At 36.7% G+C, this 60,948-nt stretch overlaps 4 protein-coding genes across 7 annotated transcripts; 3 read left to right on the top strand and 1 right to left on the bottom strand.

The window, feature by feature from the left end:
• Positions 1-2,340: 2,340 nt before the first annotated feature.
• On the top strand, positions 2,341-4,138 carry cbln20 (cerebellin 20). The gene is made up of 4 exons (XM_055195455.2): positions 2,341-2,598; positions 2,703-2,804; positions 2,882-3,022; positions 3,127-4,138. Exons 1-4 carry the CDS (start codon positions 2,592-2,594, stop codon positions 3,552-3,554), a joined length of 678 nt encoding a protein of 225 aa, XP_055051430.2. The 5' UTR covers positions 2,341-2,591; the 3' UTR covers positions 3,555-4,138.
• Positions 4,139-15,019: 10,881 nt separating this feature from the next.
• cbln18 (cerebellin 18) lies at positions 15,020-17,596 on the top strand. The gene is made up of 5 exons (XM_073862629.1): positions 15,020-15,861; positions 16,058-16,176; positions 16,278-16,457; positions 16,553-16,684; positions 17,155-17,596. The coding sequence occupies exons 2-5, from the start codon at positions 16,083-16,085 to the stop codon at positions 17,454-17,456; spliced, it is 708 nt and encodes a 235-aa protein (XP_073718730.1). The 5' UTR covers positions 15,020-15,861; positions 16,058-16,082; the 3' UTR covers positions 17,457-17,596.
• Positions 17,597-22,644: 5,048 nt separating this feature from the next.
• On the top strand, positions 22,645-36,124 carry tagln (transgelin). Of its 2 annotated transcripts, XM_073862631.1 has the most exons (6): positions 22,645-22,803; positions 23,212-23,253; positions 25,995-26,177; positions 32,951-33,119; positions 33,385-33,488; positions 35,344-36,124. In XM_073862631.1, exons 2-6 carry the CDS (start codon positions 23,242-23,244, stop codon positions 35,488-35,490), a joined length of 615 nt encoding a protein of 204 aa, XP_073718732.1. In that variant the 5' UTR covers positions 22,645-22,803; positions 23,212-23,241; the 3' UTR covers positions 35,491-36,124. The 2 variants fall into 2 exon arrangements, with proteins under 2 accessions (XP_073718732.1, XP_073718733.1); XM_073862632.1 differs by lacking the exon at positions 23,212-23,253.
• Positions 36,125-40,986: 4,862 nt separating this feature from the next.
• On the bottom strand, positions 40,987-59,937 carry pcsk7 (proprotein convertase subtilisin/kexin type 7). 3 transcript variants are annotated; one of them, XM_073862625.1, is made up of 16 exons: positions 59,780-59,937; positions 57,991-58,468; positions 57,773-57,907; positions 55,863-56,028; positions 55,490-55,580; positions 55,303-55,357; positions 54,933-55,071; positions 53,654-53,754; positions 51,314-51,481; positions 50,998-51,102; positions 50,809-50,911; positions 46,519-46,675; positions 46,302-46,396; positions 46,036-46,129; positions 42,051-42,168; positions 40,987-41,828 (listed from the first exon to the last, which is right to left on the bottom strand). In XM_073862625.1, exons 2-16 carry the CDS (start codon positions 58,396-58,398, stop codon positions 41,601-41,603), a joined length of 2,163 nt encoding a protein of 720 aa, XP_073718726.1. In that variant the 5' UTR covers positions 58,399-58,468; positions 59,780-59,937; the 3' UTR covers positions 40,987-41,600. The 3 variants fall into 3 exon arrangements, with proteins under 3 accessions (XP_073718726.1, XP_073718724.1, XP_073718727.1); XM_073862623.1 differs by having other exon boundaries at positions 57,991-58,444; XM_073862626.1 differs by having other exon boundaries at positions 46,036-46,126; positions 57,991-58,444.
• Between the last annotated feature and the right edge of the window lie 1,011 nt (positions 59,938-60,948).

The raw sequence follows: 60,948 nt of genomic DNA, 5'->3' as shown, positions 1-60,948 counted from the left end.
ATAGCTTGAACAACCTAATAAATAAATAAACTAAATATTCTTAAGAAAATGTTTAATCTCTCCTTACTCGTTTACATATGTGCAGCAAAACATGAGCCGAGCATAAACTTTTAAAAACAAAGGTCACGTATAAAATAGAAAAGGCTACATACAAGGAAAAGAAACGCTACTCTGTGCACATACAAACCACAATACAAGGCCAAAACTTCAAAACTACACCAATAAATCCCCGAATCGGGCCATTAATTGTCAAGCGCAGAGGAGTGATTGAAAGTTATGTATGGAATTATGTTATCACTTGCTCGGCCCTTCTCCTGAGGTTTCTGAGTCGAGTAGGGGAGTACTGTGAAGCCCAGACAGGCATCAGGGAGATGGCTGGCGCAGTCACGTCCCCGTCTCCCCTTTACTCCCTTGCTCGTCCGGATTTCAATAAAGCACGATGGGTATAGATTTGTGGTGTTAAGCCCACTAGTCGGGGGCGGGACTTCAGTCCTTAAAAGGGTGTCACTGCACCCATTTCCAAAACATTCGCCGTCCCGTGCATTTTTCTCATTCTCCCTAAACCAAACTGTGCAGAGTCTTTCACTAGGATGACGTTGTATCTTCAATACGTATATGTACATGTGTGTGTATGTATGTGTATATGTGTGTATGTGTGTATGTATATATGTGTATGTATATGTGTGTATATGTGTATGTGTATATATATATGTACATTTATATATATATATATATATATATATATATATATATATATATATATATATATGTGTATGTATGTGTATATATGTGTGTATATGTGTATATATATGTGTATGTGTGTGTATGTGTATGTATATATATGTGTATATATGTATATATAGATATGTGTGGATATATATGGATATATGTTTGTGTATATGTACAGGTGTATACATATGAATGGCCCCTACGCTAATTGGGTTTTGTTTTTCTTTCTTTATGTCTCGTCCTCCTCTCCGAGGACAATGAGACAAACAGACCCAGTTCCGGTAAATGTGAAAGTCGGCACACCTCTGACCCACCGGCAGACCTTCAACGTGATGCCCAGCTGATGCATGACCAACGACCACCGGCAGAACCCGCTTAACCTCCGCCTAATCTCCTTAATCGTTTCAATATAAATATATCTCCCAAGGGTTTTTCCCTCCTATGACTTTTTTTTACTTCCCCGGCTGAGCCTGGTTTTTTTTTTCTCCTAGGGGGTTTTTCAACCCGGGGAGGCAGCCCTCTTGGGCTTAACTTAGCACCCTCTTCTTTACGTTACATTAGCAATACGCACGCTTATAATGTTGATTCATAGCCGCATCAAATTTAGCTGCTTGTGCTATCGTGTATTATGTTGTGCTATCTGTCGTTTTTCTGTGCTTTCCACTGCTTCTATTAATGTAAAGCTGCTTTGAAACAATCACCAATTGTGAAAAGCGCTATATAAATAAAATTGAATTGAATTGAATGTTAATGTGGACTTGTTTTCAACGTTGAAAAGTTGGACAAATTTGACGTCTTTTCAATTTTCATTTTCAACCTTCAGTGGACCAAAATTAGACGTTGAAGGTTTACGTCTATTCAACGTCTAATAGACAACTTTTTGCTAGCTGGGAGGCTAGCGGTCGCCGAGTAAAGAGGTTTCCTGCTAATTCGATGCAGCATAATTAACATAGTCTAATGACAGAAACGAAGGGGAGGAAATATGGCAAAGAAACAGATTTCAGATTTTTTTCAAAAACCACCACCAGTGATTAAGAAGAACCGTACTGTAACCATGAAAACGGAAAGCAGCCTGAGTGAGTAGACTGTCTGCCCGCCTCTGCCTGCAGTTGCACCAGCAGGCCCAGCACCCGCAATCCAACCAAGCGTGATTGGATTAGATAAGCCCTTCTAGCCAACATGCAGTTTCAAATTTCCTGCACGGCGTTGTGGTAATGAAACATTCTCACGTTCTGTGGCAACGGCTTGGTTTGCTAGATGGCAGTGGCTGCATTATGAATTGATGCTGGAGTGCACCTATAATCTCCCTGTTTGTATACTACCAGTACACTCTTAATGGGACTGTACCTTTAAAAAACGTCCTCTGCAAGCATATGAAAATGCCATTTAGTGCAGAGAGAGAGAGAGAGAGAGAGAGAGAGAGAGAGAGAGAGAGAGAGAGAGAGAAAATAATTGACAGCACAAAAGAGTTTCAATTTCAACAAACCACCATCATGGTGATCAGTGTTTGCATTTCATCAGCTCATTTGCATCTTAAAAGACACACCCCAAAACAGCAATTTTTTTGTGCTCACACCTACTTGACATCTTAAAAAAGTATTGTGAAATGTCCCCTTTAATACACAGCTCTTGTCAGTAGAGAAACGTGTGGTGTATCAGAAAGATACCCTGGAGAGAAGGATCATGAGAATAACATAATAAAGTGAAAACCAATATCTGTCCCACATACAGCACTGTAATACATCATAAAAGCCCACAAAAGGCCTAACTGAAAGAAGGTGGAGCCAATCGTGCCTTTATAGTCAAGAATACTGAAGGTGAGACTAACACATCTTCCTAAAAGATTACAGACATCAACAAGAATGAGGGGTGAGACTTTTATGAGTAATAACTAAAATTAAATCCACAATACTTTGATAATATTTATATGCGCATAACTGCCTGGATGAACATAACTTTTTAATATGTTTCAGCCCTTGTGATTTTGAGTTTGCTGGGATGTGCGCTGGCACAGAACAAGACTTTTTCATGGGATGGTCAAGGACAACCCAGTAAGAATGATACCAGTGAAAATGGTGAGTTCCTTAAAAACAACCTTAAAAAGCAATTTGCGAAGAGGAAAGTGAAGGATGATGTTGTTTCTCTCATTCAGTGTGTCAGACTGATGCAGCGTCATGTGGCTGTTGTCTGATGCAGCAGCAAATGAAGAGGATGGAGATGTTCTTCAACATGAGCTTACATGAAATACAGAGCGGCCTGGAGAGAGCTCACAGCATTTTAAACAATATTCGTGGTGAGACGAAGTTTTTGGAGCAAGTAACCCTTTAATTTTCTTCAAAAAAATCTGCTTTTGAATTCAATATAGCCAGAATTGATTTGCCTTTCTGCCTATCACAGCCAGTCGCAGTGCCTTCTCCGTGGCCCTCACTGATGCACCCCTCTGCGTGGGACCGTATCGCAGCGACTCTGTGGTGAAGTATGGAAGTGTATTTATTAATTTAGGAGACGGCTACAGCTCCAGCACCGGTGCCTTTGTAGCTCCACGCTCCGGCGTCTACAACCTGGCACTCACCGCCTATAGTGATGCCGGCGCTCCTGGAGCAAGACTCGCTGCCTGCGCTCGACTCCGGGTGAATGGGCGCACGCTGGCAACGCTGAATGAAAACAATCTTCAAGATCAGGAAGACAGTGTTAGCGCTGTGTTAGCAGTGCAGCTGTATGCAGGGGACGCGGTGGATGTTCTTCTGCCGACCGGTTGCTTTCTGTGTGATGATAACAGCCATTACAATACTTTCACCGGCTTTCTGCTCTATACAACCGATTAGCACAGAGATGGAACTAATGTTGTCTTTAAAATTGAAAAAGTACACAGTAAGAGTGCAATAATAAACAATCGAAGCTGTAGTGTGCCATTTTTTGTCACGTATCTTATGTTGTAGATGTGTTATATTCAGTGTGTTTGACTTTACATGGCACCGCACAGACTCATTAGCCATTGACTGGGTCTGTGTGGCTTTCTATAAGACCCTGCATCTGAGTTGAAGAATCAAAGTTTGCAAGGAATATATTAAAAATACTATTTTATTTAAATGTTACAATTCTTTGTTCTGACTTATCTTCATCATCCATCATCTAATCTACACAGCAACAGTTAAGCAGTGTTGGTTTGTTCTTTATTATGATGTTTATATCATTGAGTTTACCAGACAGAGATTAAATAATCCATGCTTAGCACGTGTAGTGATGATATCTGATTTTTCTTTTCTCAGCCATTTCACTTTATAATGGCACAAAACTGAATATAAAATTGCTTAATGGTTAAATTTATTTGTGAGATGCATTACTGTGTTGTGCACATCACATAACAATGTAAGGTGTAACGGTATGAGGTCATATGACAATCACGTAGCAGACAGTTTAAAGCTTTTCGTTGTTTACTGCAAACTGTTTCAGATAGTATTTTTGAAATAATATAAGCTGTCTACAGTGCTCACTATTTAGTATAGTGCATTAGTTTGCATTTCAAACATTACAATATTATACATGTACAGTATTGTTCAAAATAATAGCAGTACAATGTGACTAACCAGAATAATCAAGGTTTTTAGTATATTTTTTATTGCTATGTGGCAAACAAGTTAGCAGTAGGTTCAGTAGATTCTCAGAAAACAAATGAGACCCAGCATTCATGATATGCACGCTCTTAAGGCTGTGCAATTGGGCAATTAGTTGAATTAGTTGAAACGGGTGTGTTAAAAAAAATAGCAGTGTGGCATTCAATCACTGAGGTCATCAATTTTGTGAAGAAACAGGTGTGAATCAGGTGGCCCCTATTTAAGGATGAAGCCAACACTTGTTGAACATGCATTTGAAAGCTGAGGAAAATGGGATGTTCAAGACATTGTTCAGAAGAACAGCGTACTTTGATTAAAAAGTTGATTGGAGAGGGGAAAACCTATAAAGAGGTGCAAAAAATGATAGGCTGTCCAGCTAAAATGATCTCCAATGCCTTAAAATGGAGAGCAAAACCAGAGAGACGTGGAAGAAAATGGAAGACAACCATCAAAATGGATAGAAGAATAACCAGAATGGCAAAGGCTCAGCCAATGATCACCTCCAGGATGATCAAAGACAGTCTGGAGTTACCTGTAAGTACTGTGACAGTTAGAAGACGTCTGTGTGAAGATAATCTATTTTCAAGAATCCCCCGCAAAGTCCCTCTGTTAAAAAAAGGCATGTGCAGAAGAGGTTACAATTTGCCAAAGAACACATCAACTGGCCTAAAGAGAAATGGAGGAACATTTTGTGGACTGAAGAGAGTGAAATTGTTCTTTTTGGGTCCAAGAGCCACAGGCAGTTTGTGAGACGACCCCCAAACTCTGAATTCAAGCCACAGTACACAGTGAAGCGAGACCTCTGACTCGTGGCAGATGACAGGAATCTTGTCATGCAGTGTGAGCGCCACACCACTTCAGTTACTCTCACAGTCCTGTAGCGCGAGCTTGCCCTGAGACAATAACCTCTTTCAGACCACTTTCAGTCACAGTTACAACTGGGTTTCGGCTTGGACGTGTTCCTTTTGGTGGCACCAAGGTACTTCTTTACACAGTTTTTTAAATTCCAGTCTTTGAACTTTAATACTCTGATCAGACAGTCCTTTAAATTAATCCTTCAAAATCCCAGTGCAGTGGCACAAGTGAAAGAGCCCAGTCACAAGGTGTCCCCTTCTCAATGGAACAGCAAAAAGCAGATGCCTTTCATGTTGCACAAGTTAAGGCAAGCTCGGTGGCCACTGGACGGAGCGCGCTATCGCAGGCAGAATATTCAAAGTCTCCTGCGAAACCTCTGGCTCGTGGCAGATGACAGGAACCTTGTCGTGCAGTGTGAGCGCCACAACACTTCAGTTACTCTCACAGTCCTGTAGCGTGAGCATGCCCTAGAGCAATAACCTCTTTCAGTCACGGTTACAACTGGGTTTCGGCTTGTCAGTGCAAAGTCTTGATTTGTACCGGCTGTCATTGCTGAGCGGTTTGCCTGCCTGCATATCTATCTGTATTTATTGATCTTTATATGAAGAGTTTGGTTCCAAAACGCAATAAATCCATTTTGACAAATTTTGGTAAAAACGTGTTTTCTATACCAAGAAAGTGACAAGATGAAAACAACTATTTTCTGTTACAAACTTTCACATAGCATCTTTAGGTTATAAAAACATAAAAAATTCAAATCCATAAGTTGATTTTCAAAGATTTACTATAAAAACGGATTATTTTTTCCACAAAATGCAATAAATCCATGACAAGTTTTTATTCAAAATGCTATAAATCTATTGAATCAATAGCCTATATAAATGTGCATTCATCTTTGCCATGTTATATTCATTTAGTTGACTAGTTGTACACACTAATTAAAAATATAAACATTAATGTCATTAATCAAAACACTTACTTTGTCATATTAATATCACTGTCATTGCGGTTACTTGACGTCCTCCCTTAACGTCTTTCACAGAGATCAGCTGTAAAATGTTTTTGGTCCTGCTCGATTTTCGTTGACTTTGAGTAAAATTATGTAAAGTTTTTCATAAGATCCTGGGGTCAATGTGTTAGCATGAGAAGCTTGATGCTGTCGGGAGAACAAGCACCCGTCTCCCGAGTGCCTCTCAGGGAAAATATTAGATGCTGATGGCTTACGTTTCTTTCCCATCACAGAAAACCATCACAGGTTTAGCGATGCAATTAAAGTATTATTTTGTTTTGTTTGTTGATCACGAAGTACAAAGTAGATGAGGAAAACTAGGACTCCGTGGACTCAGCGCGTCCGCCATTGTTTGTTTACATTGCATGACTGGTGGGCTGTAATATCAGAAATGGATTTATTGCGTTCTGTAAAAAAGGAGCAGTGGCGTTTATCGCATTTTGGGAAAAAAGGGAGAAAAAATGACAGAATAACAAGGCGGATATTGGATTTTGCGTAAAATTAAGAATTTACTTTTAACTACTGACCTGATATAATACTGATTTTGGCAGTAACTCATTTTTTTCAAAAATGGGGTTTATCGCGTTTTGGAACCAAACTCTTCATATGTTTACCCGGTTTATGAGTATGTTTGCTGTTGTTTGACCTTGCATGTTGGAATATGAGTGTTTAATAAAAACCTGCAGATGGATCCTCAGTGTCAAAGTGCTTTGTTACACAAGCAGTATACAATAAGTAACCTACTAGTTTACTAAGAGTACACTAACAGAACACTTGCATGTACACTTTCAGTATATGACTAGTAAACTACTAGTTAACTAAAAGTATATTAAAAGAACATTTGGAAGTATACCTGCAGCACAAAATTAGTAACCTACTAGTTTACTAAGAGTAATCTAACAGAACATTTGCATGTACACTTGAAGTATAAGTCTAGAAAACTACTAGTATACTCATGAGTTCACTTGCAGTACAAATGAAGAACTAATTGTGCACTAGTTGTACACTTAAAGTTGACTACTCTTACACTTATAGTACACTTAGAAGTATACTTTTATATACTAAAAGTGGGCCAATTTAGTCCCAAGCGGTATTGAAGCAGTACACTTACAAGTATACTACTAGAACATAAATGTTAGTACACTTACTACATAAAGTATACTTAAAACTATACTCCAACATTACTTAAGTATACTTAATAAAATGAACTTGAAGTATACTTCTTTTTCGTAAGGGCTGTACAAACTCAAAACTATTTTGTACAAACATTTTTTTTCTGGGATTTAGCAATCCTGTGAATCAATAAACTAATATTTAGTTGTATGACCACAGTTTTTTAAAACTGCTTGACATCTGTGTGGCATGGAGTCAACCAACTTGTGGCACCTCTCAGCTGTTATTCCACTCCATGATTCTTTAACAACATTCCACAATTCATTCACATTTCTTGGTTTTGCTTCAGAAACAGCATTTTTGATATCAGCCCACAAGTTCTCAATTGGATTAAGGTCTGGAGATTGGGCTGGCCACTCCATAACATTAATTTTGTTGGTTTGGAACCAAGACTTTGCCCATTTACTAGTGTGTTTTTGGTCATTGTCTTGTTGAAACAACCATTTCAAGGGCATGTCCTCTTCAGCATAGGGCAACATGACCTCTTCAAGTATTTTAACATATGCAAACTGATCCATGATCCCTGGTATGCGATAAATAGGCCCAACACCATAGTAGGAGAAACATGCCCATATCATGATGCTTGCACCTCCATTTTAGAGAAGTACATAAAAAGTAAACTGAGAGTATCCTTTCTTATTTTAAGTTTAAAAGAAGTATACTTATAGCACACTTAAATAAACTTCTTTTTCGTAAGGGAGTCAAAGGTAGACACTGCTATTTTTTTGAACACACCCCTTTCAACTAATTGCCCAATTGCACAGCCTTAAGAGCGTGCATATCATGAATGCTGGGTCTTGTTTGTTTTCTGAGAATCTACTGAACCTACTGGTAACTTGTTTGCCACGTAGCAATAAAAAATATACTAAAAACCTTGATTATTCTGGTTAGTCACATTGTACTGCTATTATTTTGAACAATACTGTAAATAACATTCAGTGTTTGAAATTATATTGGTTTTGTAACTGGTTGTTTATGCATAGACAGAGTAAGGACACTTTCAACCATTATGCAACATAGCTTTAATATATGCATGATGCAAGAAGGGTTTTTTGCAAAATCTTAAAATATATTAGAAAATGTTATTTACTTATGCTGAAGATTTATCTTTTTACACACTTCAGCTTCTAGAGAGAAAAGGTTAATAGGAGACTAAACACACCCAGGCAATGTAAAGCGGTCCTGTTGAGTTTAAATTGCATGTACTGTATTGTTATTGAATGGTCCATGGTCTGAAGCTGTTTGAAATCGTTAAAGAAACTACAGCAAAAATTCAGCCTGATCTTAAAGGAAATAAGTAAATATTTTACTAACTTATTACATAATTCGTAAGAATTAGTATGAGATTAATCATGTTTTAAGAAAAAAGCTATAATAATCCCATCCCCAAAACCAGCATCAGTGCCAGCCTGTTTGTGCTGTTAAAGGGGGGGTTTAATGGTATTTCAAGCATTCTGACTTATTAACACAGTTATAGAGTTGTTTCCTCATGCTAAACGTAGGCAAAGTGTCAAAACAGCAGTTGGGCGTGTTTCAGAGTATTTCTGTGCCGAATGCACTTCGCCAGGGTTCGTACAAGTTTCGGCTAGTTTTTTTCGATTACAGTTCTAACTGACGTTTCAGGGGTTTTCGATACGTATAACTTCTTTATATGGGCTTCCGCCGGAAAACTTCCCCCGGAAAACCCCGCCCAGCCGTCAGTCAGCGGGAGACGCTAGAGCTTGCTAACAGCTTATCACGCCACTCAGCTTTGTTTAATTTCAAAAGTCAACAATGGCACAACAAGAAGTGTGTTTTTGGATGTAAGGAGAAGACATCCAGCCTTATGGAAACAATGGATATAGTTTATTATCCGGATTAGCAGCGGAGTTTTGCGTGTGTGTTTGATGCTGTGGATTTTCAGAACCGGGTCATGACGAGTTACACGTGGTAAGTATGACTTCTGTCTTATGTTGGAAATAGGCGCGTGTATATTATATAAATGACACGAACATGTAGTGAATCATAAGTTAAAACAGTGTTGTATAGTGTTGCATGACTCGTACTCGCTCCTCCTGCGGTAGTAACTCCTCCTTCTTCATTTTTTCGTACGTTATCGGAAAGATTCGGTAAAGCTAATCTTTCTTTTATAAATCTGATTAAACTAAAGACTCTTCAGAGATATAAAGGATGTCATACTACTCTATAGGTACTCCAGATTAACATCAGAAATGCAGAAACAGCGTGTGTTACGTGAGCTTTAATACGTAGGCCAAGTATTAATTTGTAACTGTCAAAAACACAAAACGCTATTACGTCTTTCCAGCTACAAAACGTATAACATTTCTAGATCTTTCATACCATGAAGATTGCTGTATAATTTCCCTTTAACCATTTTATCAATAATATTACCTTTTTTTTTACGTTTTTTTATTATTAATGCTTCAAACATTTTACATATAAAACAATTGATAATGTTACCACCCTAATCCTGTCGCAAATTAAGAGCCAATGAGCGTTTGATATCAGTGCCATAAAGTTATGTGCCGCAAAGCTTCTTGAGGCGCAATATTTGAATTCAAATTCATTACGAGTGTGAGATTTCACATTTACTGTCGCTGATGAAAAATGGGATCAATATCACTGGATAAAGGATCAAATTTGGATGTGGTCCTCGCAATCGTATGGATTTTTTACATTTGCATTACAGCAAATTAATAAAATTAACTTCTTTTCTGAATTTATGTTGTGTTTTGGTGTAACTAGTTTTGCATAGGAGAAGACACTATAGGAGAAAATGCCTTTTCAATAACATATGAATAGTTCATATGAATTACCCTCCTCATAAAGTAGTTATGAATTGATATATTTGCAAATGTAGGTATGAATGAGAATGATTCGAGACTACAGATTACATTTTAACTTATTTAAAGGGCACCAATGTTCCAACTCACAATTCCAAGTAAAATAATGATGATGCGAGTTATTGTCTCCAACGTAAATCTCTTTTCTTGATCTACAACAAACACACGAATTGTAGGCAACAGTTAACTTCCTGGGATTGGTGATGTAGTAAAGACCGACATTATCATAATTCATCCCCCTTCGGACTCACAGCATGTAATGGTGCTTTTCCATTGCATAATACCCCACGGTTTGGTTTAGTTTAGTTTGGGTCGGGTCAGCTCACCTCACTTTGGCGTGGTTAGCTTTTCCATCGAGTTTAGTATCACTTCACAGTGGGGAGGGATTATAGGCATGTCGTTATATAGACCCCTTCACGGTTCACGTCACAGGCGGTTCCCACTGCGCATGTCGGGGTCAGAAAAGTCATTACAGCAGATTGAGTTGCATATTATTCTGTGTCGTCAAAAATGCCTACTTACGTAGTGGGCTGTGAAAATCGCACCAGGTCTTCCGTTAAGTTTTCGCGATTCATGCAGAATCTCAAAAACAAAAAAATACAACATCTGCGGCTGCAAGCAATTAACGTGCAGACTGGGACAATGCAAATATCAAAGAGGCTTGTGTTTGTAGTGCTCACTTCATTTGAGGTAAGTCATAATTTTTCAGACCTGTTAGATTAAATTATAGAGCCAGAATGGTATGAACAGTTTGACCCCATGCTGCGCGCGCAGCCGACAGTCATTCAATGTTTATAAACCTTGAAGGGGTCTATTTGCGCTGCATACTGCTGTGACATCATACAAGTGAGAGCGTCCTTGTACATTCCCATACATTCATTTATTTCTCAGTCTGCCACAAAATTAAAATTGGCCACCACAAATAGATGTTTGCACATCGCGTTTATAACTACCTCTGTCTCACATGACAGTTTCTGTTCAAACACCCGTGGCGTCAGAAGTTGCATTTAAGCGTATAATGCTGACGTGCTCGTCGGGAATGTGCCGCCACAAACTGCAAGTCTGGAAAAAAATGTTATGTGTCCCTGATTTTCAACCTGTGGAGGTTTTCATCGCTAAAAGGGAGTTTGGGAACTTATAGCAGAGCACAGATGACAACATGTTTATTCGAGACAGCGCAAGCTAGCACTAAAGGTAAAGCTAATCTTTTACATTATAGCGATGACGCTGGTAGTAACGATTCTCTCAGACCAATCAGTGATCTACAGTGTTTTCACGTCACGTTTGGTATTAGCTCGGGTCGCTTGGAACCCCAACCGAGGTGGTACGAAAAAAGTATTGGGTACTACGAACTGCACCCAATGGAAAAGCCCCTAAAAGTAAGTTGACCCGACCCAAACCAAACCATGGGGTACTATGCAATGGAAAAGTGCCATAAAGGGTCCATCGAATGAACACTTCGGGATCTTGCTGGAAGCAGTAGGTCATCCAAGTACTTTTTGCCTACTGTTTTTGGAATACGCACAACCGGCGCAATGTCATAGAATGTCTCTGAACAGGTTTACGCCCACTTTTGGGGGAAATCAGACTAGACCTTCCATTGGCTTCCATTAAAAATAGCAGAACAAAGCAACCTTCGTACACAGCCGGCAGGCGTAAATAACTTATGAAATCACTCAGATTAAACATGTTGAGTAATTATCTGTCCACCCTGCCTGCCATGGAGCGCGAAAGATACATTAACATATTTAAATTGGTCAATATAAAACCATGTCCCTTTCATTCTCACGGCGTCAAATTTGTGTAACAACGCTCCCTATTTAGGCCAGAGGTGTCTTACCCGGACATTTACTCGTACCTCATCGAGTCAACAGGGAAGACAGTGAATGATTTTACTTCGTATTTGAAAGTTACTTCGTATTTATTTATTATGTCTTTATATTTAGAGTAATGAGTGCACTTTTCCGTCCAGCCATACAACTAACTGGCTTAGCGATATTTCCAGCAATCACTGGATAGCGTTGTTACACAAATTTGACGCTGTGAGAATGAAAGGGACATGTTTTTATATTGACCAAATTAAATGTGTTAATGTATCTTTCGCGCTCTATGGCAGGCAGGGTGTTCAGATAAATACTCAACATGTTTAATCTGAGTGATTTCATAAGTTATTTACGCCTGTCGGCTGTGTAAAAACGTTGCTTTGTTCCGCTATTTTGAATGGAAGCCAATGGAAGGTCTGCTTTTTTATCCCCCAAAAAGGGGCGGTGACGAAATTTACAGTCAAGTTCCCGGATGTGCCGGTAGTCCGTTGAATTCGGACATATTACTCACTTTGCCTACTGCTTTTTGCCTACTATATAGTATGGAATTAGGCGGTTTCAGCCGTAGCCGTTCTCATTGCCAGATGCTGCTAAAATCTACACAGTGGACCTTTAATAAAATTGTGTTGATTTTTAAATCTTTTGCCCTCAAGGAATATGTCTGAATGTTTAAAATTAGTTTTGTAAACAAATTAAAGCTATATAAAGCATTGCAAATTAAGAAAAAGTTGCCAATAAGAGCTCAGAATAGATGTGAACTTTAATAATATTGTTTAAAAATCCTCTCAAGAAGCTTATTGATAAAAATGACTTATTTACTGTATACAAATTCTAGACAAAATGTGACTACAACTGACAATAGCCTCTTTCACACAGTAATTTCGGTATATTACCATAAATTTAGCAGAATGACTTTACCAGTTAATACAAAAATGTGCTGTTCACATATTAGGCAATGTTTACACATAGGCTTCACAGAGAAAGTGCAGAGATTGTGGGTAATTTGGTAGATACAACCCCAAAACAGAAAAAGTTGGGACACTGTAGAAATTGTAAGTAAAAAAGGAATGGAATAATTTACAAATCTCATAAACTTTTATTTTATTCACAGTAGAATATAGATAACATGTTGAAAGTAAGATATTTTGAAATGTCATGCCAAATATTGGCTCATTTTGGATTTCATGAGAGCTACACATTCCAAAAAAAGTTGGGACAGGTAGCAATAAGAGGCCGAAATTTAAAATGTACATATAAGGAACAGTTGAAAGACCAATTTGCAACTTATTAAGTCAATTTGCAACATGATTGGATATAAAAAGAGCCTCTCAGAGTGGCAGTGTATGTCAGAAGTCAAGGGAATCACCAATTTCCCCAATGCTGCAGCGAAAAATAGTTTTCTGAGTTTCTCAGAGAAAAATTGCAATGAGATTGAAGTTATCATCATCTACAGTGCATAATACCATTCAAAGATTCAGAGAATCTGGAACAATCTCTGTGCGTAAGGGTCAAGACCGGAAAACCATACTGGATGCCCGTGATCTTCGGGCCCTAAGACAGCACTGCATCACATACAGGAATGCTACTGTAATGGAAATCATAACATGGGCTCAGGAATACTTCCAGAAAGCATTGTCAGTGAACACAATCCACCGTGTCATTCCCTGTTGCCAGCTAAAACTCTATAGATCAAAAAAGAAGCCATATCTAAATATGATCCAGAAGCACAGGCGTTTTCCCTGGGACTAGGCTCATTTAAAATGGACTTTGGCAAAGTGGAAAACTGTTCTGTGCTCCAACGAATCAAAATGTGAAGTTCTTTTTGAAAAACTGGGACGCCATTTCATCCGGACTGAAGAGGACAATGACAACCCAAGTTGTTATTAGCGCTCTTTTCAGAAACGTGCATCTCTGATGGTTTGGGGCTGTATGAATGCGTGTGGCATGGGCAGCTTAAACATCTGGAAAGGCACCATCAATGCTGAAAGGTTTATCCAAGTTCTAGATACATATGATCCCATTCAGACGTCGTCTCTTTCAGGGAAGACCTTGCATTTTCCAACATGACAATGCCAGACCACATACTGCATCAATTACAACATCAAGACTGCGTAGAAGAAGTATCTGAGTACTGAAATGGCCAGCCTGCAGTCCAGATCTGTCACCCACAGAAAAGATTTGGTGCATCATAAAGAGGAAGATGCGACAAAGAAGACCTAAGACAGTTGAGCAACTAGAAGTCTGTATTAGACAAGAATAGGACAACATTCCTATTCCTAAACATTGGCCCTCTTCCAGCTGTTCCTTATATGTACATTTAATTTTTCTGGCCTCTTATTGCTACCTGTCCCAACTTTTTTTGGAATGTGTAGCTCTCATGAAATCCAAAATGAGCCAATATTTGGCATGACATTTCAAAATATCTTACTTTCAACATTTGATATGTTATCTATATTCTACTGTGAATAGAATATAAGTTTATGAGATTTGTAAATTATTCCATTCCTTTTTTACTCACAATTTCTACTGTGTCCCAACTTTTTCTGTTTTGGGGTTGTAGATGGTAAGCTGTTTTAAACAACTTGGGTGAACAGATGTGGACGTTAACTTCAGGTGTGCTCGACCTTAAGCTGTTCGTGTGGAAACGTCCATAATCAGTGAGGGGTAAAAGTGTCATCTGTATCAAAACATTATGATTGGCCTGAAGCTGTCAGGGCGCTCTGGCATGGTCTGTTCTAATGCCAGTAATCCTTATTCTCTGTTCACACATACTGTAGCACTTACCAGTAAATTACTGGTAATCTAATAACCTCTCTTAATGGTAAATTGGCAGCACTGATTTACCAAAAAGGTTCTGTTCACACATGATCTATTAACTGCAATTTACCAGTAAAGACTCTATTTGTGAAAGGGACTATTGATAAAACCTAACCTAGGTTTGAATTTATTTTGCTTTTAGTCACAACATAAATTCCTATAGCTACAATTGTGTTTGTTCATGATGAGTTCAGTAATATTATTCTACAATGTGGAAAAAAATATTGTTAAAGAATGAGTAAGAAAGTGACTCTTTTGACAAGTAGTGTATCCTTATTATTTATTTAATTTTTCATTACTAGAATTTCTTCAGGACATTTATAAAAAATTGTGTGTGAATAAAACATTGGTTCATTATGATTCATGAGTATCATTTTACAGAACTTCAACTCTCTCTGTCTTTCTCACTCCCTCTCTCTCTCTTATTGTCAGGTTTCTCTGTTACATGACATTGTTCCATTTAAAAAAAGTGATTCTTTGTTGTTATATCACTTCAATCTGAGAGGACAATCACAATAAAGTAGCACTCAAGTCTGGGGACAAGCATTATAAAGGCAGTGACATGTGAGACTGTGGCAACCCTGTAAACATCTATAGATTCACTGGACTACACCCGTTTCAGAGAATTGGGAAACATAATAAAATCCTGATGCATCCCGATTGGGTAGCACTCTTCATTGATGATAATAATAGACAAATATAAGTGAACTAATAGACAATCACCACAAGAGTTGGTATGATATCATCACCTGTAGTCTATTTTACTTGTCCACTAGTTTCTGAGAGGAGACATTAGCAGTAACTAAATAACCTTCTCATCAATGGATCATAAATGGGAAAGAAGTCCGTCTTTATTTTACTCAGATCAGATTTTAGAGGTTGGGTCATTAAATGATCAACACAACTCCACCCACTACACTTAAATCTTGGGTTTTCTCCAGTATACCGGTCTTTGACAGTCTCAACCTTTCTCTTCATGAGCTCTTATCTTCATCAAAGTAAGTATTAAAAAGATCAACGATGACAAATTCTGCTTCACAAATAATGCATTGATTTTTTAAGATTTCAAAGAATATATATATATATATATATATATATATATATATATATATATATATATATATATATATATATATATATATATATTCTGACAAAAAGGTGTCAAATGCAGATTTTTGTTTGTGTGTTTTTCAGAACAGTTGTCATCTAGATTGTGAGGATGAAGACCCTTACGCTGGCATCACTGTGTGTTTTGGTGTTTTTTTCTGACTCGGTGGCGTCCGGTGCTCTTGATCTTCTGCAGGACACTGCTGGTGAATCATTTCATATTTCTGCTGATATCTGTGTATTGAAAATGCTTCACCAAAATCTATAAACTAACATAAAGGCTCGTTTTTCTCAAATGATACTACAGCGAGTTGGACGGGGAGATTGCCGTGTGGTGGATGGGATTGTGAATGTGCATTCAAAGGACAGCAGGGTTGCTGTTGTGCTGCAAAGCCACTGTTTGATCTGGAGGAGTTCACCTTCATGCGTATGGTTGGCTTGTGGGATGGACTTTCTCGCCTTAACAGACAAATACATGAAGTGACAGGTAGCCATCGCTATTGTTCACTCACTCTTTGCTTACCCTTTAAGAGCAAAATCACAAGCTATTATTATTTGTATTCTCTCTTTGCTCCCTTTAAGCTGGATGTAAAATAGCCTTCACTGCTAATATTCTGCCGATGACCGGATGTCTCGGGCCTTTCACCAGCAACGTGTCCATCTCTTACCAGTCTGTGTCACTCAATCAAGGCAATGGATACAATCCTGCACTGGGTGAGATGTGTTATGCAGAATTTTAAGGCTTAATATAATTTAAATGGATGATTTAAATGAGATCGGAAGGTTGCCCCTCAATGCCAACAACCAAAGTAGTCTTCAGTTCTCAAAGTGACTGACTGACAGGGAAATATAATTAGAAGCTGAACTTGACTCTTCATTTGGATCATACTCTTGTCAGATTGATCTCCTGTATTATAACCTCATTTCATTTCTGCACAATCAAACCCTGGGAATAGTCTGATTTTTTACTCATACGCAAGTGTACGTGCACAGTCTTAACGCACAGCCTTGCAAAGCATAGTTCATTTGACTCATACACATGGGCTCACGTTCAACTCACACGCATTCCGACCCTCGCAAATGCGTAAAAACTTGACTATACTTCAGCCTTTCTTATTAAATATTAACAGCGTGAGCAAACTTTTCCAAACACAGAGATCTCAACCTCAATTTGTTTTTTACAGGTATCTTCACAGCTCCGCACGCCGGTCTCTACTCTTTCTCCTTCACCGCCTATTCCAGAGTCGGTGATACAGATCGACTTTACCAGAAGATGCAGTTGGTAAAGAACGGTCAGGTGATCGCTTCGTCCTGGGAAGATAACCGTGAGGATTCAGAAGACAGCAGTAGTCAGACTGTACTTCTCAAGGTTCAGCGTGGCTCTCAGGTTTACGTCGAGCTGCTCTCAGGCAGACAGCTGTGTGGAGATACACAGGGCAGCAATGCATTCAGTGGATATCTCATCTATCCATTCACTGAGGAATAAGAGAGAAACCTTTAACATGTAATACATATAATGCTTTATTATACAGTAAAAATCCCACTTATGACAGCGCTAATGTAACAGTAGACATTCTTTAATATAAACTGATGTGCAAATAAATCTGTACAAATGTAAATCTGAAATCTGTTTGTAAAACCTTTATAAAAATGACTGAAATCACAATAATAATGTGTACCACCCTACTGAAAAATCCAGCAAAGACCAGCATAAGTTGGTAGCTGGTTTAGTGACCAAAGTGACCAAAACGCAACTAGACTAGCTTGCTACACCAGCAATACCAGCTAAAACCAAGCTGGGAGACCAGCTAAAACCAGCTTACCCGCTTATGCTGGTCTTAGTTAGATTTTTTTGTAAGGCATTGAGCTTCTTTGCTTGAAACTTCTCTGTGTGACTTTTGCCTCTTAAGTGGATTTCATCGTCTTGTCATGTTTATATATTGAGAGCAGGAATGTGTGGGCATACATTAAACATTACAAGGGGCTCCATCTGTCATGAAGCCGTGAATCCTAAACCCTCGCTCATCTGCTCCTGTTACCTCTGTATCCTCAGGCCGGCCAAGGGTTTCACTGTAAAGATTATCACTAAATAAAGAGTATCAGATCTTCTGTGGTACATGAGCTACAGTGCTGTACCTGACCAGAAACTGAAACACCATTATGAACCTATGGAAATATGTAAGGGTCAAAGCAGAATAATTGTGTATGAAAAGCATATTGGGCTAAAAGTTACATATTTATAATTATCCACATAAACAGATTTCTTAACCAATCAGAATAAAGCATTCAACAGCCCCATGGTATAAAGAACGGTTACAGTAACCACTTGAGCCTGGTGCGGCGTGCACGGCACAATTACAAATCGTACAAAAATGCCTATGGTGACGTACAGTATTAGAGCCAAGTAAACTCGGTTGGGTAAAAATTTGTCCTTAAAAACAAAAAATAGATTCCTGGGAAAAGATCAAATAGCAACATGACCCACTTTCCTACAATCCAATCTATTCTCGATGGATAAAAGTCCCGCCCTACTTTTTTTTTCATTTCAAGAGCCGTTTTACTCAGATATACAGTAGGGGAGAGCAGGGCACAACCTAACGCTTTTTGGTTTTGGCTCAATCATTTAAAAAATATTTGAGTTTGACGAATTATATTTTTACACAAGCAACTAGTGTTGTAGTCAAAACCACCTAAACTGAGACCAAGTCATGACCAAGATCAAGACAGGCAGAGACAAGACCAAGACTTTAAAGGGTCGAGACCAAGTCAAGACCAAGACAGGCCGAGACCAAGTCAAGACCAAGACCAGTGCAAGTCACTGCATTAAAACACTTATGATAAAAGGTGGAATATGCATATGATTAGGCACTTCTCGTCTGTGCGTGCGTGCGTGCGTGCGTGCGTGCGTGTGTGTGTGTGTGTGTGTGTGTGTGTGTGTGTGTGTGTGTACATGTGCCATCAGAGAAGTTGATAAAATAAACAAAGGCATTGCAGATATGTGGGAATTTATCTTTGTCTATAAGCAAATAAAAGTGAACAAACACTAAAGAGCTGAAATCAACTTAACCATTTAATCTGAACTGTCTTTCCATGGCGTGCCATCCACTTAACACAATGCAAGTGTTTTTAGTAATAAAATTAGACAAATTGTCATTGGGAGAAACTTAAACAATGCCAACATAATATGCCAAACCTGAATAAACTGCATCAAATTAAAGGGAAATTCCGCCCTAAAACGGAATTTAGGGTGTTTTTTCGTTGTTAACGAGTCAAACTTTCATTTAAAAGCATATTTATGACTGAAGAGCAACATTTAAGATATTTAAGATGTTCGTTTTCTGGTAAACTGGCCTTTGAATGGGAGTGAATAGGGCATGTCGCATGAGTGCACAAAATCTCTATTTTTACAACACTAAGAAGGCTCGACACAACGTGATACTTTACTCGAAGTATCACGTGGGTCTCTACACATGAACGCGAGCATTGAGAACATTGTTTGTGTACACAGATTTTAGTAAAAGCGAAAAGTTTGGAACAACTTACCGTGCTGTTAAACTGCGTCCCGCCGCCATATTGCCAGTCATGAGCAATCGATTTCAGAATGCGATTGAATGGACTCCATAGGACGCTACTTTTTCAACTACAGGGTCAATATTGTTTTTCACTTGAAACAAAACAACAAATTATCCGTGCATTTATATGGAACTATGCTTTAGGAGTTATCCATCTTTACTCTCCTTCCTCCTTATGTCGCGTTCTGGGATCGATTGCTCGTGGCTGGCGGGGTGGCGGCGGGACGCAGTTTAACAGCACGGTAAGTTGTTCCAAACTTTTCGCTTTTACTAAAATCTGTGTACACAAACAATGTTCTCAATGCTCGCGTTCATGTGTAGAGACCCACGTGATACTTCGAGTAAAGTATCACGTTGTGTCGAGCCTTCTTGGTGTTGTGGAGGTGGAGATTTTGTGCACTCATGCGACATGCCCTATTCACTCCCATTCAAAGGCCAGTTTACCAGAAAACGAACATCTTAAATATCTTAAATGTTGCTCTTCAGTCGTAAATATGCTTTTAAATGAAAGTTTGACTCGTTAACAACGAAAAAACACCCTAAATTCCGTTTTAGGGCGGAATTTCCCTTTAATGATAAAAAATAAAGTTGTGGACTTGACTGGTCTTGAAATAAAATTCAGAGTCCTCTTTGTCTGAGACCGAGACGAGAAAATGCGGTTGATTCCAATACGAGACCAAGACCTTTAAAACGTGGTATTGAAACCGGTCTCAAGAACTACAACACTACAAGCAACACACACATCTCTGTTACAAATGAATATTTGAAGTTTGTTTCTAGTACTTACCATTCTTGAACAATTACACCAAACTTGACAAAAGTGCAAACGTTACAACTTACCCCAGGTGGGGTTAATTGTAACAGGCAGGGGGTTAGTTGTAACGCTTGCTAAAAATTAATATTTCAATACTATTTTGTCTATATACTTGAAGTGGATATTGCTTAAATATCTGTCTATAATAGACAGGTATCTCCACTATTCATCCCTCATCTAAATATAGTTACTTTATAAATGGATTCTTTTTGTGTCCCAGTCTGTAATAATCATACTACAGTTTCAAAATCAAATTCTGAGATAATGAGCATCAAAGTCTGATTTTAGCCATTCATTTCATTGTTCATGATTTTAATCTTTGACGTGACCTTATTCAATCAATATTAAAGATATGAACAAAAATACATTTGACACACCATTTTTACAGTATTTACATTGTTTTCATTTTATTATCATGGTATACCTGAGGCTTAAAGGGCACCTATTTTATTTTTAAAAACAACATTATTTTGTGTATTTGGTATTGTGTTTGCATGGTTTATGGTTAAAAAAACACATTATTTTCCAGATGGCGTATATTTTTGTAGCTCCAGATTTCACTCTCTTCCTAAAACATATGGATTTGAAAAGCTCTGTGTCCCTTATTGGCCAGTTAATCTGTACGTTGTGATTGGCCTGAATATCTCTGACGTCAGCCAAATGTGACCATGTTTGATAGATTCACTCACAATGCAATGCTAACAGGAGTTAACTTACAGGCTGAATCCGAAGCCGGAGGAATAATGATAATGGCGATCTCGTCTACATCACCAATCCCAGGAAGTAAACTGTTGCCTACAATCTTGTGTTTTTGTAGTCCAAGAAAAGAGATTTACGTTGGAGATGATAAGTCGTGTCATTGTTTACTTTGGGGTTTGTACCTTTTGCATATTGTTAACATGTACTAATACACACAAAAGGAAATGTAAAAACCATAGACTGTAAAAAAATATGGATGTACCCAGATAGCAGACAACTCCGGGCCGGTTCTGCACCAGATCAGCGCCAAAGTCGGCAGCTCCGGTGCGGATACGGCCCAGAGCTGTCTGTTCTCTGGGTAGTGTCTGTGACATCACCCATAGGTTTCTGAAGATCGTTTTTGAAGCTTAAAGTAGGCAGTGCCTGCCGTCGCCATTTTGGCCATCACTCGCGGTTATCCGAAAATGGGTAAAATGGTGGGACGTGGGTGAAGATGAGGTGGCTGGTCGCTGAATCCACACCCGCCTAGCTCGATTCTGTGGCTGTTCAACCGTCACTCAAGTGGCCACGCCCTTAATTATGCAGAAGTTTAAAGCTTAATATAATTTAAACGGAGGACTTACAAAAAATTCACCCCGCTCACAGTTTTCATGAAGGGCAAAATTAGCTATATAGACCAAAAAATGTTTTGTACAAGGCTGTAAACATATTATTTAAGTTAGCCATTTTAACATGGAGGTCTATGGGAATTGACTCTCTTTTGGAGCCTCTAGCTGCCAGTCGATGAATTGCAGTTTAAATTACTTCCGTATTGGCTTCATCAGAGAGATCGGAAGGTTGCCCCTCGGTAAAAACGTTAAATCGGACCACAGGTGCCCTTTAATTGTAACACTGTGTGCCAACTAACCTCACTGTGTAAAAATGTTTCAATCTCAGCTATCAGGAGTTGCTGACATGTTTCAAAATGGTGCTATGTTTTAAAATAATATACGGTTGGATTTGGTGACTTGCACACCCAACTCAGAAATTGATAAAAATGTAAGATGAAGGAAATGACTTTCATGCCTCCAAAACACTATTTGTTCAATATCTTAACCAAAACACATGAAAACTTTCACAGATCTTCATCATCTTCTGACAGTAAGAGAGAAAAACCAAATACACAGATTGCTCTGCCCTGTATAAATATCTAAAGTAGCTGTTACAATTAACCCAGCCCCACTCACCCCTACTGCTGACAAAGATGCTTTAGATTGATTCTCCGTCATTTAATGTCTCTCTAAACTATACATCAGACTATTCCATTTTTGTCCTTGTTTTAATATCCATTACTCTCAGTCACAGTGCCCGTATGTGTTTTTTTCTTTTGAGCCTCTGCTGATGTAGTTATGTGGTATTTAGAGAATTCAGCTACCTGACCAAACTAACGGCTTTTGGCTGGGTCTCTGAACTCCTCCGAGTCTCTTTCCAAATAAGGCTTTCCTTTAACAAAGAGCTGAGCAGTAAACTTCACTGTGTGAGATGAGGATAGGATGGGATTGAGGCCTTTTATGGTCTCGGTTTCCTTTTCTCTGGAGCTCTCTCTCAATGAATGCCTTCTTCCGTTTCCCTGATGGTGAAGAGATCAGGAGCAGATTCAGAGAGGACATAAAGCTCTTGGATCTTGACACAGACACACATATTTACACACACTTACATCACAGAGCCACAGGTGACACCAAGAAGGACTTTGTTAAATCTTTACTAGAGTAAGTATAGTATTCTTTATGTTTTTACCTCTTTTGATAAATACTGTATGATGTCATTCAATGACCTGGAGGAAATAGTGTTGCAAATCAGATCTTCCTGTTTCATTTCTGTCGCCATTAAAATGATATTTTATTGCTAGTCATTCTCAGTGTTATATCAGTCTCAGTTTTATATATCACTCTATATATAACAAACACTGATACTGTAAGTGTGTTGTGTTGAAATAAGAAATGTAATTTGATCTTTAGTAAGTTTTCAGTACGATCACAGTTTGATGTGATTACCATAAAAGGGTTTCAACTCATTGAACTCAATGCATTCTTCTATCTGGGCATGCTTTCATTACAAGTTCCTCTAACATGTGTTAATGTGCTGTATGATGGATGATCTTTAACTCATTCTTTAAGGTTGGAACTTCAGAGGTGTCAAACCAAAGAATGGCATCCCAGGTGATGCTTCTGCTCTGTGTGTGTGTGTGTGTGCTCGTGTGTGTGTTTTGGGGGTCTCTTTGTGTTTTGTTAAGGTGGATACAGCAGACACACTGCAAAAAAAGACTTTATTATTTTTGTCTTGCTTTCGGTACAAATATCTAAAAATTCTTAAATTAAGATGCATTTTCTTATAGACCTAAGCCTAGTTTTTAATAATAATAATGCGTTTAATTTATAATGCACTTTACATTTTTAGGCAACATCTCAAAGTGCTACAATTTAAAACAAATTAACAAAGTGAAAGGTAAAAAGGTTAATAAAAATCAATACAAAAAATAGATTCTAGTACATGCGTTACATTTTTTTTACATTTGTTAAGAAAAAAATCTTAGTATTTTTGTCTTGTTTTCAGTAAAAATATCTAAAAATTCTTAAATTGGGATGCTTTTTCTTGATGAGCAAAATAACCCAAGAAAACAAGTCTAGTTTTTAGACAAAAATTATACAATTTAAGTGAATTTGTGCCCAAAACAAGCAAAACCATCCGCCAATGGGGTATGAAAAAAAATCTTGAAAATTTGTCTTAAACACTAAATTCAAGTAAATTTCAAGAAAAAATTGCTTACCCCATTGGCAGATTATTTTGCTTGTTTTATGCACAAAATCCCTTAAATTTGATATTTTTGCTCTTGAAACTATGAACTTATTTTCTTGGGTCGTTTTGCTCATCAAGAGGAAGCGTCTTAATTTACGAATTTAGATATTTTTACTGAAAACAAGACAAAATACTAAGAATTCTTTTTCTTGAAAATCATTTTTGGCAGTGTAGTTTTAGAAAATAAATATCAAATTGTATGTGAATTTGTGCATAAAACAAGCAAAACAATCTTCCAATGGGGTAAGAAATAAATCTTTAAATGGGTTTACTTTTTTCTTAAACCCTTAATTCAAGAAAAAATCAAGACAAATTTTCTTACACAACTGACAGATTTGTTTTTTTTTTGCTTGCTTTTATACACAAATTTACTTAAATTGTATACTTTTTGTCAAAAACTAGACTTAATTTCTTAGGTCATTTTGCTCATCAAGAAAATACATCTTGATTTGGGATTTTTTTATATTTGTACTGAAAACAAGACAAGAATATTAAATAAGAAAGTCATTTTTGCGTGCACAAACTTGTAATAGCCTTAAAGTTCATCTAATCCTGTCAATCAACAACTGTAAACAGATTCTTATATTAACATCATTACAGTTCTTTTCAGACCACCACCATTATGTATTATTTATTCACTGTAAAAAATGCCTGTAGAAATTACAGTATTACTTACAGATGTTTGCCAGTAACTTACTGTAGAATAAAGAATGTATGTTATTTACTGGCAAAAATTTGTTCAAAGTTAAATGCACATTTAACATTAACAAATCTTCATCTTTACAGAATAAAGCTATAAAATAAAAGCATCATGCAAAGCATTCTGGGAACAAAAATCTGATGGAAAAAACAGAAAAAGGTTGATGAGGATTTTTTATAATTTGTTATTTTAAGATTTGTTAATGTTTAATGTTTATTTAACTTTGAAAAACTGTTGCCGGTAAATAACATACATTTAAATTTACAGTAAGTTACTGGCAAACAGCTGCATAACTACAGCAATTTTTATAGTGTTTCTACTTGAGATACATTACTCAAATACACACAACTTTTATATATTATATATTATTTTGTGTCACAATGTAATTCAATCTTTCAGAAAGGATGTCATTATAAGGATAGATTCACACATACTATATAAAACAAATGATATTTATAATGTTTCTCAGTAATAGCAGTGGGTGAAATGTAGAGTTTGAGGATTATATGAACATGCAAACTCGTGAATGTGTTGCTTTATTACCTTTTGTACAACAGTTTAGCTCAAGAAATGAATCGGAAAATCATTATAAAAAATAATTGTGAATAATGAGCTGAACTGTGTACATCTGGAAACAAGTTTGATCTCACGACATCTTTACATGCATGACTGGTCAGGTGATGGAGGTTTGTCTTTATATTAAACAGACAGTTTTTGTATTTGTGGCTGCTTGTAACATCATCACTGGCTGTTGTGTGTTTTAGCTCACAATTATATTTCTTACAGCAGAAGAGGATTGCAGGTAAATAAATGGCAAAGGGATCCCATTTGGTTTATACCAAACTATGTAGACAATGTGTAAAATAGTATTAAGTAAAGAATAATTGATGATGGGTCGTTGAATTATTAGAAAATAATGCACACCCAAGGTGGTCCTATGGCATGACACAAAGCAGAGTGTGCATTATTTCCAAATAATTCAAAGGACGAGAGTCAATTATTCCTCTTATACCACGGTTACCACAAACATTGCTTTAGTGTTTATTTTAAGACATTTGACAGCGTAGGTGTGCGTTTATAGAAAAATAATGCATACCTATGGAACATTTCTCAACCAATCAGAATAAAGCATTCAACAGCCCTGCGATATAACAAACTATAATATACACACACGGCAAAGTTTTGTGCATGATAATCATGATTATTATAAAAATATTGTTGACTTTCTCATAACTACACTGGACCATCTACACAAACAAAATCATCATGATTATAGCAGTGCTTAGTCAGAAATAACAAAAACATCACACAAGTTTAAAAAAAATTAATAAGTTGTCCACAGTCATAAAGGCTTCTTGATTTGATGTAAGTCAGACACAAACATCTCTTCTCTTCTGCAAGCAGGGTATGGCAAACAAAGGTCCATCTTATGGGTTGAGCCGCCAAGTGCAGGACAAAATCGAGCAGAAGTATGACGGTGAACTTGAGGGGCGTTTGGTGGAGTGGATTGTGGCTCAGTGTGGATCTGGAGTGGGAAAACCAGAACCAGGAAAACTGGGTTTCCAGACCTGGCTCAAAGATGGATGTGTAAGTAAAAAAACGGAATAAAGAAGCATTTACAGATAATACACAACAATACTTTAAGATCTGATTGTTCTAACATTAAAGGTATAGCGGAGGATTTTCTTTTTCCGGGTGGATCATCAAGACTATTGGTCATCCTAGTTGTCAATCATTCTGGTGATATGTTTACGTACGTGCTCGTCCCTAGGTTCCCTTTTTGCACATGTGTACTTTCAGGTGTATATGTGTGGTGAGCTACGGTTTCCGTTCTCACCATGTTTTTTCAAAATGTCTGAGGGTCGCAAGAGAAAAAGTGTCTACGAATTGTATGACAAGAGGAGAAAGGCCTCTGAAGAAAGAATCAAGACCAGAGTGTTTTTGGGAGACTATTTCACATGCTGGTGTGCGCTAAAAGCACAGGTTAGGCTTCCCATTGATGCCTCAGTCGCAAAGTTTCTACTCGACAGGCAAAGTTTGTCATACTATTTGGAGAAATCCATTTTAAATCACTGCTAGTAAAAGTTGATGTAAGTTATGATTAGCGATGCTAGACCTGGCACAAGAAACAAACCGCGCAGACACGGTAAACATCTCAATGTATGAGCCATGCCGACAGCAACTTGCACACGTTTAATACACTGTAAAACATTTCTGTAGAAATTACAGTATTACTGGGTATTACTGGCAGCTGGTTGCCAGTAACTTACTGTAGATTTTACATTTATGTTATTTACTGGCAACAGTTTGTTCAAAGTTAAGTCAACTTGAAACATTTTCAGTCTTTATCTTCTACAGTAAGTTACTGGCAACCAGCTGCATAATTACAGCAAATTTTTACAGTGTAGGCGTTCCCTCTCGGGATCAGGTAGAGTGTTGCGCGTTTTTTTTTTTTTAAAGTGGAAAGGACGGTTCTTTTCTAAAATTCAGGAAAATCTTCCGCTATACATTTAAATGTATAAAGAAGATGAATGACATTTAACTTTTATACAGTTGATGCAGTCTTTTCCAACATGTTTTGAAACATGATGAAAATTATTTTCATTTCTTTGAAGAACATAATTGTGTAAAATAATAAAACCTTTTCAGATAATTTTTTAAATGTAGTTTGTTTCTCAAACGTTTATCCTCATTGACAAATTGCTTTCTATTTTTAATCTTGAAATGAATCTTAATTTTTTTCCACACAGTGTTGCTTTTAGTTAAATTGTATGTAATGTAAAGCAAATGTATCATTGACAGTCAGTATTTTCATCTTGTTTTGACTATTTTGTTTTTCTCTTTTGAAGTGTGGCATTGAAACAATGTAATTTCCCAGGCATTAATGCAATAACTTGTTTTTTAATAAGTGCAAAACATACAACATACAATTAAACGGAACATAAAACAAAAACAAAAGAGCAATTGTGGTGATGATTTTGTTTTTAAGCAATGATAATAAGCAATAATAATAATAATATTAATAATAATAATAATAATAATAATAATAATACAATTTTGTAATTCAATTCCATTTTTTTATATAGCGCTTTTCACAATTGTTAATTGTTGCAAAGCAGCTTTACATGAGTAGATGTAGAGGAGAACACAGAAAATTAAAAGATAATATAAGAAGTAGAATATTGCAGCTAAGGTTAAACCGTACAAGCGAGCGTATTAAATACAGTAAATTGCTAAGTTAAGCCAAAGTTGGCTGACTCTCCCTGGGACGATAAAACCCCCTAGAGAAAACCCATTGGGAAAAACTCCTAGAAGGACAAAAACCCTTGGGAGAAATTAATATATATTTATACATGAAGAGATTCGTTGCAAAACGAGATAACCACCGTTTTTTTAATTGTTCAGAAATCTCGTTTTTTGGTTGTGCATTCCAATTAATTTCAATGCAACTGCAGTTGGTTTGTTTTGATTTAAACCTTCATAACTTAAAAAGTACAGCTAAGAAGCACCATAAAACAAAATAATAACATGATAACATAATAATAAACATGTTTTGACAAAAATGTTGAAAAGTGATTTATCTCGTTTTGCAACGAAACTCTTCATATATAGATGCGGTAGGGATAGGAGGTGGGTAAGTAGTAGACTGGTTCAGCCGGTGGTCGCGCATCGGCTGGGCATCACGTTGAGGACAGCCAGTAGATCAGTGGTGCGATGACCTTCACAGCAACAGGAACGGCAACAGTAATCTCAATAATAATAATGGTACATTATAACAACAACAACAACAACAACAATAATAATAATAATAATAATAATAACAATAACACACATACACAACACATACCACACCAAACCTCTGTGTCAGTGTGTGTTTTTTATAACGTTTAAAGTTTCATGTCAATATGCAAAAGCTTTGTCAGCATCACTTAAACTGAATAAGGCTGGAAAAAAACTACACTGTAACGAATTTGCCTGTAGATTTTACAGTAAGTACCTGGCAAAAAAGTTGCCAGTAAAATCTTGTAAAGTTTTGTGAATTTGCTTTTAATAACTGTAAAAATGAATTACAGTATAATACTGGATTTCGTTTACAGGTTATTGTTGTACATAAATTACAGCAAAGTATCAGGGTTTTTATATTAAAACACTACTTTATTGTAATTTAGTTTACAACATTATCTTGTTTTCTTTTCAAATTACAGATATTACCTGGCAACTAGAGTTGCCAGGTAATATCTGTAAATTCCTCACAATACAATATGTTATTGTAGAATCTTTTTTACAACAACATAATGTGTTTTGAAATAATCAAGTTGCCAGCAAAAATCTGTAAATATTTTACAATACATTGTGTTGTTGTAAAAAATAAATAATTAATCTTTGCTGATGCCTATTGTAAAGTGTTTTAAATAAGACCAGGCTTGCTTTAAATCCAAACATCATTGGATAAGATTCTCTTCAACTGTTAAATAAAACCATAGTCCAAGATGCAAAATCATGAATTTTTATTATTAAAACAAAATACAGTGTTACAATACTGTACATTTTCAGAATGTCTTTTTCTTAACAGCATGTTCAATTCATTTTCTTAACATTCAGTGAAATTCAGAAAACATTTAGAACAATGTCCATTCATATTGTGAGGAAGTCGCTTGAGACTTACAATTGAAGCCATACAAAATCTATCAGCCACTTAAGAAGAGAGGAGACGTGAGGGTTAATGCAGTTCTTCTTTTTCTCCTGTACCTTCCCTCTTCTTGATCCCACTTGAGGGGTTCAGTCCAATGAAGCATCTGAAATCACAAAATCACATGAAAATAAACTTTATGAAAAAGTACCTTAACTGCTCTACAAGACAGTGCAAAATACATCAGACTGTGCAAATCAAGCTGATTTGCCCTTTTCAGCTTAAGTGCAGAAAAACTGCAACAGAAAAATTCAGAGGGTAATTATTATTAACTTAATTTCAGTTGTGCTGTCCAGGCAAGCTAAACCAGGAAGTGGCTCTCCAATGCAATGACTATAGTGAAATATAGAGTCATAGCAGTTGAAGGGATGATTTGGATTTCTAGTCACAAAATTGCATGAGTTATGGTTAGGTTAGTTGCATTAACATAACCTCAAGCAGCAGGTCCTCTGGTTGAAAATTTCCCGACTATCCCCTGCTTCAAAGGACAACAAAACATAAAACAAACCACAACAATATAACATTTTAGTATTCATAGCGTAATACACTATATTAAGTGTATTAAGCGACTTTATAGTGCTTTCAGACTTGAAAAACATTCTAGATATGTAGATGCGAGGCTCCACTACGTAGTTATACTGTCAGTCTGTAATGAACAAAATTGTTCAAATGTAGGGAGTGGTCGGCACCCTAAAGCAGGAAAATAAATGTATTCTGTTGAGGAACACAAGACATGTCTTTGGTAAAATGTTCTTTGGTTGTCTAAGTTTGCTGTTGTTGGGCTGGTCCATCCAAAGATCTACAATTAAATGACTCATAGTACAGGGCTATGTCCATGCAACTACATCACTACAGTTGATAACTTGTAGGCCTACAGCCTTGTGAAAAAACTCCAAAAGAACTACTCCTATGACTCCGAATCCTATGGTTTTCATAACAAAGTCTCATTCATACCCCAATGAAACCATGAATAAATGACTGATTGTCAAAGATCATGCAAATCTCTTTTTTTTTTTTGTTAAAAAAACATCTAGGTAGATTTGTAAGATATGTTTATGTATCAGTATATATATGTGGGTGTGTGTATACAGTATATGCATACAGATCCTTTTTTGTGTGTTTGCCTTGAGCATCACTGCCATAGTGGGGAGGGTGAGGCCTGGGTGGGCATATGAAATTATGCATAACTGTAAAATTAATGTTCATCTGGGATTTCTTGTGAATGCCATAAAAAAAAGCAAGTTTGCAGTTTATTTACCTAAATGCTCAGTTACCCCAATGCAGAACTACTTTTCAAAATATATAATCAAATAAATCTTTATTGTCAATGTTTGAATGTTACAATGAATTCGTTCTGCAATGATATAAAGCATTTGGGTAAATAACTTAACCCAATTTATCAACTAAAAAAATCATGTTAAAGGGATTTCCTGTAAGCACACTTAAAGCAAAATAAAATCTCTGTTACTCATAATAGCACACTTTACAAAATAATGATAAACCGCATTGTACTTCAAGCACATAGTTACCTTTGAATGAACTCCAGTGTGCAAGATGCTTGCTCCTGTTACACAAGATTGAAGTTGTGGTAGCCTTAAAACAAAGCTGCCATTCCAGCCACGAAGTTGGGATGTGGAGGCACAACCATCCGATGCTCAGCATCCAAACGCTGATTCGCCTAAGCATAAACAAATGGTTTACATGCAAAAAAATCTGTTGCTTTCCACATAAACATATCCACGTTAAACTAATTTGTCCTTCATAGCCCGTCTTTGCAATGCTTTACAACTCATTACAAAAAATAGACTACCTAAGACAATTAGAGTCAGGAAACTGTAGTCTTTTTTCAACGTCTGTTGCTGTTGCCAACACCTAAAAGACAAAGAAAAATAGATTCAAATGTACAGTAATTTTTCATAGCAATATCATTTTTGAAAGCTTGACTATTATTCTTTGTTGATCATACATTGTTATAATATGCTTGACTTGCAAATGTATGAAAATAATAAACCAGGCTTGATGACATATACAGCCTGCATACCAGTACACCATCAGAACGCGTTTTCAGCGCAGGTGGAAACATTATAACCCCAAAAAGGTTTCTCACTTGTTGTTTTATGAGTGGAAGTGCTACAATAAACACGCAGATATGCCCTGATCCCCTGGGTCCTCCGGGGCTCGGCTCGAGCAGCCACCGAAATGGTCAACACATACGCACAGTTGCTTTACATTTACTTTACATGTCGCGTCTGAAACCACGCGGAAAACGTGACCGCGCCGCTTTTCTCCTCTTCAAATCGCGTGGGCGCTTCAGATCTTCTTTCGTTGCTAAGCATTGCTTGACGCTGCCACCGGCGGAGAAAGAATTTGGCGCCTAACACGCACGTTTGTTAAAAACTCTCTATCTCATCCTATCAATATTTTAATATTTAAAAATTTATGTATGCATGTATAAGACCTATGCATCAATGTGGACGTGCACATACGCGCATGCACGCACCCTGTTTGCATGCCTGAGTGACGTTAAGGCACATACATTGAAGTCCAATACAAATATGAAAAGGGTTAACATTAAAGTTTTACCCACTATACATTTACTTCATTTTAACCACTAAACTGCTTCACCTGGGATTGTTTGTTCAAAATTTCTTTATTAACTTTATTGTGGGGCTTGACTGATACACGGTAAACTTTATTTAAACCAACATGAACCATTATAATGGCTATATATAATAGTATACTTACATATTGTGGATGAGTGGCGTGGCAACATGACTGCTCCTCTGCAATCCGACATAAAATGGCGTCAAGCTGCCTCGTGCAACGCATTCAACAGTGAATAACTGTAATACTGCATCATTTACAGGCAAGCGCAAATATACCTGTAATTTATTGTGGGGGAAAAGCTGTCAACTTCTGTAATAGTTTTTTGACCCACAATGCATTGCAATGTACAGCTAAACTTTGTAAAATGACAGAACAAGAAGTAACTGTAAAATTTTGCTGTAGAAATTACAGAAATTTGTTACAGTGTATTTGACAATCCAGACAGTATTTTTACACATTTTACACTTTTAACTCATAACTCGGGTACAGAATGCTCTACTTATTGAGTTAGATGAACATTGCAGGAATCTTCTCATTATACAGTGTGAATAAACCTTTGGGCTAAGTTAGTCCAAGTGTAGCTGTCCCAGGTTTAACTTGTATGTCAAGGACATTGTGGAATTGATGAAAAGCAGGGTTTATATCAACACATCCAAAGACATTGCCTCTCATTCTGTTTCACATTATTAACAATAGAAATAATCTAATTTATCAAACGGTTCTTAAAAATGCTTGATTCTGATTGGCCACTTGTGACCATTATCCCCTACAATCATTGTGCCAACGTCACAAGTTTGAATCAGATGGCTGTAGGGCTTGATACAGACTTCCAGCTCAAATGCAAAAGAATAAGAAAATGATTAGATGCCCTTAATAAACATTGAAGATAGTTGTAGCTCAGTGGGTAAAGGATTGCATTAGCCCTGTAATGGTCATTAGTTTGACCCCAGAGTTAATTCACTGTACGTGGATTTGGCTAAAAAAGTGTTATCTGCATGACTAAATAGGTCACAAAGGTGATGATAAAACATAGACAATACAGCTATTCTGTATCTTCTCTTAGGTTTTGTGTGAACTCATCAATAGTCTCTGTAAAGACAAGCCTGTGAAGAAGATCCAGAACTCAAGTATGGCTTTCAAACAGATGGAGCAGGTGTCTCAGTTCCTTAATGCTGCTGAGAAGTATGGCGTCATTAAAACTGACATGTTTCAGACCGTTGATCTGTGGGAAGGTGGGTATATGCAAACATACCAGCTTAAATTATCATTTATTTGGAAACCGTATCATAATCCACACACATGTATAAAACTATATACTCAAAACGCTTGTATTTGGCAGTCTACAACAAACTAAAATGTATGCATGTATGGAGTTATTGTATGAACTAATAAAGATGTCACAACATTTCCTCAGCTGAAGTGGGTTTGCGAGATGATGCATGGTGTCCCCGGTTACCTGTAAAATAATGAAATAATATCTGGATAATTCTTTATCAGGAAAGGATTTGGCCGCCGTGCAGAGGACACTCATGGCCCTGGGCAGCATTGCTGTTACAAAAGATGACGGCATGTTTCAAGGTGATCCCAGCTGGTTCTTCAAGTGAGTAGTGATGGTCCACTTATCAGATGGGTCATTCTACAGAAAAGGTGGAATTCGGGTGATGGAAATCTGCTTAAATAAACTTCTTTCAACATACCCAAAACTTATTTAATAGCATTAATTAACTTGTCAAATCTATGAATCCACAAAACGGGGAGCTTAATCTAGGTTAATTTTTTTTTAATACATTTAAATAAAGAATCCATGACGTTGTATCTTCAATACCTGACAAAATGACAATATAATAAAAGATAATGAATATGATAAAACTTATAAACTTAAAAATTTTTCCATCTTGTTTTGTTTTTAATGCTTTTGTGTTGGTCAGTTAAAGTAATAGTGCTTAGGAAGTACTCATTAGAGAAGTAACACTAATGACGGCAACACCAATGACAATTTACAGAAAAAAACTAACATTTTAACAAAATGGCTGCCATTAGCCATGTGCCATTTCATCAGAGATGTAACAATCACATACTTATTCAGTATAATGTATTTTTATGTAAAAATCTTAAAGCAACACTATGTAGTTTTTTTACCTTTAAATAATGTCTCTAAAATTATTTCAGTAATAGAACAACTGGACAAATTGTACTGTTGCTGCAACCTGAGCAGCCTCCTAGCTGCTACAAGCACACTCTGGAAGTGGCGGTGGAGGGTAGGAAACACAGCCCCGCCCCTCCCCTGCCTGCAGAAGAGTGTCTGATACCAGGCACTGTTGCACTTTTCAACCACATGGGGGAGCTGTAAGTCATTTATACATGGAAACTACATAGTGTTGCTTTAACACTCCCAGCTATAAAAAAAGAGTAACACTAATGACATCCAAAAAAAATCTTATCTCAAAATTCTTAGATATATCATGATATTTTAGACAAATAAGGTAAGACATCTCAAAAACCTTTTGCTTTCCTCCACTGCACTTCTTTCACTGACCTCTTGACCCATGAAAAACTTTAAAGATCTGATGCATTGTTTCAAAATAAAAGTGCTTTGGGTAGGGTAACACCAATGACATAAATGTGGGGGACAAATATTTATTTGATATTATTCATTGTAATAGTGTATTTTTACCATTCGAGTGTTGTAGTAAATTCATACAGGGTTAAAGCGTAACTAAACCCCTGGACAGAGCCTGACTCCACCCACTGGCAATATTTGAAAAATGCAAGAAAAGTGGGCAGATCCCAACGGAGATGGAGGGGACGAACTAAGCTTGTACCAAGTGTGTGGTGAGATCGTAACAAGGGCGTGGTAAGCTTGAATCTGCTTACGTCACGAGTCATTTTTTGGACCCAACATCCAATAGGAAAATTCAACTGCAGTAGCCACCGTTCAACCTGAAGAGGGCAGCACTCAGACGTTTTTACACCATATATTGTAGTATTGAAACACTTTATATCCAAATGTCAAAAAACTTACTAAAATCAATGAACAGCACTAATAAACCATCATTCTTACAGATCAGTAACTAAAAAAAGTTGGATTAGGGTTTAGTTACTCTTTAAAGGTTAATGTAAATTAGATTTGTTTTATAAAAAACATGGTTTTAAATAATAAGTACACAGTTCAACTTGTATGATCAAAGGGACAGGGCAATTTTCAGGACCAGACATTTAAAAAAAAGTTTAAAAAAAAAAAATTAAATAAATAAACTCTCTCATCATTTTAAGGACAGTCTATATTTATTAAATATATATAATTATGGAATTATTAGGTCCAATTAAATGATTAAGGGGTCTGCAAAAGCAAGGGACAAGCATTTCCACCTTTTTTGTAGAATGACCCATATGATGATATAACCATTGCATTGTTTTGCTAAATAAAGAAACGTCTGATTTGTGTTCATCTGCAAGAAAGCTCATGAGAACCGTAGAGACTTTTCTGAAGACCAGATAAAAGAAGGGAAAAACGTCATAGGTTTGCAGATGGGATCAAATAAAGGAGCATCCCAGGCTGGCATGACAGGCTATGGTAGACCTCGACAGATCATGAACCCATGAATCAACAACTTGATTTGTTCAACAATGATTATGCCGTGTAATAAAGGATTAACAACAGTTTGATAATAAAACAGCTTTCATGTGTAATGTCTATGTGAAGGTCAAACTAATTCATACAAATGCAAACCTGCAAAACAAGATTGGATTTTGTGTTTCAGCAAAATGTAATTTGATTAATGTCACAAATATTTTAGACAGACAAATATGAGTTAGTTAATGTATATCTGCTTTATCTTCACCAAACAAAATAATTTCATGTATGTAATAATGCATGTGCACATTTTTTCACATTTTTTTTATAGCACTTTCTTTTTTTTGCATTGTTGCAGCAAAATACATTAGTACAGGCAGTATGGAATATATATAATATATATAGGTGTGTGTAAAATGTATCATATTATTGCAAAATACATTAGCAGTAGCAACCACGAGAACGTTCATTGTGCTGGATGTATATTAGCTATACTAACCAAAGAAAATTGTCTGCAGGATTGTAATTGGATTGTTAATTTCTATTAAGGAAATATTATGCATATCAATTTTTATTTCATAAGATGTTTATTGGTGATACTTATTGTAAAAAATAATTGCCTGTAAGATATTTAAATAAAACATAAACTTTGGTGCAGGAGAACTCATGAACACTGACTTTCTAAAACATGCGTCAAAAAAATAAAATAAATCATCAATCTGTTTTAATAAATCCAGACCTTCTGTGACGAAAACCCATATCCTGTTGGTTTTAAGATAAGACAAGGCATTCAAATGTCACAAACATATAATTGGAATATCATCAAGGGGTTGATTTATTTCACTAATTTCACTAATTCCATTCAAAGGGTGAAACTTGTGTATTGTGTTCATTCATTACACACAGAATGATATATTTCGGGTGTTTATTTATTTTAATTTTGATGATTATAATTGACAACTAAGGAAAATCCCAAATTCAGTATCTTAGAAAATTTGAGTATTTTTCTTAAGACCAATACAAAAAAAAGGATTTTTAGAAATCTTGCCCAACATGAAAAGTATGAACATGAAAAGTATGAGCATGTACAGCACTCAATACTTAGTTGGGGCTCCTTTTGCCTGAATTACTGCAGCAATGCAGCGTGGCATGGAGTCGATCAGTCTGTGACACAGCTCAGGTGTTATGAGAGCCCATGTTGCTCTGATAGTGGCCTTCAGCTCTTCTGCATTGTTGGTTCTGGAATATCGTGTCTTCTTCTTTACAATTCCCCATAGATTTTCTTAAGGGTTAAGGTCAGGCGAGTTTGCTGGCCAATTAAGACCAGGGATACCATGGTCCTTAAACCAGGTACTGGTAGCATTGGCACTGTTCTGACGCTGTCTGTTGTTCAAGAGTAGCTTGACACAAGAAATGTGACAGCTGAAACCCATGTCTTTTGAATCTCCCCCACATTTTTGAATGGGTTTTGTTTCACAATCCTCTCCAGGGTGCGGTTATCCCTATTGCGTGTACACTTTTTCTACCACATCTTTTCCTTCCTTTCGTCTCTCTATTAATGTGCTTGGACACAGAGCTCTGTGAACAGACAGACTTTCTTGCAATGACCTTTTGTGTCCTGCCCTCCTTGTGCAAGGTGTCAATGGTCATCTTTTGGACTGATTGTGTAGCCTACAGAAGTAGACTGAGAGACCATTTAAATGCCTTTGCAGGTGTTTGGAGTTAATTAGCTGATTAAAGTGAGGCACCAGGTGTCTTCAATATTGAACCTTTTCATAATATATCTAGATACTGAATTTAGGATTTTCCTTAGTTGTCAGTTCTAACATCAAAATTAAAGAAATAAACATTTGAATTATATTAGTCTGTGTGTAATGAATGAATGTTATATACAAGTTTCACTTTTTAAATGAAATTAGTGAAATAAATCAACTTTTTGATAATATTCTAATTATATGGCCAGCACCTGTATATGTTTTTAAAGAGTAACTAAACCCTATTTCAACTTTTTTTAGTTACTGATCTGTAAGAATGATGGTTTATTAGTGCTGTTCATTGATTTTAGTAAGTTTTTTGACATTTGGATATAAAGTGTTTCAATACTACAATATATGGTGTAAAAACGGCTGAGTGCTGCCCTCTTCAGGTTGAACGGTGGCTACTGCAGTTGAATTTTCCTATTGGATGTTGGGTCCAAAAAATGACTCGTGACGTAAGCAGGTTCAGGTTCAAGCTCATTACGCCCTTGTTACAATCTCACCACACACTTGGTACGAGCTTAGTTCGCCCCCTCTATCTCTGTTGGGATCTGCCCACTTTTCTTGCATTTTTCAAATATTGTCAGTGGGTGGAGTCAGGCTGTGACCAGGGGTTTAGTTACGCTTTAAAAAAGTATTTATATTAAAATTTTGTGTAATATTAAACTGTACCCGTTAAAATTATTTGTATCTGGGTTATCGTGTGTCATAAGTTTTGAGTGTTATCTGAGTTATGTAGATAGTTATCTGAGAATAACAAACCTGCAAATGTCACGACTGGCTAATCAGAATCAAGCTCTTTCGAAAACTGTGTAATAAATAAGGGTTTATGTGCCGGCCGCTGTTTGTTATTGCAGATTATACCACGGGGCTGTTGTATGCTTTATTCTGATTGGTTGAGAAATGTTCCATGGGTGTGCATTATTTTTCAATGAACGTACACCTGACCTATAAAATGTATAAGGAATAATTGATGACTGTCCATTGAACTATTTTAAAATAATGCTAGAGTCGGGGTACTCGAACTTGGACTCGGACTCGAGTCCGCACTCGAGTCCAATTTTGAATGAACTCGGACTTGTCACGCACTCGGGTGAATTTGTACTCGGACTTGACACGGACTTGGACATTTTGGACTCAGAAAATATCCCGAGTACAGTTGAGTCCGCGTCATGTGTAACAATAAAACCAGCATAAACTTGAGATGAGAAATTAATTAATGTCTCACTGTCTCATACACACTGCAAACTTTCGGGGGTGACAACCGCATTTAAGTGCGGGAGTGAATCCCCTAAATGTTCGTTTCATGTCTGTACGGAACAAGACTCACTCTCTCGAAAATGTGATGATTGACACATAAATAACCATAGCAACGTCCTACCGTCTCACGTGCTTATCACTCACAGCTTTGACCAAAATAATCTAACAGCATTGTGTTTTGCAATAAACCTGCGTCTTGGCGTTGTGTATTACGCTTCTTTTGTGAGGGTGCTTCACAGCGCGCGCTCTTGCAGTGTTGCCAAGTCCTCGGCTTTTTTGTACGTAAGTATCGTTTTGGCGCTTAACCGTTTATGGCTTTTGGCTTATGAAGCGATCAAGTTTTTTGTGTTAATAAAGTGTGGTGCCGTTCCCAATATTTTGATCTTTGAGGTAAAGCATTTAGATTTATTTTGGTTTATTATTGGATTTTTCTTGTTCGCTGTTTTTTTAGTGCATGATCAGGCAACACTAGTCAGCAAACCTTGTGCCTCTGTCATTTTCTGAACCGCACATACAGAAGACTTTTCCCCTTCTAGTAATTTATTTTTTCAGAAGAGAGATCTCTTTATGATGTACGTTTAAACACTTGATTAACTACTAGATAGTCCTGTTATTTTACTGCAACACACTGGCAGGCAGCTGCCAGTCGCATCATACGTGCAGACAAACACACAAATCACACAAAATGCGTAGCTACCAACGATGTCCTCAAAGTCAGCAATAATTTGTTTTACTTACGAAAATCATAGAGAATTTATTTGCAAGACATCTGGTAAAAAGAAAATACCTCTATATCCCTTTCTTTTCTTTGAAATAATTTTTGATAGGAAACTAGTTGACATAAAATAAAAATGTTCAATGGCAATGACAAAATGCAATTGAGGTATTTTTATTACATTTTTATATTCCCATTGGTTTAATGGGTTGAAAGGTTAAAGTATTAATAGAAAGTAACAATTTACAATAAAAATGTTGTATTCAATTGAATTACTCTCTGGACTCGGGCGGACTCGACTTGGACTCGGCCTTAAGTCCAACTCGGACCCTTTTGGACTCGGACTTGATGTTTAATGACTTGGTCTTAACTCGTACTCGACAAAGGTGGACTCGGACCCAACTCTAAATAATGCACACTCAAAGGGGTAATGCAGCATAATGCAAAGCGGAGTTACACCATGGGTGTGCATTATGTAAGGAATAACTGCTATTGAAAAAGTGCAACCACCAGAGCAATGTCCGTGGTAACCGTAGTATAATTAAAATAATTTACTCCAGTCCTTTGAATTATTTGAAATAATTTTTGACGCTTCACATCGTGCCGCATTACCACCTTGGGTGTGCATTATTTTCTTATAATTCAATGGCCCGTCATCAATTATTCCTCTTATACCACACAGTTACCACAAACATTGCTCTGGTGCCTATTTTTAAGACATTTGACAGGTTGGGTGTGCAGTTTATGGAAAAATAATCAACACTCATGGTACATTTCTCAACCAATCAGAATAAAGCATTCAACAGCCCCGTGGTATAATTATAAAATTATTTCACTTATACCGCGATTACCACAAACATTGCTCTGGTGCCTATATTTAACACATTTGACAGGTCAGGTGAGCGTTTATAGAAAAATAATGCATACCTGTGGAACATTTCTCAGACAATCAGAATTTTTTTTCCAATTCAATTCAATTTTATTTATATAGCGCTTTTCACAATACTCAATTGTTTCAAAGCAGCTTTACATTAATAGAAGCAGTAAAAGCACAGAAAAACGACAGATAGCACAACATAATACACAATAGCATAAGCAGTCAAATTTGCTGCAGCTATGACTCGACATTATGAGCGAGCGTATTACTAATGTAACGTCTAGGAGAAGAAGCTAAGTTAAGCCCAAGCAGGCTACCTCCCCGGGGTAAAAAACCCCTAGGAGAAAAAAAAACAAAAACCCCGGGTTGTTTAGCCGAGGAAATAAAAAATAAAAAGTCCTGGGAGGGAAAAACCCTTGGGAGATATACATGTATATATACACATATAAACGGATAAGGAGATTAAGCGGAGATTACGCGAGATTAAGCGGGTCCTGCCGGTGGTCGTTGGTCAGGCATCAGCTGGGCATCACATTGAAGGACGACCAGTAGATCAGAGGTGTGCCGACTTTCACATCTACCGGAACTGGGTCTGTTTGTCCCATTGTCCTCAGGGTCGAGGACGAGACAGGGAGAGAAAAACAAAATCATATTAGCGTAGGGGCCGTTCACATGTAATGCAAGTGTATAAAGCATTCAACAGCTCCGCAGTTAAATAAACATTGGTGTTCATTCAACTTTGTGCGATTTGCTGTGAAGCAGTTTTTTAACAAAAACAAAGTTCAATGTTAAAACAAACATGCAGTTTAGTTTAGTCATTTGTAAATATAAAATCGCTCGCATGTTATGAATTATGCATATTTGTACTGAATAGTAACACAAACAGATTACTCAAATGAAGTCAATAGAAAGAGAGTCAGCTGAAGCATTTATTATTTTTTTTATTGAAAACCACATTCAATAAATTCTTTTTTGACCAAATTCTGATTGATTGTAACACCACACCTCAATAAAAACAGGCTAGTACCAGTAAAATGTCAGTTTCAAACAATCTCTTTCAAAATTCAAGTGTCTGAGGTATTTATAGCCAAAACATACCCAAACGTGACACAGTCAATGTATCACAATCAAAAAACAAAAACTATTATAAAAGTATATTTAACTCTTAATACATCATACGTCTCATACAGCACTCAAACACTCATTTTCATACAATAGATTCTCTCTCTGTCACACACACACACACACACACACACACACACACACACATACATACATTATGTGCAAAACATCCTATCGTCAAAGTTCATTTGCACTAATTATTTTAAATACTGTAAAGAACCCACTCACTTTATCAGGCACACATACCACATCATTTGTGTGAAAACATTAACAAATGATGAAATAAAAAACAAATAAGGCAACCCAATACAGAGCATTCGCTCACATGCCCGAACCAAAGAAAAGTGCAACCATAAATCTTAAACAAATACAGAGCAAGATGAACCGATCTTCAGCTGTTCCTGAGTGCTATGTATTCTCATCTCCAGATATCAGGGGAACTTTGGACTCCATGTCAATCTCCGGTTGAATCTCCACCACTTCGCTGTTATCTAGGACTGAAGATCCAGCCTGTAGTCCTCTGTTTCTGTTCCTCACAGCTGTCCGACATCTACGCCAGTCCACATGAGTGAGAGTCACTTCAAGAGTGTAATACAGCGACCAGAAGAGAGCGAAACAGCCCAGAAGCAGGAGAGACTGCAAATCACAAAAATAAACACCTTGCTGTAATTTTCTCTTTCGAATTTTCAAGTTAACCTGTGCAAAGTGTGAAATGCAAATGAAATTTGATTTTTATCCTAACATTATTAATAATTAAATATGATCAAAAAAGCCTGTGGAAATAAATCTGCATTGTTTTGTTCTTAAAACATCAGAGTTTATGTAAATGCATGAGTGTTTGTTTTCAGGGCGCCGTACCTTTAGACTGTTTGAGGTGAATGGACTCACAATCTCAGGTGGTACATCTATGCCAGGTGGGCAGGGAAGAGCAAAGCTACTGTTCAGATACTGCCCGCCCATAGCTTCTTCCACAATTCTGGCAACAGAAGAAAACTATTTTAGCCACTATACCAAAAAATTAGCAAAGAGTGCTTGTACAGCCATTGTGTGTGTGTGTGTGTGTGTGTGTGTGTGTGTGTGTGTGTGTGTGTGTACATTTGTGAGCACGCACAGTTGAAAAATAGCACATTTCAAGGCTTTCATAAATGTAATGGATTATATTTGAGTTTGTTTTTATAACAAACCCAACACTTAGAATATACAACACAAGAATTATTTTATGAACGTTTGTACTTCTGAAGCTTGAGCAGATACTGGCACCACGCAAGTACTACAACCAAGACAGCATTTTTAAAGTTTTTAGTGTCAAAGAATAAAGCAATAGGGGGTGAGTAAATAATATATTTTTATAATTGGCTTAACTTAATGACTTAAATTAAAAACATTAGCATAACTGCTAATAAAAGTGCAGAGCAGTAGTTTTGTTAAACGTTAATTATAATATAATAAGAAAAATATACAGTAATATGCAAAGTCTTAGGCCAACATGCCAGAATTAGATTTGTTGTTATAGTGATCATATATAATTATTTCTAGGGATGCACCGAATATTCGGTCACCGGAAATTTTCGGCCGAAAGACTTGCAATGTTGTGATGACGCACACAGAAACAGCGACCTGCACGTGCTTGTCTGAAGCAACATGTCTGCAGTGTGGACGTATTTAACCGCAAAAAGGCGATAAAGTGAGCATCCTTCTGTATGCACAGACGCACATGCGGTTGAATGTGTCCGGTCCAGCTCCAGTCAGACGTGATCATGCCTTCAAAGATCAGAACTCCTCATGTGTGAACTTTAGAGAGAGTTGCACTACTGTGTCTCATACTGTAGTCCATTAACATACATTTGGCGAATAAAGCAATGAAAAACAACGTAACGTTTTTAAGTGGAGCGACTGTTTATGCTGTGTCATTTGGAATTCGCCCTCCGTCTGTGTGTGCATGCGCGTTTAAGTGCACTCAGTAGTGGAGAGACGCGTTTCAGAGGGCACATACAAACAAAATTATCTCCACAGTATTCTTTTTCTAATTAAAACATTTGTTTATGTCTTAACTCTTAAGTGTATGTATAGATTACAGTCAGAAACCAGTCTGTGCTTATTTGGTCTTAAAGAGACAGAAACCTCAATTAACATGCTTAATTCTTTGTCGTTAATGTTAATCAAACAACCCAAGACAAAGAGAAGATCACTTATAATCACAAAAATAATAATTATATTTAATTTGTACAATAAAGACAGGGTTATTCATTTGATTTGATTTCTGTAACTAATGCTAATTTGAGACCCTACTTAAAGGGACACTCCACTTTTATTTTCCAGCTCCCCTAGAGTTAAACATTTGATTTTTACAGTTTTTGAATCCATTTAGCCGATCTCCGGGTCTGGGGCTAGCACTTTTAGCATAGCTTAGCACAATCCATTGAATCTGATTAGACCATTAGCATCACGCTCAAAAATAGCCAAAGAGTTTCGATATTTGTCCTATTTAAAACTTGACTCTTCTGTAGTGACATTGTGTACTACGACTGACAGCAAATTAAAAGCTGCAATTTTCTAGGCCGATATGGCTAGGACTATAATACTCTCATTTCGGGTAATAATTAATGACTTTGCAGATGACGTAACATGGCTGCAGCAGGCGTACTGATATTACGCACTGTCTGAAAATAGTCCCCTTGGTTACTTTAGCCGTTTCTCAATACCAAGTACGCCAAACTCGGACTTGTGTCCTTCGTAGTTCGAACTTGCAAGTTCAGACTCGGAAGAACGAACTCCTGACGCGAAATGCATTCTGGGAAACTTCGCTGTCATAAGTCCACACAAGTCTCCTCTGATGCATCCTCGATAAAATGGGCGGATCAAGAACACATCCGGGGATTTTATGTGAACTTGCGCTTGATGCGAACTTTGAATTGGAACAGTACTTGGGCCGCGACTGATGACGTTTCACAAGTCCACAAGAACGCAAGTACAGACAAGAACGCATATTGAGAAACGGCTTTTCAATAGCAGGGGACTATTTTTAGGGGCTGCGTAATATCACTATGCCTGCTGCAGCCATGTTACATCAGCAAAGTCCTTGATTATTACGCCAGAATGAGAGTATAGTTCCTAGCCATATCTGCCTAGAAAATCACAAGTTTTAATTTAAAAAATATTGAAACTCTTTGGTTATTTTTTAGCGCGATGCTAATGGTCTAATCAGATTCAATGGATTGTGCTAAGCTATGCTAAAGGTGCTAGCGCCAGACCCGGAGATCAGCTGAATGGATTCCAAAACGGTAAAAATAAAATATTTAACTCGAGGGGAGCTGAAAAATTAGCATATTTTCAAAAATTTGAATGTCCAACTTTGCTCTTTTTTAACATTTTTGCAATTTCTTTATTTGTTATTAGATTTTCCCACCCCCTTTTTTGCTTATCTGAAAAATAATCCAATCCATGCCTCAAAAACTGTAATGTGATCCGAACCTTGAGTTTTGTGATCCATCACACCCTTAGCAAAGTTGGTACACAGTGATAGCCATAAATGCAATGGTACTAATAATTGGCATAATAATTTTTTTGGTGTTTCGTTTTTGGCCTTGGTTTCCTATTTTCGGTTTCGGACAAGTTTTTTTTATTTCGGTGTATTCCTAATTATTTTTCATTCTCTTTAATAGAACACATCCAGCAAATACAGGAAATGTGTATGTTGTATTAACTGTATAAAAATGTAAAGTGATGTGTTAAGTTTTTAGGGTAAAGTCCTCTTCCACTTGAGCAATAGCGGGAAACAGCAGGATCTCTTAAAACCTAAATAAAATTAAATCCTAATAATTAATTCTGCTCAATAACGCTTAAGATGTGTTTAGTGCCAGGAGAGGTCACACTAAACACAGAATGCCTAAAAAAGACATTTAGTGCTGAATTTTTTTTATTTTATTTTTGGTACACATTTCCTGTATTTTCTGTTTGTACCTTAATAAAATAGATTGAAAAACAAATATGGATGGACATTAAAACTAGGGATGCACCGAATCTAGATTTTTTAGGTTCGGCCGAATCCCGAATCTACCGTTTAAGATTCGGCCGAATCCGAAACCGAATCCTACTCGCATCCTTATTCCATTAACACAGTAAAGCACATTAATGAAGTAAACAACGTCCGCAGTGTATTTTTCATTTTATTTAATTTTAACTGTACATTATGCCAGGATGACAAGTTGGAAAAACTATTTTGACAATTACCATAAGCATATGCATAATGAAAGCGATGCGTTGCAACACGTTCGTTTTTCCAATAAGCAAGCAGCTCCGCGCTGAAAACTATATTTAACTTTGAGTGAGAAGCTCCGCTCGTCAATGTCAGTTTTCACACGGCCGTCCAATTACAGTGGAGGAGGGGCGGGACATTACCACAGCAACCAACCGGCTCACAGCTGAAGCATCACAGCTACCAAGCGCTTGGCTGAAAAACAGCTGGCATTTGGCGTCCACAAGGCGTTTTCAGCCGTGTTTAAAAGTTTTGGTGTGTCCAGCCCCTAAGGCTCACCGAAAGAAAAAGCTCATCTCCACATCAGCACCCGATGTGTGTAATCAACGGCCGAGTGACGTCGACCAGCGTAGCGCAAAAAAGTAAAAAAAAAATCTAGGATTCGGCCGAACCCGAACCCCGTCAAAAAAGCCCAGTATTCGGCCGAATACGAATCCTAGATTCGGTTTATCCCTAATTAAAACTACTAAACAACAAGTTTGGTGGTGGTGGCCTAAGACTTTTGCACAGTACTGAATATTGTTGGTCTCTTAGGACACCTGGTTGAAAGCCCTGGATGCAGAGTCCACGGGTACAATTTCAGCTCACCTCCGTCTCTCTTTCACCTGCTGATGAGACATAGATGAACCGTACAGAGTAAGTTTCCAGGAATTTAGAGTGCCCAATGACAAAGCAGGATCTCCTGAAAGACATAAAGAGAACACAGGTGGATCTTGATCTGTAATTTATAACCTCTGATGCGCTTTAGAATGATCTGAAACAAAAACCAAAGAGTTTCAGCTGGATTTAAGCCTGCGATCGTTAAACTGCATTGTGTCGCTGTAATCTGTGAGCTTTGCATCGTTTCATCTTACTGTGGTCTGTGATATTTAGTCTGTATTGTCCCTCTGCTTTTTCTCCCCAGCATCGCACAGTGGAAAGCGTCCAGTCCGTGAATCCAGTAGTATCGCTATTGAGACAAAAGAAAAAAAAATTACTTAACATACATAAAGATGACACTTTACTTAATAGACACTAACTTCCCAATTCTACTACATTTATAATATTATAAACAAAAAAGATGAGACTTACACATCCAGTGCTCTCCTGGCTCCAATCAGTGAGGTCATTCCACTGGGGCATATTAACACCATCTCAACATTGCCACGGCGAGGGTGGCTGATGGTTACGGTAACGGACACATGCTCCAATGTTTGCATGCCTGACTGCTGCAGGTCAAAAGCAGTGACTAAAAACAATAATGAAAATCATATTCACAACAATCATACATGAGGTGTAATACTACAGTTATACTGCAGCAAATCAATAGTACAACACAAAAAAAAACGGATTTGTCTCAGTAGCGATTTGGCCTAATGGGATACTCATTTACTACAGACTTGCACTGAGGCATTCCTCTACACTGAGTGTTTGCTTAAACACTTTCTATCCTTATAAGGGAATGACAATCTCTCAGGATGAAAGAGAGAGATAGATAGAGAGAGATTCATCATAGTAATGGGTTAGAGAAAGCCAAACAAACAGCATATGAATCATTTTGTGTCAGAAACTAACACGTTATGCTCTTTATGCTGTGTATGTATGGATCATATACACACAAACCAGACTCATGCCTTGAGAAAATATTTACCCCTATCATGTTTTATAATATTTCTTTTACATGTCTGAAGTGTTGAAAGCATTTTAACTCGCTAAAATTAAAGCGAGCGAGAGCAAGAGAGAGAGAGAAATGATGACAGAAACAATGAAAACTTTAAGATATGAAAGAAATACAGGAGTGAAGTAATATTTCACTTTCTCTGTGTACTTCCACACATAAACACTGTAAAACATTACAAACATGACCTAATAAGGCCAGATAGCCACTGACTGAGGCATGGATTAATTTAACACTGACCTACGCATGACACATAATACGTCTCTTAGATTATATGATAGATAAAAACTGATAACTAGACTGCCCGCTTTATCATTTAAAGTATGATAAGTTTCATTTTCTTTGTAGGCATTTCAAAACACTCTTTAGTAAAGTGTCATAAGACATGAACCCAACCAGATTCTATATATATACCAGCAAGGGATTTTTTATATTATGGAGCATTTTTGCGGACAATATTAAAAAGGAATTGCAAATGGTATTTGCAATTACGTTTCCTACTTGTGGGTGTAAAAACTGTGACTTAATTCAAACGCAAATGCAAACTGTTTGCATTTCCGTTTACGCGAACGTACAATATTTGTCAAATTTCAAATGTAAAATCAAAGTCCATTTGCAATTGAATTTCCTATGTCTTTGGAGTTATGACCCTGCCATATTTCAATCTCAATTGCAATTCATCATTTGCTATTCACTTCCTCTAGCGTCGCGTACGGGTCTTGCCAAAACTCAAATGAAATCGCAATCCTCTTTGCATTTGCATTTCCAATGCCTGTACTTAAACTTGTCAATCACAGTGTTGGGGGTGGGGTTATAGTATAGGGCGTGTTTGTATTTGGAAGCGACGTCACTCACAGTCGACCACACTTCACTGCACTTAAACGGCCACAAGGGGGAGCACAAGAAAATCTAAAATGATAACGCAGAAAATGTTTTATACATTAAATTATATATTACCCAGGGCTTGACATTAACTTTTTGAGGAACTTGTCCTTCGGACAAGTAAATTTGTGTTTCACTTGTCCATGCACAAAAGTCACTTGTCCGGGTAAAGATTATAATATAATGTATTTTTTGTGTTTTGCTAATCAGTGGCGGAGCAAGGGATTTTTCATAGGGGTGGCCAGGCAGGGGCCAGCAGTTACTCTGGGGTGGCATATAAAATCTCTATCATCCAACCTTAAAATACTTTTAAGTATTATAGGTGTGTTAATCAGAATAATGTATAACATACAATTGCTACAATACTTTAATTTTAAATAAAATGAATTGAGATTAACATACAATTTATAGTCATAATTCAACCTCATGTTTTTTTAAACTATTACCATGTTTTAAAAAACTTATTAGGATAAATACATCTAGATTATCTGTTATATATAAAATCAATCTTAAACCTAGCATGTACGCTGTAATGTTTGTGTGGGATTTTTAATGTACAGTGACGAACTCTGTCAGCTGTCGCGCGGTGCACACACATATAGGCGCGCTGAAAGAGAGATTCTCATTATAAAACAGATTCTTAAACACGATTTTAAGCCCATTACGTGTTTTTACCGAACTTTAGAAGAGAAAAAATACGGACTTAAATCGCTTTGACACACAGTGATAAAAAACGCGGTTGAAGTGCCTGTCAGTTATTATTCACGCCGGAGCCTGAAGAAACATCACTCTGCACTCCACTCCACGTCGTCCCGCCCCTCCGTGTTCGTCGTTCAGGTTTAATGCGCGCGCAGCTTGTTTAGTAACAATAACAGTAACATGTAAACGAGTGTGTGTGTGTCAGCGCGCCGCGCTCTCTGTTCAATATTCCGCTCTGTGTTTGCGCTGCGTGTTCTGCTCTGTCGTTAATGGCACATAACGTTGAGTAACATTGTTTGAAATTTAACTTGTCCGGTCGGACAACTAATTTTCTCTTACACTTGTCCTACAAAAAATCCACTTGTCCCGGACAAGCCTTATGTCGAGACCTGTATTACCTCAGTTATATTGCAGCAATTGTTAACCAGATAAGCACCGTTTCAAATGTGTGAGTTTTATGAATTAAAGGAACGCACCTTCATTTATTGATTAATGACCTTCAATTGATTTTGTCAGTAATAATATAGCAGAATGTTTTGATATGATCTTTCTCATGTCAAATGCTATAAGTGTATTATTAGAAGTGTATCATAAGTGTATTATTTTATAATAGAAAGGTATAAATCAGTCAATGAAGTATGCTAAATGCCTACTCAGTTTGATATTTCGATCAGAAAAATAATATATGAACATTTAGCTGACTTATTGACTAAATGTATTATAAAAGTAATGCAGCCTATTACCGGTATGGTTTAAAATATCATACAACCTACATTTCTTCAAAAGGTTATATATATATATATATATATACACACACACACACACACACACACACACACACACACACACACACACACACATATATATATATATACAAAGGATTACATTACATATTACTTAATTTTTTTTTTCTACTTTTTAAAATCACATATTTCATAATCTTACAAAGGCTTTCTTGAGCTGACTGATCCACAGTGCCGGGCATGTTTTATATTTTATATAACCCCAAATTACCCTTAACTCAAACCCTAACCATTTTGTACCCCTCGAATTAGTGTGAAATAATAGTTTGAGAAGAAAGCCCCTTACTAGTTTATTGCGAAATTTAAATAAACAATAGACAGTATTGTACAGTAATATATATTGTGTTTTGTTTTGTTGTCTTTTATACCACGTGAGGTGGGGGATCCGTGCAAATAAGAACAGTCTCTTAAACAATCTATTGTTTTGATTAACGGAGCAATGTGGCAGGAAATATTGCGAAGCTCAGATATTGTCATATAATGAACAAGATGTGCCGACGCATTTGTCATGAAGCGCCGTCGTGTGTCTGTTCATGGTTTCTGCCTGGAGCACGTGACAGAGCAGAGGAGAAGCGCATACGAGCATCGCTAGCTGTCACCTGTGCTGTTAATAGCCTAATATTTTTGAGCTGCCAAACTCACTCTGTTGAGACGTTATAATAAATAATAGTGCCACCACACTCGCGGTGTCTGTTTCTAATGATTAAGCCACACATTGAATTGTAAAAAAAAATTAAACCTCCTCATAAGCAAGTTTAAAGTAAATCCCTAACTGAGGTTTAAAACAGAGTTTAAAGTAATGAAGCAACAGAATTAAAGATAATCTAGTTTTACTGTACAATTTAAACCTGGATCAAAATGACAGTTTAACCCTGATTATTTTTAAACAGGTTAAAAGTTTGGTTAAAGTTCGGTGCAACAAAATTATTAAATATAAGCCTTGATTTAAACCATATTTAGGTCTAATCCTTGTTGGTGCAACCCACCCTTAACGTTTCACATGCAACAGGTCAGCCAGTGCACAATAATTTTCTGTGGATAATTTAATTTGTTAATCTACATAAATGCCATTATCTGTACTGTATCCCAACTGTTACAATAAAACATCAATTGAGCAATATAACATGTACTTTTATTCAGTGACTATAAGCAATATTTTGCTTTTTATGTTAAAGACACTACTAATACAGTGAGAAATTTACATTCTCAGGGAAATAGCCACTTATCAGTTAATCGCTAATCGATGGATAAGGTCAGTCAACTAACGATTAATGAATTAATTGATCATTTTCATCCCTAAACTGCACATAAAGCTCTTACCATTCCAAGTGACAGTAAGGTTTTCGCGATAGCCTGGAATGACGTCATTCACTTTTAAAACTGGGCTCTGGTAGGACACCAAAAATGGCACAAACTCCCAAACCTGCCAGGAACACACACAAACACGCACACAGTCAGATTCCTCATGTGTGAAAACAGGAAGCTATTGATGATGAGCGTAAAGTCTACCTTGGCCGCGTTGACGAGTCTCCATGCATTAAGAAGCCCAAAGCCAAACTTGTGACTGTGGTTAAAACCAGCACCATTAGTTTTCCAATCAGCCTGTGTGCCATGCTGTACACATAAAAACACAGTAGAAATAACTAACAAAATCACAACATAAAACATACACACCAAAGTCACACTTTAATATCTGATTTGAAATCAATACAGCACAGTTTAAGCACATTTTCCATTAAAGATAGTAGTTATGTTATTACACATAGACACAAATATATACATTGAATTCAAATTCAGATATAAAGAAAATGAAGTAATGTGTCACCTGTACTGCTGTGTAGGTAATGATGTGCTGAACATCACGCCAGCTCAGACACGGTCGCACCTGCAGCATTAAAGCCACCATACCTGCAGCCAACGGTGCAGCTGCCGAGGTGCCTGTGTGTTCACTTGTGCAACCTGTGCCACTCTGTAGTGACCAGTCTGAAGTCACCTGAGTAAAAACAATACACCATTTACACTGGTTTACTATATTAACCATTACTGATTGACATCAATGGTCTTGAGCATCAGTGATACCACAAATAAAAAAGCATTTTCACGAAGGAGTGTACAGAAAAATTACAGCTCAATCAGTCTCGATTGATTTGCTCAAATCACTCAGACAAAAACAATGTTGTGGCTAAACTGTGATAAACGTCACATACAGTACAAGCTTATATCTAACCCTGGACAACAAAACCAGCAGCAAGGGTAAATGTTTTGAAATTATGCATGTATGCATCAACTGAAAGCTAAATAAATCATCTTTCCATTAAAGTATGGTTTGTTATGATATGACAATATTTGGCCAAAATACAGTAAAATCTGAATACTCAGGTTGCAAAAAAAAAGAATCGAAATATTGGGAAAATTGCATTTTAGGTAGGGATGCACTGATCTGATACCTGTAATCAGTATTGGACCTGTTTGGCTGGATCCGTTACAGTGCATTACATGTGGTTGATACGGTCAAGCTATTAAAAGGACAAGGTATTATAAAAGCACCATAAATGTTTTATGCACTATATTTTAATTCTTCTGAATACGCTCGAAAGCTTTATGTGAAGAACAAACGGATATGTAAAGATATGTAGATTTACTCACATGACTGGATGAAACATGTTATTCACACACACAACAACTGTTTTTTAAATGTCTGATTTTAAGAGGATGGATGCAACACACTATGCGCTGAGCACATAAAATATCTATTCTCTTTGCGTTTTATTGTCCATTATGGAGTGAAGATTCCTGTAAGCCCATACGACAATAAAAACAAAAATTCTGACCAAAAATGTGCTTTAAATATATGCTAAATACATTTTGTAAAAACTTAAGCTTTATCAAATATAATTTTGAATTTGTAAATATTAGGGGTGTGACAAGACACTTAATCCACGAGACAAGTTGAAACACGAGATTGGGTTCACGAGAACGAGACGAGACGGTATTTTACACTTTTTTTAGAAACCCTCAATGATAAAATAAATGAATAAGAAACTGAAATCACATTGTTTTTAAATGTTTTAACAAAAATTTAACATTTAAAATTACATAATAACGAAGATGCAATAATAATTGGTTCAAATAAAGTATCAAAACCAAGTTACAATAAACAACATTAACAAACACATTACATTTGTGCCCTATAAATAAAAAGCATTATGTATGTATTATAACAAATGCCTTCAGGGGGGCGATAGAGGACTCGTCTCGCGGACGCTATCTTCACTTTCACTTTAGACGGAGAGAAATGCTTATTTTAAGCCAAACAATGTTTAAACCCATTTGAATATTTAATATATGTCCATTTATTTACAATAGAAATGATACAGCCACAGTCATTTTTGAGCAAGAACATGCAGACATTAAATCATGTAAACTCTGTGTGAGGGTTTAATCTGCTGAGACTTCACATCTGACACTGATTAACATACAAACACAACGCGTCTCAGACTTCACACGAGCTCCCAAACGAACATTATTGAAAACCCAAACAAAAAATCAAACGCAGTAAAAGACAAATATAATGCATGCCCTGTAAAAGGGTCAAACAGAAAGCTGCATCCTCCGGAGGTCGCATATGCAGGCCGCATACGTCATCAAGGTTTATTTCAGATCATTAATTGAGCATTACATTCGCAAGTCGTGAGCATATTACAACAATTTGCAATTAACTAAATAATTAGTAAACTTTATAATTGTTAATAGTCTCTAATAAGACAGTGATGAAGTAAATGCAGTTTAAAAATGCGACCTCCGAAGGATGCAGTCTTTTATTTGAGAAACGACCAGCACCTCCACAAGAAATCTCGCGAGACACATGTAATCTTGCGAAACACATTTAATCTCGCGAGATCTCGTTGCATGATTCGGTTGTCACTACCTGCATTTTGCGGGAGTTAATTCGGTTGTAGAATGCGGTTGTGAGTCCTGTAAATTACTGAACTGTGTGTGTACAGAACAGGATTAAGAATTAAAAGGTGAAGTGACAACAACCAAATTAATATGCAGTGTGTACGGGACCTAATTTTGACCCATGCACTGTTTTCAGGCTTTTTCTACAAATATACCCGTGTGACTTATGACTGGTTTTGTGGTCCAGGGTCAAAAATATACTTACTATGCTGCGTAGCGGTCTGCTTCCACTGCTAAAGGTGACAGCCAGCATGGACGCACACTCTTCTGCATAGAACGGCTTCCTACCGTTCTCATCCACTGCCCCTAAAATAAAAACACATCCACTCTCTGAAGTTTTAGGATGAATCTAAGAAAACGGCTATGTTTAACAGTAATAATTTGGTTAAGAAAATAAGAAAAAAATGAACACTGACAATAAAACAATACAAAGTTAAAAGAGCATTTCACCCGTGGAAACATTAATCTTTATTAAAAGTGGATCATATTTGTAGTCGAAATGTAACAAACTTCGAATTTGGTGCCTATTTGACTGAGAAAAGGAGTGTTTGTAGTCTCACCCCCTCTACAAAGATATAGGACTTCCTTCTTTCAATGATGCAAAATCATGATTTTTACATCATTGAAAGAAAGAAGTGCCTCACTGAAATCCATATTTTTCCTGTTTCAGGGGAAACAGAGGGAATGATGCACGACCATTCAAAAACATGACTGGGTTTCTAACTATACACAGCTTAATGCAAATGGGTGAAGTGTCCCTTTAACTACCTGGACACGTGATTAACTACCTGTTTCCATCCAAAGTTGAAAATTTTACTTATGCGACAAATTGAATATCGAATATTCGTTTTAGTGAATCAAAAGAGAACAAAAACGTCATTTCCAGCAATAGGAGAAGTCTTTTTAGTGTATACTAAAGCACTTAAGCATCAGAGCGAGCACCCAAAACTTAGTAAACGCGGTTCTATCATTTTGTTTTCAGAGGCGGATGACTTTTCTTTAGGAAAGCTGTCTTGTAAGATAAATGGTAATGGAGAATCATTATACCAAACCACATTGAGGACAGACGATATATCTGTGCACTGAGATCGATCCGCTGGTAAGTCCAAATATGCCATCTCATTGAATTACATTTATGACTTTAAAAGGGCAAAGTCACATGACTATTTTTGGTGGATTTTATTCGGTAAATGCGTTTTCATCGCAGTTTATGTGCATTTCTTCCATACAATAGCTCAATCGAGTGCATACATTTTTTATGCACAAGTTCAGAATTTATGTGCATCTTGGTGTGTCCATCCAGCGTTATTTCTTAATGTGATATTCAAAAATGAGCATTAAAATTGGTAGATGGAAACAGCTAATGTCACAAAAACATTAAAATGCAAAGACATCTAAAAAGTTTTTCTGTTGTTTTACAGGTGAAAGGTAACCTGGATATCATCTTTACAAGTATTTTGAGGGGTAAGATAACAGCCCAATACCTATAGTGACTGTGTAGATGGAATTAGCATAGCCATCATAGTTGCAGTCATCTTCATATTGTCCTCCATTTCCACTGGCAACAACAAAGATGCTGCCAAAACCTTTCCTGCCGGCTATAACTCCATGCTGCAGTGCCGCCTGTAGATACACAAAGGAAATTGTCCTTTGTCAAAACATTATATATGTTACAAATTATACATTTTTGTTTTTTAAGATGTCAAACAACACTTTGTTTGCACTGATGCATGAATTTTATTTATTTATTATGAACAATCTTACAAATAATACAAAAAAACTCCAATAAAATGAAATAATTGAATGAAATTAAGTATTATTTTTCTAAAAATCCTAAAACTTAAACAGCTTAACCTTGCCCAAGGGATGAGGTCCATCAACTGTACGCCCATCATCATCTGGTCCCCAACTGCATGACAAATAACAGATGCCAAGTTAACATGGCAAGATTAAGTCCATGTGACTTTAAAAACAGTTCTTAAAGAACGATTACAATTTAATCCAATAAGAAACTCAATAATAAGCTTCCGATCAAAAGTACCTGCAGCTGTAGATGTCGTTTATTTGGTAATGCTTATTAAAAGCCACAGCCTCCATGCTGTCCGTGAGTGGTCCATCCAAAACTCTGATGCCTGAAATATACACACAGACATATGCAATGATCAAATTATCTCTTATTATAAAAAACAGCAGGGTTAAGGGTTATGGGGACATCTTTATAATATATTACTGATAATGTTCACAAATATAACAATGTAAAAAAGTGCTTGCAATTTGCTTGAAATCCTTCATAATTTGCATCTAAGGACACTGAGACAATAGTGCAAGAGTGAATCAGTTCATATGGCCCCGTTTTAAAGAATCAATTCAAACACCTCTGATTCAATCATTCATTTGCTTCATCTCTCACATACCTGCCACTTTGCCGCCATATGCCACCCCGACAGCACAGAAGCCGTTATTGGACACGGCAGCGATCTCTCCTGCACATCGGGTGCCATGATGGTTGTCACTGTGGCCATCAGGGTGGGGCATGGGGTCCGGGTCGTTCGAGTTCAAATCATAACTACCCTCAGGACTCTAGAGAGAAAAACACAGGAGAACGGTTTAACAGATGGACATTTTTAAAGAAATGTTAGATGAAAATCTACTGAAATATTCTGTGGCATGGTTAGGGCGGTGCAATTAATAATTTTTCAATTTTGATTTTTGATTCAAGGGTCATTCTACGGAAATGTCAATTTTTCTGTCCCTAGCCTTTACAGAAATATTACACTTGAAAAACACTTTAGGGTTACAATTTTTTTTATATTTAAAAAATGAAACAATATGTTATTTGAAGAAAAACACCTTATTGAGCCATCAATGTAGCAATATTTGATTTTTATTAATTAATTAGAATTCCCCGCACCACCGAAGTGCTCGTCCCCACAGTCATGTACAGAGGGAAAATGCTTTATTATGAGATCAAAAACTGTGTTTTCTTCAAGTTAAAATACAATAATGTGTCCATTACTATCAAATATATGATGTAAATTACATTAAAAAACCAAATGCTAAATAAATTTTATAAAATATATAATGAAAGGAGTGGTCCCCTGGAGTTGTGTCACTGGTGTTACCGTTTAACAAAAAAGCTCTTATTTTTAAATAAAAATCACACTGATGACATCAATTGACTTCCTTCTTTCAATTTCCTGGAGATCTATGAAGAGAAGTCCATGGTAAGTCCACTGTCTCTTTTCAGTTATCAGAAATCTTCTCATTTATCTCATGATTTCATAAGAAGCTTTTAGTTTAAGTCACTGGTATGACCTCCTTTATTGTTTGGGAATTGCAAAAAACTAGAATACAAATGGATTAAACTACTTAATTTAGTGAGTATACAATGATTGACAACATGTGGTTTGATACTTTGCAGCAGCAATTTTGTAAAATGCAGTTTTCATGAAAATTGTCACTGGTGTTACCCTCCTTACGGGTAACACTAGTAAAGATCAGTAACACCAGTGACTGGTGATTTGTTGTGTCACTGGTGTTACTCTGTTTTTTTCTTTCACATTAAATAAAATTTCACATGTGACATGATAATTTTAAATGCATTGAATTCTGCTACACTTAAGAATTAAGCTTTAAAGCTGAAAAAATTATACATAATATTTCATAAACACCTTTAATATTGCTAAAGAAGTAAGGTAACACCAGTGACAAAAAAAATGGTGTATGCAGTCTTCAAGTTCATGGACACAAAAAATAAAAATCATTAAGCTGTCATTTATGTGTACTCATATAGTCAAAGATTAATCTAATAATGTGTCTAAGTTTAAATGTTAGAAAAATAAATCAATTTTAAGACATCTTTACATACCAAAAGTGGACGTTTCTGTAGAATGACCCTCAAACGATTAAAAAACATGATCATCGTTGGTAACAATGCTTAATGAACAAATTATTTTCTTTCAGACAAATGACTATTTTAATGTTTTTCATATTAGAATGATTTTGAAGGATTTTTGACCAAATAAGTCCAGGTCTGATGAATGTAAGTATCAGGATTCTTCAAAATTGGTATTACCTTGCATGCACCCTGCTTATGACCAAATAAAATGTTTATTTACGTTTGTATATGATATAGTTTATATAAATTTCCCCAAATTTCCAAATAATTCTTGTAAATTCCTGTTAAAAATCCAATTTGGAATATTTCCAAATTTCCTCAGATTAGTCCTATGGAAAGTGTCCCAAAATTTACCTGGAAACTTTCCGCCCCTTTCCAAACGAAGGCATGCTGGAGATAAACCCTACTGCTAGATGATTTACTCACATAATTGGGCTGAATATCGACCAAGTTGTGCTGGACCCCATCATCCACTACGACCACCGTGACCCCAACCCCTGTGATATTGCGTTCCCAGACACCCGTCACGTTGATGTCCATGCCATGTTTCTCATCATTGTGCTATAAAAGAAAAATCAGATCAGATGTGGCAAATCATACTGAAAGATTCACTCAGTGTTTATTTACATAAGAAACGCCCTCACCAAGTGCCACTGGATTGGATATTTGGGATCGTTGAATGTCACACTTCTCTTAGATCGTCTCAGGATGTGTTCCTGCGAGTGCCAAACCACATGAGCGTTTTTATCCAGAGCTGCCTCGGTCGAACGTGAGTCCATATCCTCTGAGTCTCCTGGCCCCTGACACAGCAGGTAATGTCCCTCCAGCTGCCCAATCTGCCCATGATTCTCCAGGCCCACGTCATCGGCTACAGTCTGAGCCAGTCTATCAAACAGCTCTCCTTTTACAGAGCCTGAGTTCAGACGGACAGCCCAGGATCGGCCTGGTCCGCAGGAAGAAGAGGGAAAGGACGAGGAACGGCCATACAGGGGGAATGCAGTGAGGAACAGTAGTGGATAGAGGCTGATCCACATCTGGATGGATGATGCCATATCAGCCACGTAGAGTCAGCAAAACTCACTCTCCACATTAGATGAGCTAGAAACAGAGACAGACAGAAGGCTAAGACGAAGAATAAAGAGACAAGAGATATATAAATCATACATCATTCTCAGTCTTTAACTGGTAAAGCAAACACAAACTCTGTCCCCATAAGACAAAAAAATATTAGGGATGCACCGAATTTTTGGCAACCGGAATTATTCGTCCGAAAAAGTGAAAAGGCTGAATAAATTTTACTGAATAATGATTGAGGTGTCTGATGACGCAATCAAATAGCAACCAGCGCAGAGTAATTTGTGCAATGGTGAGAAAATTGGCAAACAATTAGGAATATGTAAAAAAATATTCTGTTGTTTCGGCATTCGGCTAAGTTTTTTTTTATTCAGCTTCAGCCAAGAATTTCCCTTTAGGTGCATCCCTAAAAATTACATTTCTCTGGTCAAAAATATATATTTAAATTTTGTAAAAAGTAAATCTTACTTAAATATATTTCTTAATTTAAAAATATTTTGTTTCAACCTTCATATATTAACATGCATTTCAAAATGTATTTCAAGGGCAAGCAAATACATTTCTTATTTTACAACCCATATGGCAAAAATGTATTCTTGTCCAAAATATATTTTAAATATATGCTAAATTTGTTAAGTTAAATTTGTAAAATATATTTTAAAAGTTGAAAATATATTTAATGTTAACCTTTTTAAAACTGTTTTGTTTTAAGTTTTTCTTTCAATGCAACATGACTATATTCCTTGGATTGAAATATATCTAGGCTAAATATCTTTTTTAAAGCTTTAAAATGTATTTATTTTAAAAATATATTTCAAAATATACAAAAATGACAGCCAAAATATATAATAATAATATATTTTTGGCCATTTTTTGTATATTTAAAAAAATGTATCTTTTTTGCCATATGGGTCGTGCTGATCGACCAAACAAAACCACGTGTTTACACTCTTCGTGTTTACTTATACTGTGCATATTAGTATGTTAACATGAAAAAAAACATATCTTTAAAACAATCACTTATCACGGTGAATTAAATACTCATAATATTAACTTAGTGCCAGTGATAAACAAAACTGACAGACAAGACCGACCGACGACACTCACAGCATAAACGGAAACCGGAAGACTTTATAAAACAACACCATGTCCTGCTCATAATAATAAATCATTTCATTTGCTAAGACAAGCGTAAAGTCATTCACAAACAGAAAACACAATAAACAACTGAACACAAAACACTAAAGCTCAAAATATCACTGAGGTAAGCACAGCAAACAAGACAGACAGACTGATGTTTAACAAACCTCAGAACACAAAAACGATTAAAACTTTTTAATGGTGACACGTGTATCTTACCTCAGAGTAACGCTGTTTTCATTCGATACCGGTTGTCTGTTTGGTTTCCGAGATATTTACAATTATTCTCCATTATTTTAATCATCGACATAACTCAACCTCCTCATTTAGACTTCCGCATTCGTCATATCCGGTGGCGATATATTAACCACATACAGGGGGCGCTGAACGATATCAGTAATTTATTTAATTCAACAAACATTAGTGTTCCGTTGCATAAACATAACACCGTGTCTTAATAACACGTCTGACTAACTCGACTTTAATATTTATGATTCAGATTAGACCAAATGTGATTGACTTATAAAGTAATTATTTTTGGAAAAGATAAGATGACTAACTTGAAATACTAGTATAAGCAGTATATGCAATCAACCACAGCTATTTCAGTTGTGAACAGCATTTTGTTTGCAAGATTATAAATTCCCTGTTATCTATTTCTATATTCAGTTGTTCCCATTATCAGTCACTACCCCTTAATTCACTTTAAAAAGTGTGTCTGTGCCTTAGATTAATAGCCAGGACTCAAATAAAATGTTTATTCACATATGATTATGTGAATTTTACTAAGAACATAAAGTTGATAAAACCTAATTCAAATAAGTAGGCTACAGGGTACTTGTAGCAACCCATAAATAAGTTACCTGTATCAAGAAAAGCAGGTTTATTGGAGTAATACTAGTACTATTAGTTAACTCAACTTGATTTTGTTGCGTTTGTATTAAGTAATGTTACTGTTTATTATGCTTAAAATAGACTGCAAGTTGACTCAGCTTAAAATATCCAATGCAGCTACTTGCCTTACTTTTTATAAGTTAGATCTAGGTATTATTTTTTACAGTGTTGGCACTGTCACGTGAGGGGGGATAACGGAGTTTACAAACTATATATCATTGGAAAGGTCTTGTTTTATATCATCACCATTTTGGGAAAATTATGACGTAGTGAGAGTAGAGTCACAGGCCCACAGGTAGGCCCAATTTGTTTTTATATATTTAAAACACTAAAACCCTACTCTAAACCTAATAAACCTTGACAAACTATATATCACTGGAAAGCTCTAAGAATGTTGTTTCCATATGTCAAAACCTTTTAGCAGTAAAATAATTTGTGACAGTAATTTAATAATTTGTGACAAGAGTATGCAGCAAACCGTTGACCCCTAGTGG

Source organism: Misgurnus anguillicaudatus, chromosome 24 (assembly GCF_027580225.2).
Source record: "Misgurnus anguillicaudatus chromosome 24, ASM2758022v2, whole genome shotgun sequence".
In the NCBI taxonomy this organism is placed as follows: domain Eukaryota; kingdom Metazoa; phylum Chordata; class Actinopteri; order Cypriniformes; family Cobitidae; genus Misgurnus; species Misgurnus anguillicaudatus.
Note: the sequence above shows the minus strand (reverse complement) of the source record. Positions and strands in the feature narration are given on the sequence as shown.

Excerpts from the sequence above, each read along its gene's own strand:
- cbln20 (XM_055195455.2), top strand. Across the intron at positions 2,805-2,881 it reads GAATGATACCAGTGAAAATG|TGTGTCAGACTGATGCAGCG; the intron begins GTGAGTTCCTTA and ends TCTCTCATTCAG. Across the intron at positions 3,023-3,126 it reads CATTTTAAACAATATTCGTG|CCAGTCGCAGTGCCTTCTCC; the intron begins GTGAGACGAAGT and ends TGCCTATCACAG.
- tagln (XM_073862631.1), top strand. Across the intron at positions 26,178-32,950 it reads CCTGGCTCAAAGATGGATGT|GTTTTGTGTGAACTCATCAA; the intron begins GTAAGTAAAAAA and ends ATCTTCTCTTAG. Across the intron at positions 33,489-35,343 it reads ATCCCAGCTGGTTCTTCAAG|AAAGCTCATGAGAACCGTAG; the intron begins TGAGTAGTGATG and ends TTCATCTGCAAG.
- pcsk7 (XM_073862625.1), bottom strand. The coding sequence starts at position 58,398 with ATGGCATCATCCATCCAGATGTGGATCAGCCTCTATCCACTACTGTTC. Across the intron at positions 51,482-53,653 it reads GCAGACCGCTACGCAGCATA|GTGACTTCAGACTGGTCACT; the intron begins GTAAGTATATTT and ends GTTTTTACTCAG. Across the intron at positions 41,829-42,050 it reads TCACCTCAAACAGTCTAAAG|TCTCTCCTGCTTCTGGGCTG; the intron begins GTACGGCGCCCT and ends TGTGATTTGCAG.
- cbln18 (XM_073862629.1), top strand. The coding sequence starts at position 16,083 with ATGAAGACCCTTACGCTGGCATCACTGTGTGTTTTGGTGTTTTTTTCT. Across the intron at positions 16,458-16,552 it reads ACAAATACATGAAGTGACAG|CTGGATGTAAAATAGCCTTC; the intron begins GTAGCCATCGCT and ends GCTCCCTTTAAG. Across the intron at positions 16,685-17,154 it reads TGGATACAATCCTGCACTGG|GTATCTTCACAGCTCCGCAC; the intron begins GTGAGATGTGTT and ends TGTTTTTTACAG.